Genomic DNA, 56,384 nt, shown 5'->3' with positions numbered 1-56,384 from the left:
TAAGTTAAGTGTCGAGATTGTCTACTAGGGGCTATTACTAAGTCAATGATATCTTCCTTGCCATTATTCTGCGTGTGGGTAGCTTGATTATTGTTTAAAGTGACAAGATTATTATACTCTATGAATCTATGTAGTATGATTCCGTTACGGTTAGTTGTTCGGCAGTTAAAGTCAATGTGTTTACTGTTGAGGTCGCCAATAGTAATCAAGTTCGGAAATGAATTGTAGATCTGTTGTAAAGTGTTTTAATCGGGTTTAGTTCGAGGGGAGACATACATAGCAATTAATGTAATAGGACTAGATGAAGTGTGTATTTGGCTCCTCAGTATTAGTGCTTAAGTATTAGTTATAGCCTAATATCAGAGCATGCGCGGATTGTCTTAAAATAATGTATCTTTTAAATATTCCTCACCTGAAAGCGTTTGACTCTTTTTATTTTTAAATGGCCCGGCATGGCCAAGCGTGTTAAGGCGTGGGACTCGTAATCTGAGGGTAGCAGGTTCGCATCCCGGTCGCGCTAAACATGCTCGCCCTTTCAGCCGTGGGGCGTTATAATGTGACAGTCAATCCCACTATTCGTTGGTAAAAGAGTAGCCCAAGAGTTGGCGGTGGGTGGTGATGACTATCTGCCTTCCCTCTAGTCTTACACTGCTAAATTAGGGACGGCTAGCACAGATAGCCCTCGAGTAGCTTTGTGCGACATTCCAAAAAACAAACAAACAAACAAATTTATTTTTAAATAAAAGTGAATATTTTCTACGCATCTATTGTGATTTACAATATATCAAGAACTACATATAATACATTTCACTATCATTTATAAATGACTTTATGTGAACAAAGGAATTTTATGCCGAAACTTGTGATGTGAAGCGGCACTAATTCTTATTTAACTTCAAAAGTAATATAGCATCTGGTTTAAAAATAAGGAAAGATACAGACCAAAATTAGTTGAAGTATGCTTCACGCACCAAACAACTAATTTGTATTTTTTATCATTGACACATGTTATGTATGTTCCGAGTGGAGAGAACGACCTTTCTCAGAAAGTGCTCAAATGTTTGGGCTATGTTTCTAAATAGCAGCATTACTTTTATTCGCATTTTTATTCATATTATTTATAATTTAAGAAAATCCTATAGATGTTCATGGAATTCAAGAGGGTTTACTAACGCGTAACAAACCTCACTGATTGAATGGTTTATATCGTAAATATTGGTTTGTTTGACGTTGAAGTATCACTCTTCTTATCACATTATTCTCTGCTTTTCACAATAGAGGGCAGTATTTCGACTGCAGTGTTTCCACTGCATGATGGGATATTTGTAATACTTGAGAAGGTGGACGGTTGTACATAGTAGTGTAAAATCAAAGCAGAAGTTCTTGTGTTTCTTTCTATGCTAGATAATTATTCAATATGTGCTAGTTCATATAACATCTTACTCGTTCTGAATTGAAGCACGTTTAAAAGATTTATAGACCTTAAAAACAGGTCAATAGACATAAAGGTAAACATTTTTACAATAGTCAATAAAGCTAATGCGAGATTACTATTATTAGTAATAATAACATTTACTTTTTAAATAAGTTTCAGATAACATCTTTTTTACGTTAGTGTTTACGTGATTTCGTGATGTTTTAGAAAATAGAACTTACTGACTGTTTCATAAGTTACATTTACATCCTCAGTGTGTTACTAAATTGTAATGCTACGAAATTAGAGGTATTATATAAATGGCTTATATTTTGGTTTTAGTGTTTCATTGGGTAGTTTCCCACCTAAGCAAAAAGCAATAAACTAGCGCTTACTAGTACTACTGGTAAGCGTCGACTTATAGTTTTGTTCCCTATGATGATACAACAAAAAAAGTTACGTTTCTTTTATTTTTAGTTTGTAACTAGGCAACCCAAAATTCAGACTTTGACTTTAGTTTTTAAGATTCTAAGTAAGATCTGTATTGCTTTTAATTTTTATTGTTCTCCCCATTAATATAGGAATTAGTGTAAGTTATGCTATAATGTGAATTTTTAAGTTAGCTGCTTCAGTTGATTTAATTCAATGTATAAAATTGTAATACAGCACAGTGTGTATAATCTTTAAATATGACTGTGTTTATTTCTATATGTGTGTGCTTTTGAAGTAAATTTCAAGAAATTTTTTATGATATATCTGAAATTCAATTAACATAATTTTATAAAGAAAATTAATCTGTGATTGCATATATGTACTTTATATTAGATTTTTAAAAATTTTTGTTGCTTTTTAATTTTCCCAGGTCTATTACACCAGTACAGAGCATTCCGTAAAATAAGATTTTTGTGTTTGGAAAATAGTTCATCATGGCATTTGCTGGCCTGAGAAAGCAAATCAACAAAGCCAACCAAGTATGTCTACACATGTATACTTAGTTTTTGATATCTGGAAACTTGTGTACTGTTTAAGTTTTGTACCTGCATAGATGCTTTACTTTATATTTTATCTTGTGTGTATTTGTTACGAAAAGATTTGTGACCCATTTAAAGGCTAGCATAAGATTCTTATTTGTAATAATACACTACTATTATTTTTTATGAATAATTTATACAAGATTGGAGCTCAACTGAAAAACACTTGTATAATCAATGTGTGATGTCTGTGTCAATGATATTAAGTGTATTTGACAAAGTATTTTTTCCTTTTTTAAAAAAATCTTGTTTTTTATCATGGAAAGCCATACTTAAATTAGCGTAGTGGAAAATTTAGCTATTATTGAATGATGTATTCAAATACCAGTGATGAACTGGATAACTCAGGTACTTATGACATTAAAAAGGTCTTTGGAATATTTTCATGGCTAAGAGAAACTTAATGTCTCAATGTTAATTATGATATAAAGTCTTATTTTTCTGAACTCTCAAATTAAGCTTGGGGACAAAAGTGACCATTAAAAAAATTCTTATAGGAACATTATTATAAAAGAAAAGCACGTGGCATTACCTTCAATTTTGTTTGAATTTGGTTTTCTGGTAATTTTACTATTTTAATGAAAGGTGATATCATAACTTGGCTTTGTTTGTTTTTGACGGAGGAAAAAGTTAATGGATAGTGAAGATATTCCTGATATGGCTTTAATATTTCAAAAGAACCATATCTGGAAAATTACAAGCACTTTAGTTTAACTTATAAATAAGGAATTAAAATGTTATCAAAATATATCTAGAGGATGGCCTTTTAATCAAACAATTTCTAAGTTCTCTTTTTGCAAGCAGTTCTTACTGAATTTTTAGTGTTTATTTTTATGTGAGGAAAATTCAGTTGTTTAATAAACATTTTTGGAAATGTTGATAAAATATATCTTTATTTAGTTAGATCAAACTGAATTCTGTACTACTGGTAGACTTTTTGTAAATAGGTACAAAATGAACTATATTTGTAGAAGCAGAGGGTGATGATAAAGGGGCATTATAAGAGTTGGAAGAATATCATTAGATAGGTGTTTATAGGTTGATTTTAGAAATGTTAATCATTAATTATTTTACTATTTAGAAAGTAATTTATCCATGTGTAATAATGAGGCCAATATTGTTGAACTTCTATAATTCACAAGAATCTTGACCTTCTTATTAATAAGGTAAAAACGTGGAAAAAATGTTTTATTTGATGTAGCACAGTACTTGTGCCACAACTCTGTTAAGCATTTGTTATATATGCTGTTTTTAAACATTATGAAGTTAAAAGGTAATTCAGTGTTAAATTTTATTTTTTTATGAACATAAACAATTAACTTGAACAACTGCCAGTAAACTGTTCTGCTAAAATATTGATGATTCAAATTATGAAAACAGTCATTAATAGAAACTAAAAATATTAAATGCAGATTTATAACAAGCCATATGTTAATTTTGTGTTTCATTAATTGGATTTTTCCCTTTGGTAGATAGTGTTTAAACATTGAAAAACAGACAAATGCATAAATTTAATTGTTTTTAAAAATTAGTGGTGTCATAATAAAGTAAATTTACACAAGTACCAACAAAAGTCCAACATATATATTTTTTAAAAAATCAGTTACTAGAAGTAAAAAATGTTTTAAAATGTCAATTTTAAACATTAAGAACATGATTTTTTAACGTAAATTTTTGGCATAAAAGAGTTGTACATGTCATAATATTATGTTCACAAAAAATAGTTAAATCCTAGATTTGTTACATAATCAGAATGACAATTTCTGTTACGAATCAACTTGGGTGATCTTTTCATGTAAATGAAGGAGCATCTTGACTACTGATATGTATTTCTAGCATCATTAAAAATGTAGTGATGTCACATCTTTCTTAATATCAATTGTATCCAATTTAAAATTTTTAAAAGCAGTTTACAAAAGTAAAAGTAGGGTCATGTAATGTAGAAATTACATTGAGAACTGTACGTTATTTTGTTTTCCAGTGCAAAACGTATCAGGATGTCTTTTTTAGTTTGACTATTATCCATAATTATCTCAAACATTTTAAGTTTATAAGAAAATTATTGGTAATTATGTAGATTAAGAGTTGTGGAACTGCCTAGTAGATAATAGTATTAATAAAAACGTTGTCTTGACAGAATTTGAAACTAAGCACAAATTGAATTTAAAAATAAGGTAAAATTATGATTTCAGAAAATATAGGGTTGGCAACGTTTAAATAATTTGTAACGTGTAGAGTAATATGTAATTAACATAAATGCTACATCTTCACATCTTATGACAGTGAATAAAATATTAAACTTGGTGAATTTGCCAAAAACAGAACTACAAAATTTTCAATTTTTTAATCGTAAAAATAAGTTATAGTAGAAGAACGTGCAGCTTTGTTAAACCATATTCTTTTACCGGGTAAAAGCTTTTAGCTTAAGCAACAACAATAAAAAACAGACAAAATATGGCTTGTTTTGGTAACCTATCTTTCGCGAACTCTAACCATCAATGATACAAATAACGGATCGCAGCCTTGGGGCGCTACTAAGTAGACGTGTACAAAAACCAATATATTTTTGTTGGCTGCGGATTGCTGACTCGATGGACTTCGTAAGAGTAACGTGTGTGAATCCGGAATGTGGGTCACAACCTGAGATTCCGTCAGTGCCAAGACTGGAAATGTTGGATGCTAGTCAAGATTCAGTGCCTCATATATTCTTAAGTTCTATTATGCGAGAATAATACCGCCGCATGACACTCCTATCAGCTAGTGAAATTCTGATACAACGGAAAATTTCTGTTAAACATTTATGTAGTAACCACGTGCTTATAAATTTTCTTTAACATTTATGACGTAGTAATCGTTTTCATGTGGAATACTTCAATAAAGTTTTATTACAAAACTCAACATCTTTCAAATATATTTGAGTATGTAGTTGTTGCCGGAAATGTTATCTTTGCATACATTATTTCCTTCCGATGCTTACGCTTTGGAGCTGTTTCTGATCTAGGATAATATTCACTTATTCTACAAGTAGACTCAAGTTGTTTTAACACATTTTGAATGACAACAACTAAACTCGCTGAATGTTGTTGAGGTATCTGACGTCACAGCTTATTCGTAGTAAAATCTTAAATTAAATACAGATGTAGTGTTATACACGATATTTCAAGTAAAGATACATTTTACTGCCACACGTCTAATCATTTTTTATTGACGAATTCGGTAGATTTAATAGAACTACTATATTGACAATTTCACAACTTCATCTAGTTCTTCGTTATTACGGAGTGATACTTTTAGAGTGGTAAGCAACTGCGTTACTGCTGGTGAAATTACGATTAGAAAAGTACGTGTACTGAAATGGCACGTAAGTCACGTTATAGTTTTTTTTTTTGTTGTTTTTTTCCCAATATCTTCATGTTTCGCAGTAAGTTTTATCTATTATTTATCAAAACGTGATAGCATTAGCTCATATTTCTGAAGTCTTTAAATGCATGTGTATCAAAATATTTGACAAATAGAAAGGAATTATCAACTTTTTATCGTGTTATAAATGTTCTCAGTAACGTTGTTTCTATGAAACCCGGGCGTGTTTTACAGCCCACTGATGTTACGGATGACATCTATAATTTTGTCGTTGATAGGTGACACTTGATCATTAGTTGTGCTGATAATAGCACAAAAATATACAGTGAGTGATGAAAAAAATCACAGTCAAGTTAGTTTATTTACTATGATTTATAACTTTTTTGTTTGTTTGTTTTTGAATTTCGCACAAAGCTACTCGAGGGCTATCTGTGCTAGCCGTCCCTAATTTAGCAGTGTAAGACTAGAGGGAAGGCAGCTAGTCATCACCACCCACCGCCAACTCTTGGGCTACTCTTTACCAACGAATAGTGGGATTGACCGTCACATTATACACCCCCACGGCTGGGAGGGCGAGCATGTTTTAGCGCGACGCGGGCGCGAACCCGCGACCCTCGGATTTATAACTAAACTTCCTGATAGAACTAGTGATTACCAAATACATGAAGTGTGGTATTACAATGGTACTACATTCGATATTTGAATAAGTTTCATAAAATAATCCCTGCAAGTCAACGTAAGTTTACATAGAGCGTTAAAATCTGTAGCTCGATTCCTTGAGGTTAACAGAGTACATTTAACCTCCTACATTGTTTTTTTGTTGTTGTTGTTGTTAGTGCAAATATCACTGCATTATGAAACTTGGTGAAACACTAATCTCGACTGTTTCCTGCGATGGTAAATTCTATTGAAGTTTTTACAGAACATGTTTAATCATACCAAATTTCAAAAAACAATTTTTTTTAATTTTTTCTGGATACTTGAGGGAAGTTACTGAAATCGATGGAGACTTGAATGTTATTCTCAAATAAATCAATATTTTTACTGTTTGATTTCACAAGTTTAGTGGAGAATATTTCATAAACTGTTTGTTTAAACAGAAAATTGCATGCGATTGTGCTTTCTCCCTCAGTAGGTCAGCACTAAAATTCTGGCATTAATTACATAGCTTCCTTTGAAAACAAATAACCTTATATTTTTTGTGAACATTTTAAACTGGTTTTTTTTGTAAATTAATAGAATTATCCAGTGTCCGAAGGGAACTTATTTTATAAATATATTCAAGATTCTATGCACATCATGTACACTTGTTGTTTGGTGGTGTAACTAAGTGTAATTGATGATTTTGTTATTCACATTTGATCATAACTTTTCATGGTAAATATTGAAATATCAATATGTTTGAATTAAAGATTAAACAAATTATCACTTCACAAATTTAATACATCTGACAGTATTTTAGCAGTAGGAGAAACTTGGAGTCATTGGAAATTGTTTCATTCATTTGTGATGTCTGTTATATTAATGCCTGAGTGATAAATACAGATTAACATTCTTAATAAACTTAATCTTTAACCCATCTCAGCTGCTACTTGGGAAAGTCCTCTATTCATATCAGACCAAAACTTACTTGGCTGGGCAGGTTTATGCTCTATAGCAGGGGCCCCTCGATGTGGATTTCTGTACATGGTGAGAGGACCTCCCAGAGAAGGTTCTGTACATTCAGTTTACCTCCTCTGAAATCTAAACATCCACTTGTGTGTTTGCCATGCATGGTGACACAAGAAAGGGAGGAGAGGATCATGGTGGTTGAGGGTTCCAACTCCAACACACTACTTTTGCCTTGAATTCCTGTAGACAGGTGGTCTTTGGGTTGTTCCCCCCCCCCCCAAGATCAATCGGTTAGTCCATTTGGGCCAAGGTCAACTGAGTGCCAGCATAGGACATCTTCAGCAGGTGTAGTGGACATTGTCTGATACTGGTGTTCAGGTTTAGTGCTCACAAAACCCTGGCATTGCTGCAGTGACCTGATGAGGCACTATAGTGCATTCCCTTGGAGGGCTATATGGTAGGTAGGGTTAGTGGGCATCGAAATATTCTTTTTTTTTTTTGTTATGGATACCCCCTCAAATAAAAAAAACAAGCATGACAGTATAGAGAAAAATCTGACTACTGGCAAACGACCATGCATTGATGACTATGTGTGGTCAAATTCACAACTTGAATCTGTCCTGTGATTTTTAATTATACATTTTAAACTGAAAAACCCTTAGGGCAGATGTCTCCATTTTTTATTCAGAATGGTTTAGAAGGACTTGCTGGCTCTCATAGTAATACAGTTATGGTCTGGGGACATTTTAGTGGAAACAGCTTCATCACAACGTTCCAAACTCCTCTTGGAGTCAAAGGCCATTGGGAATATACCCATTGAAGTTACTCCTCATTCTACTTTGAATTCTTCTAGAGGAGTTATAGTTGAGAAGGATTTAAAGACAATTCCAGAGTCAGAGATCCTTACAGGTTTCACCAGCCAAGATGTTACAGCTGTGTGCCAAATTTTTACTTCTAGAGACAGGATTATGGAGCCGACAAATGTTCTAATATTAAAATTTACAATATCACATCCTCCTACCACAATCATGGCAGGATATCTGAATTGTAAGGTATGGTCTTATATTCCTAACCCTGTTAGATGTTTTCATTGTCAACAATTTGGTCACTCAAAAATATCTTGCCGTGGTTCCTTAGCATGTGCCCTTTGTGCTGGTAAAGACCATGATGCTTTTGAATGCCAACTAGAACCACATTGTGTTAACTGTAATGGTCCACATCCTTCCCATTTTACTTCTTGCTCTAAATGGGTGGAAGAGAAAGAAGTATGTCTCAAGACTGTTCATAATATTATTATCCAAAGGCTTGGAAATTACTATTCCCAATTCCACCTTGGACTTATGCTGCTGTAATCCATTCCACTATTACTACAGTAGGAGTCCAGACAGACCTTTCTGTGCCTCCTACAGAATCCTTAACAGTGCATCTTAATCTAGTACCCTCCAAAATCAACAAATCAGTATCTACTTCTATCTCTGTCCCTACCACATCTTCCAATTATTGCCCAACTTCACCTTGTTCAAGCCCAGGTGTTTCCATGGGGTCTTCCTCTCTTGACACCTCAAAATTAAACAACCCATTCATTCATATCCTTAATCACTGGAACGCATGTCTACAAATTCTGACCTGCCTACTCGATCCAGAGCAGGATCACTAGAGAGTGACTGACCCATATCTAGTAAAGAAAAAAGTGCAGTCACAAGCAGAAGGTCTCCTTGCCATATTATCCTCCAAAATAAATAAAAATGGCCATGCTAATCCAATGGAACTGTCGAGGTTTTCAATCAAATGTGAATGACATCAAAGATTTGATTGTTTTTTATCATCCCAAATGCTTTTCTTTATAAGAAACATTTTTAAAACCTACTAATACAGTCACAATTTGACAATACTCCATATACCAAAATGACAGGTCATGTGTAGGACAAGGACATGGGGGAGTAGCACTGCTGGTTGATCAACATGTGCCCACCCCATCCTTGTCACTGAATACACCCTTGGAGGCTATAGCCATCAGTATCTCCTTGGGTCGTACCATCACTGTTTGCTCTCTGTACCTTACCCCTGGAAATAAATTATCGTCCCTCAGACCTTGATGCCCTCATTGAGCAACAGCCAACCCCCTTTTTAATTTTGGGGGATCTTAATGGGCATAATCTCCTCTGGGATGGCTCTAGTATTGATGTGAGGGGTCGTGCTATAGAGCATATGCTCCAGCATCACAACCTGTCTCTTCAACGCTGGTTCTTACACTTATTTTCAAGAACCCAGTCAGTCATTTACTGCTATAGATCATTCTATCTGCTCCCCTTCACTTTTCACTTGTTTTTCTTGGGAGGTTGAAATTAATTCACAGGGTAGTGATCATTTTCCTATCATTTTAAGAGAGATTGGCCATGGTCAGTGCCACCTGACCTGTGTGCCTCAGTGGAAGTTGGACCAGGCCAACTGGCCTTCTTTCACTGTTCTCTGGGAACTTGATCCTCCCATCTTATATAAATCATCGATAGACGATTGTGTAGCAGGAGTAACTAACTGTATTTTCCAAGCAGCTGCTCATTGCATCCTCTAAACCTCAATGTCTTTCTCATGGCATTCCTGCCCTTGGTGGAATTCTACTTGTTCTATAACACGAAAAGCTTAGAAACATGCTTGGGATAAATTTCGTAGATATCCCATGCTTACCGCATTGCATTTCAGCAAGCCTGTGCACAGGCTCGGTGAAGTAGACATCAAAGCCAGAAGGAATCTTGGGACCAAGCTATTGCACTCCCTATTCGTAAACCTGGGAAGGATCCAAAGATTTCTTCAAATTACCATCCCATTGCTTTGATGAGTTACTCAGTAAGACCTTAGAGACGACAATTAATGCTTGTCTTGTTTGATTCCTTGAATCAAACAGTCTTCTCTCACCCATTCAATGTGGGTTCCAAAGACAACACTCAAAGATAGACCACTTAATTTGCCTTAAAACATCAGTTAGAGAAGCATTTTTGAAAAAACACTTGTTTCTATTTTTTTTATTTAAAAACAGCTTATGATACAACATGGAGATATGTCATCTTGCGAGACCTTCACTCATATGGATTATGTGGCTGTTTGACACTTTTTATTAAGCGCTTTTTAATGAACTGCTAATTCCAAGTCCATGTGGGCTCAACACTTTCCAGTTTTTTCCCACCGGAACTTGGAGTCCCTCAGGGCTGTGTTCTGAGTGTCACACTTTTCATTATAAAGATTAATGCCATCAGTGAACAGCTACCCCCTACTGTTGCAAATTGTCTTTTTGTTGATGACTTGCACATCTCATATCAGTTATCAAACATAAGGTTTATTGAGAGGCAGCTACAAACTACAATCAATCATATACTTAAGTGTACCACAGCAAATGGTTTTTAACTTTCTCTCTCTAAAACTGTTTGCATACGTTTCTGCCACAAACAGGGTATTCATCCAGATCCAGTACTTCATATTGATGATACTCTACTTCCTGTCATCCCTGAGGCAAAGTTCTTAGGTCTTATATTTGACTGTAAATTAAACTTTATTTTCCATATCAAGCAATTTTGTGTCAACTGTATAAGATCACTGAACATCCTGTGTCCTCTCTTCCACCTCTTGGGGAGTGGATCAATACTCCATGTTTAAAATTTATCATGCCCTTATCAGATCCAAACTTGACTATGGGTCTATGGTTTATGGTTCTGCCAGAACCCCAGCACTGAAAATGCTGGATCCTATCCACCATTAGGGGCTTCAGCTTTGCACTGGGGCCTTTCATACTTCTCCAGTCTAAAGTTTGTATGTGGAGTCCCATGAACCCCCCTCTGTATATTTGCTGTTTGCAATTGTCTCTTATTATGCTTCCAAACTTTGCTCTTTACCACAGTATCCCAATTGGGGTTGTTTTCCATCGTGAGTGGGCCACACTTTTCTATAATAGAAAATCTGCCATTCTCCCTTTCAGCCTTTGTATTTGGGCATAATCAGAAAAATTGGATACATCTTTGAATAGCATAGCAATATTAACAGTTTGGCCTCTTCCACCATGGCTAATTACTATGCCCAACTGTGACTTATCTTTGAGTTATCTGAGGAAGACTGGTACTCCAGATTGGAAATATTGCTCTTTATTTGCTGAACATCTTTCAAACAATCCATCCATCCCCATATATATGAATGGTTCAAAATCAGGTGACTATGTAGGTTCTGCCATGGTTTGTTGTAGCACACAGAATCCCCTCTACAGTTTCTGTATTCACTGCTGAATTGTATGTCATTTCTCTTGCCCTGAACCATATTGAAACTATGCAATATACGAATTGTACAATCTATACTGATTCACTCAGCTGTTTGTTGGCCCTGACATCATTCCATGTTAGTTACCATCGTATTATTATCCAAAACAAACTGGCCCATCTCTCCCTATCATCTATCTCTGTCCAGTTTCTTTGGATACCAGGTCATGTTGGTATTAATGGGAATGAGCTAGCTGACAGAGTGGCAAAGACCATCTGCTCTGGCTCTATCACCACCATCCCTGTTCTATATGTGGACTATGGTCCAGTTATCCAAACCCAACTATACACCAGTTGGCAGTCTACCTGGAGTGAGCAACGAAATAATAAGCTTTTTCAAATCAAGTTTTCTTCAGCTCTTTGGCCATCTTGTTTCTGTAAAAATCAAAGGGAGGAAGTTGTTTTGGCTAGACTACACATTGGTCACAGTTTTTTAACTCATCACTTCATTTTATCTGGTACTGATACACCAATGTATCGTGTGTGGTGCTCAGGTCACAATCGTGCATATTTTATTATCATGCCGTTGTTACAACGAAGAACGATGACGCCATCATTTTAAACATATTTTTAAGGTAGGTTTGCCCTTGACATTAGCCAATGTCATAGGTGATACTGGCTGCCTCATTCATGTTTTTACATTTTTAAGAGCCATTGGCTTTTTTAAGTTAACTTAAGGTTTTTATTGGACTATACACTGTTTCAGCATGATTTCTTTTACACATTTTAATTTTATTTTGACCTGAACCCAGGACTGAAAAGGCCAACTTCAGGTGACTGACAGCAAGTTTGAACTTAATGCTTCAGTCTTCCTGGCAGGTCTTAATTTTTCATATTTTACATATTTTTATCTTCATTTACATATACCATTATATCTTGTTTTACACAGCCTAGAAGCTTTGTGCCAATAAACATGAAATACCTACCTACCTACCTTAGCAGGGCCTGGATTTACACATAACTAGCTTTGTATCCCATTCATAGTAGATGTTTTATATGAACATCCTGTGTTCAATTTCCTTGCCTTTCTGGGTAAGGTGGACTTGTGTGGCAGTGTTTAACTAATTTGAGCTGTGTTGGTTGCACATCACAACAGTGCATTTTTCAGTTGATGGAATGAGGACTTGTATATGTTAGCCACAGAGAGAATATGTGCAAGTCACAGTACAGGTTTAATACCATTGAATGCGCCCTTTGCTGACAAAGCTGCACATTTGCCAAGAGGTATAATAGTGTCATAACTGGTCAGTATGTGTGGAAAGCAGGTATGCCATTGCATTTACTGTTGTACAACATCTGTTCAGTAACTTTGAATTATCAAAGAATAGAGGGAGTTAAGTGTAGGGAAGATGTTTCCATCTGTCTCTTCCCTCCTTCTGGTATGTCATGTTATCCCTAACACATCCTTTTCCTCATCTGCATGGTTGTCTAGATCAGAATCAGCTAATCACCAGATTATTACTGGATTGAACCCAGCTGGTTTCTTCTTAATTGAAAGGCCTAGTGGTACATATGTGTAACTGTGTAGTAGACTGGTCACTTCCTTAATAGACATGCAGCTGAGAGGTACTCATTTCTGTTGGCTTACAAAGGTTTCAGTGACTGTCAGAATGATAAGATGCTGGTCCTGTGGAAATATCTTTGTGCACTTGTTTACTCTAAGTCATAATCTTGTCAGCAGTTAATAGTGAGTGAGGGCTAACATACTATTCCAGTGCTTTTGAAGTATCTGATGGAAGTTACTCAGGTCAGCAGACATGTTAAGCACATATATGAGACACCTGTTCCATCCTGTAGTATGTCCAATAGCATTTTGATCTTGTTCTTAAGTGCATCATATCACCAGTTAAATGATAACAGAATTTCCCACTTCTTGGAGTGTTTGGTGGCTAAAGAAGGTTGCTATCACTGCATGCAGCTGTTAAAAATCAGTAGTTATAACACTGACAGCCATAGCTGCAACATGTTCTGTTGTGTTTTGATGTTTGTTTTATACAAATTCATGGTGACAAAAATATAATCAGTGATTTGAGACTTTTGTAGTCTTTTGTGAATGTACTCTGAAATGTATATATTTTTGTTTTAAACATCTCTGCATATAAAGTTTGCAGTGCAAGATAAAATAATAGCATCTCTCAGCATTGAGCTTGCATATTTTTCTAAGTTTTTGTGATGATCTTTATTAGCTACAACTAGTATATTGCAGCTTTTTGTGTGCTAACTTGGGCTCATTGTTGGGAACTTTCTTCTAACCAAGATAAGTGAACTAGAAAAAAGTAAGTTTCTCCAAATTGTGAACAACTCCAGCAGCTTAAGGTTTTCCAAATCACTTGTGTGAAAAACAAGCTGTTTTTTTATTGTACAGCTTTTGTGTTGAAATGATTTCTACAAACGCTGTATTTATAACAGTGTTTGTATTGCTTTTGTCTTCTGAGTTTTTGGGTTTGTTTCTGTTATAAAACAGTATCAAAGCAATAGCTGTTATTAAGCCAAAGAGACAGAGACCATCCAGATCAAAGGAATAAGTAAGATATCTAGATATCAAGAAGATAAGAATTAGCTTGGTATTTGGAGTAAAGTTCAATTGAAAATACCCTATCTGACCATCTTGACACATTGCATTGTGATATTAATATCTAGATACATATGTTCATTACTATAATGAGATACTTACCCCTGGTAATCATTAACCAAGAAAAAAAAAAGGAATAGGTGGGTTATTCACACGTCTAAAGAAAAAAACAAAACATTTACTGATAGTTTTTCCATAGTTTTTTTTTTCTTTGATATGTCTGTTTTGCTGATGTAGTATGACTAAAGCCTTAGTTTTCTTTCAGTAAAACAAATCATATACTATGTGAAATCGGGGCTCTTTAAGAATAACGTCAGATTTATCATTTTGTCTCCCATACGTCGCTGTCTAAAAGACTTTTCGTTTAATTTCAGAACACACCATTTGGGCTGGGAGACGAGAGACATTTTTCTGAAACACTTAATGTTTAAGCCGAGTCTACATTGCTTGAAAAACTCGTTTCTGTTATTGTGTAACTTACCTAACGATGCATGAAGGTCTATTGGGCAGTGAATTATGGGAGGCAAAAGACAAATCACAAATGCTAATTCCACGCTCCTCTAACTTCGAATCAAATTGACAAAGTAGAATGAATGGGGAAATAAAAGTATCTCTAGTATAATATAACGAAGTTTCATAACTTGTGATTTTAAAAAGGAAGTCTTGTTCTGAGCGAGTTACCTAAACATTCAACATCGGGAAATTTCTGTTTCTACTGCGTTAAGTTCGTAACGTTTTTTATTTACATGCACATACGTTTTACATAAAGAAATTTCACAATAAAGCTCGGGAATTCGATGTTGAGCAGTATTAAAACTGTAAAAATGGACTGGACAGTAGCCAGGTTTGATATTAAAGAAACGGGTTGATAGAGTGTAAACCGTATAGATACGATACTTACATACTGTACCTCAATTTCTCACCAAAAGTCTATACATTGGACTTTCTGAAACCATAATCACGACTCCAACAGTTAGCGCGATAACATTATTTTGAAATGTCAAACGACTGTTATACAGTATACACCTTACTAACTTAAAAATTATTCAACTTGCAGTGGTTCGAAAAAATTTAATGTACAGTTTTAAAGTTAGCGGAATTGTTTTATTACATTTTTAGATTAAGTTTTAGTTGGGAAACAACTTTACCATCTGAATCTGGAATCCCTTTCTTGTAATGATTTGACGCCGCTAGGGTAGAAGAGCTTATATATCGCTAAAAATAACTATCGGTGGCGTAAATAGAACGAGGATTTCTTACGTGTGTGCGATCCTTCACCTCATGCTGAGGTTTGTCCTTAAGAAACCATTGCCGCAAAGAAAAAAAAATTCGTTGGTTTTATAAGATGTGTGCGTTAAAGTATCCAAAGGAAATATTTGAAAACATTTATTATTAAAACATCAGAAACGTGTGCAAGAAGCTTTATGTTGTTAAATTTATGTGCATTTTTTAACTTTTGATTTCGTAAGATTTTTTACACTGGCAAATTTAGCACATCTTAAGTTACATCACAATATTGAATGACCCCAGAAAGGAACAACATATGCTTTATCATTATTTAAACCTTCAATTTCTCTATTTGAGTTGTAGAAAAGTACCACAGTATTAACTTTATAATAACGATTAAAAAAAAATCTTTTTCACATTTTAGTACATTCATAAGTAGTTCATTTAGTTTATGATAGTGTTATTAGAGGTAAAAAATTATATTGTGTAGAACATATGTTTAAAGTTATTTTTAAACAAGGACATATGGTGGGTAGGTTTACTAAGGGTCTATTATATGTATAACTATTTTTATTACTGTTCTACTACCTTAAACTGTGCTTGTGTAGATAATCTTATTTCCCAATCTGAAACTTGACATGTCATCAATATGGAAACACATTTGCACTGCTACCTTCGTTATGCAATGTTGTGTGAAACACAAGCCTTTATTTACTTTCATTATCACAAGTAGTCATATAATTTAAAAGTTCAAATACCTTTTTGTAGAAGTTACAATATTCTGTTAACTTGTGCATAATATACATACAGTTGTATTGTTTTCTCCCTCTTGATGCTGTGTAATAATATTGAAAATGATTTTAATACAAATATATTCTGAAAGCTATGAACCTAAGACCTGTTTTCTACTTTCTATAAGTTAATTTTGAGATAAAAATGAGTATATAACCATACACTTTACACAGTTAAATTAAAGTTCAGTCACTGTACAACTTAAGTGTAAAGTGTACTTTTTAATTTTACACCTACAATGTTTAAAAATTTATTTATGTCCACAATTTCGACAGAGCAATTACAAGTATAAATATTTTTTTCATAAACCTAGTATTGTGTTAATACAAATAACTTGTGTTTAGTTTTTAATGAAGTTTCATTTATTACGCATCCAGGTGCACTAGTAAAACTGACATATCACTGTGCTAATTTACAGATAATTTGTGTTCATTAAAAGAATGCATATCATGCTGTATGTAGCAAATTCTTTACTGATAACTGTAGGTGTAATATTTATTCATTGATAAGCAAAACCTCTTGAACATGTCGAGGGACATCATTAGTTACTGAAGAAAACTATAGCTAACCACACATGATTTTTAGAGGTGTAATTGGTTATGGCTAGGCTCATGAGAAAATATGAATAGCTGTGGTTTTAAATAGAAAAGAAGTGTAGCAGAACACATTATTTTGTGTTTAGTTTAATACTGTTTTATTACATAACACATTTGAATTCAGTGATTACTGTGTGTGTGTCTTAAGGCATGAAGAAATAAGTTTACATATTTGTAGGAAGAGGTCAAACAGATTGTTTTATATAAAAATAAATATAATAAAAAGGACAAAGTTCTAATGTTTCCCTCACACCTTTATATTCACTTAATACATTTTTCTGATGCTTGGAATAATTCCCTTACCTCTTAATTATACTGAAATTCTGAAAAACTATTGACAATTTTTTCATGTAATGAATAATAATGTCTGTGAGATGTTACAGCAACAGTTTGCAATGCTTTATTAAAGGAGCATTGGAATAAATTAGTTGTTTGTTTGTTACATGTACAATTACAACAGGTTAGGTTTAACCTTAGAGGTTATGAAGTTCCTAATCTCATTGTGCATTTGTTAATAGCATCAATTTAAAACATGTTTCTAAAATAACAAAAATTATTTTGAGAGGTTGAAGCTCATCAAGAGTAGTAAGTAACAGATTAAAAAAAAATTGAGTGCAAATAGAAAGACAGAACCTAAAATATGCTGTGTTGGGTTATTTGAATTGTTATTTATATTAATTGGTCTTTTGAAGTCGAAAGACTGTTTCATTAGTGTTTGTCCTTTTCCACATGAGGTGATTTCAATGTATAATATAGCCAATTGGATGCTTTCGTGGTTCATAGTAATTTTTACCATAGTCCCAGTAATACCTTGCAACTTAATTGCAAAGTTCAGCTTGCTTCCGAGATTTAGATTATTCATAAAATGACATGCTAAAATAGTAGTACAAACTAATATTTATGATAAAAATATAATAAAATAGAAACAAATATACTAAACATTTGAATAATATGGTTAATGACAGGCTATCTCTGGTGTACTTTTTAAATTATTTCTTACAGTACATGAGTGAGAAGATTGGTGGTGCTGAGGGCACTAAGTTTACAGAGGAATATATGGAAATGGAAAGAGTAAATACTTGTGTTGTTTTTACCCAACCCTGTGTCAGATAACAAAATATAGTTGTAAGAGATTGACTTCTTTAGCTTCTGAAACCAACTGATCACTACTTAAATTTAGATATAGATGATTAGGCATCTTCATGTACAAGAGTGGATGATGAATTTACTTTTTTAAATGTAAGCTGTTCTACACATATTTATCATATATGCAAAGTTGCACCAAACCTGTAACAACCTGAGAATATAAAGTAATACTGTTCCATAGGCTCCTCCTTACAAATTATCATAAAACTTCTCTATTAAAACTGGTAAATGTTTGTTGATGAAAATAAACGGCACTTCATAACATTTATTATAAATCAGGAAAATACTAAACACTGTCTAGGTACATGCTAATGAAAGATCAAGTTTACAGTTTAATAAAAACTACATGAAGCAATCAAGCAGTGGTGGAGAACAAATTACACAGTCATATCTGATTGATCAAGTACTTGAATGCTTTAGGTCCATTTTCACTGTGCAAAAATGAACTGAATACATGCCACTTGTTAAAAGTAGAGAAAAACTATTGTACAAGTAAAAAAGTTAGTCATTGTTTTGTCCTCAACAATATTTCAGTGCAAAGTGAACCAAAAAAAAACTATTTTGGGTGAGCAAAATGCCATCTTAACATTTATTCTGTGAATCATGTCATTTATTAGGCTTAACAAATTGAATTAATTAAAACTTGTCATCATAGTGGTAACATTTTTGATTTTATGAGTAACTGGAATTATCAAATACACTTTTTTTGGTTAATTATTTGTGATATTAACTGATCTATTCAAAATCTTTGTTAATTGACAGTTTTATGATACTAACCAATTTAATCAGAAATATGATAAATGTATAACTTTACAGGGCAATAATCAATGGTAACTTAATTAATTATTCAGGGTAATTCCACATCTCTCATTTGCATGCATCTAGTCCTCCCCCTAAATTTTGTCTGACACTTTTCCAATTATGGCAAAACAGGTATGTGTATGTGACATACATATGACAAAAAAGTATTTCCAAATAAGCGTAAAATATGCTAAAAATGTGTAAAAACAGCTGAGAGTGAAAGATGAGAAAGAAATAATTTTGTAGTCTAAAAATTAGTGTCAAATAAGTAAATTACATTAATTCATTTTTATTTTGTTGTTCTTTATGCTTGTAACCCAACAGCTAAAATTGTAATTAACGAGGTGGCATGTTTTTAGGTATTATAACAATAGTTTGCTTTTTCTCCTTTTTTTCTATGTTCTTAATTTTCAGGCAACAAAATCCCATTCAGGTTTATTAAGTAATTGTTTGTAATGTGATATTGCCAAATAAAACAGATTTTGCCTAAAAGTGTATAGGACAGATTCACAGAATAACAGGATATCCACCCTAGAAGTATATTGCAAAGTAATTTTGAATTTTCAGAAAATGATTCAGTTTGTGAAAGAAGACTTGGACACAAAAGTGAGATCACAGTGAAAACAATATTTATTTAGTGCAACAGTAATGGTTGTATTTATTCAGCATTATGGACAGTTGACTTTTACTGGAGAGCTAAAATATGTTTAGTCTACGAGAGCTTATGAAACTCGTCAAGTGCTCCAAACCAGGCTTTCCAGTGCTCTGCCAATACATTAGATATGAACTGTACAAAAATATTGACCAGTGGTCTGCTTAGTGAAATAGCTGCTGATGATTAATATGTACTTATTATTTCATTCAGTTTTGGGAGTGAACCAGCAATATCTAGTGTTGTTATTTGTTGAAGTTGACCTGTTATTGGGCTCTTTCTCTGGGCAGCATACAGTACTTCCACCAGTATTAAACATCTTGACTCAAATGTTGTGACTAGAATGCCACTGAACATTAAGGCAAGTGAACATGACACCCTGGTGCCTTCCAGTCTTTGTTTTATTTTGTGCATCAGAGCATGGGAAGAGACCACTAGTTTTAGCACAGATGAAGAACTACAAATTGATAACAGTGATTCAGTGCACCTTTCTGCATTTCTAAGATGTTTAAAAATAATACTGTTTCTAATAATCAAAAACTATCAAAAATTAATTCTTGCTTCTTTCCCCAATATTTGTATAGAGATGCAATTTTGTTTGTTTTTATCCACTGCTGCTAAAGGTGTCTATAATGTTTTATTTTGCAGATAATTGTTATAATGCATTATTAGCATTTATCAGCTCTAAGTATGCATAATCAGTATTACAACTTATTCTATCTTCAAGTTTCTTCTCTTGCTCTTTTTTTACATTTGTGAGAAGTACAGATAATTGAGGATATGTCTTTCATCTGTAATCATAATTGGAGTGTTTTTATTGTTTGAGGTTATTTTACTGAATGTAAATTATCCAAAATGATTTTCATTCAAAAGTTTGTGTGATTGTTGCATATTTCCTTTATATGCAGGTCATTTTGTCATTTAAAGATATTTTTTTATGTACAGTATTTTAATCTTAAAATGCAAGAACTAAAGTACTGTTAACAATATTTGTTCTAGCTGTACATATGTTACATCTAATAAAACAATATACGAGTAGTTACAATCTGTTTAATAGGTGTAGATCACGTGCTACCTCAAGATGAGCTACTGTTAACTCTGTTTTGATTACCATTGATTGTATAGGCTTATTTGCCACCTGTTTGCAAGGGTATTTATAGTATGTTTAGAAAAAATAACAGATTTCATACTTTCTGAATAATATGACTTGTTAAAGTCAGTACAGTAAATAAATAAATGGATGTAATATACAGGGTTAAGTGTTTGCATTTTAACATGTTTTGGACTTTGTTTCATAGGTACTTCTAACAAATCACACTTTTAAAATATTGATTACTCTTAATTTGTTTTATGACAAATACGTCAATGGTTTATTAAACAATTTTCAAACAAAATCACATTTTGGGGTTAATTTGAACATAATTAAAGCTTGAGAAAAGTATTTTTATATATGTTATCATATTTGAATGTATCCAGAATAAGTTTCATTTCTGCTCTTCATATAATAATATCTCTGGTGACATTAATATTAGAAGTTGTATTGCAGTACCAAGTTTCTAGGAAGGAAGGAATGAAAATATCTAATTTTGTCTTATCTTTCATAATGTGTTATTTAGTGACCACTTTGTATTTTTGAGTTAATTTATTACTATTATTACTGTCATATTTTGTAAGTGGAGTTTAAAATTAGGTGTTTCTTAAATCTGTTTTTGATGTACACAATTCCTTAATTTTTATATTGATTAGCTAATAGAATTAAAATTTTAAATCAGTATAAAATGTGTGAACAAAAATCATCAAACCTAGAAATGATAGGTATGAATTCTATAACCTTTGTATTTTTAATGATAGATTATTTAACAATTTTTCCTCTGGTTAAAATTAGCTACACGTATAATTATGGTATGTAATGTGTGTGTTTGAAATTAAGAAGTTTTGTTTTTTTTGGTTTTAAATAGAAAGTTGATTTGCTGAATGAATTAGTTGAAGAACTGATAACCAAGACAAAGGAATTTCTTCAACCCAATCCAGGTATTTTTGTGCTTGATAGTATAAATCAGCCTTAACTTGTATGTGTACCTGGTGCAGGTGTTATTAACATTACACCATCTGACTTCATGGTTAACATTGTTGATACCAGCTGTTCAAACTTTGTATCTAGCCCTAAATAAAATCTATCTTTACATTTACACATGCAAAAACATTGCAAGATATTCTTAAATAAGTATAAGTAGCTTGGTTTGTTAGCAATGTGTAGCTGTGTAAGTTAGTGTCTGTTTTCCTACTGATATTTGTTGTAAAAGGACTTTATAATTGAAGAGATCATTAGGACTAAACTAATAACATATTACATGCCCAAAATGGCTAAGCCAACTAAAAAAATAATAGTTTCTTTGTTTTTATAAGTTTATTGTAACTCTAGGTTAAATGAGAATCAAATTTATTATTAAGTTGTCATAGGATTCCAGTAGAATATGGGAGGTCTGGGCACTTGAAAATAAACATTGAAGATAATACACTTTAAAAATTCTAAGAAACTCCAAAGACAACTTATCCACTAGAAAAATACTATTAGGTTTAAATTTTACTGTAGTTTGAGGTTTCTATAGGTTTTACATGTTCTGTTTGAAATTATAACTTTATAGGCTCTTAGCAAAAGTGTTTGCTTTTTAAGTCTATGTAAATTTAGACAGTGGGCTAGTTATAAAACAGGGGGAAGGGATTCATTATGATTCATAACATAAGTTGTTGGGTAAATCTTGATAGGATAATATACATTGTAGGCATAATGGATAGAAATGTTTTTGTTTTGTCACTGTTGATATTTTATACCATTGTGCACCTTTCTGAAATGTTACTGAAGCTGCATTTAAAACTTAAATTTATCTAAGTAATAGTTTGAAATTTTTTTCTAATGTATGGAAACTGCTGTTAAAAAAATTTAGTGGTGAAATGTTATGCAGCTATAGAACAAAACTGAGCTCATAAACACTGCCAACTGTATTTGTCAATAAAAGCTTATTAGTTCTGGTTTATTCAGTCTTTTTTTAAAATGTTTTTGACTTTTTAATACATGTTAGTTTGCAGTTATTTGAACATAGGTAACTGTAAAAGCATTGTTATTTATTTTAACAAACATTCCTATTTGTAATGTTTAACACACTGACAGTAATTATCTCACATTTTATTTTAATAGCCTCAAGGGCAAAGATGGTGGTTAGTTCAAAATTACGAGGCGGAACCAAGACTCATGCTTATCCCCAGCCTGAAGGGATCCTTGGAGATGAAATGGTCAAGTATGGAATGAATTTTGGAGAAGAGAACGTATTTGGTTAGTTAGAAACTTTGATGTTTTTTAGTTGATCATTAACAGTAAGGATAGATATTTATGGGGTGTTATATATTTGAACTGTAAATGGAAATTATTGGTTGTATTAGTCAATTAAAATAAGTTGTTTGTGCCTGTAGTAAGCTATTTTTTGTCTATGTGCTCTTAAAATTAAGGAACTAATCTGTGTGTTGCTTTTCAAAATTTGTAGTGCGTACTGGAGTGATTTACACATTTTGATTAACGTTAAGAAAAAACGATCTTTACATTTCAGATAAAAATATTTAAAATAATTGTAATATCAAACAGTTATGTAAACTCTGAAAAAGCAGCAAAGGTGAAACATTGGATAAATAAAAAATATATTTTTGTATATTTATTTGCATTGGTAAAAGTAATTTTTTCAGAACTTTTTTTGTTGTAATCTATATATTCTAAATTTATTTAATAGGCCTCTAAAAATACATAATTTAACATTTGTGAAATTTTTATAAAATAATAAACACTTTCTGAAATAATTAAGGAAAGGATAAATGTACAGGAGTCACAAATGAGTCTTCTCAGAGGTTCAAAGAGGCCTGGGCCTCTTCTGTGTTTTGAGACTCCTGGCTATAATAAAATTTAAAAAATGACAAAAACAAAAGGCAGTTATTGGGCCAAAAGAAGAGTGAAACAATTTGAATATTTAATTTGGATCTCTAATCTGAGAATGTCCCATTTTAGTCTGATTGGGAGATGCATAAAAAGTTATGAAACTTAGCAGACACCAAAAGTGCCTAAACTTGAGGCCTGAACCAGTTGACCCTCCTGTCTCTGCCATATAGTAATGGTACAATGCACAATCACAACAAATACAAAAGATACTGAAATATAATTTACAATAATTAACTTATGACCTCTTTTACTTTACACTGTTAGATCTTGTTTTACTGCTACCATGCGTTTACCAGTGTTTGGTTGTGAAGTATTGTTCTATTGCTTCTACTAGTACCCAACAATTCAGTCAAGTCACTTGGGCAACTATTAGCTTTCTCAGACTTTAAATGAACCCGTACAATATAATGTTTGACTTGTAAAACAAGCTATTATTTCATTGATTTATTTGTATTCAAGATACTGTTTCACCACACTTATTGTATGTTGGAGATTTGTGTTGCTGAAAGATGAATCCACACCCAGTTATCTGTGTACCTGAGGGAAGAGATAGTGGTTCAGAATCTACCTGCATGTATTAGCAGTCAGGGTGCTATAAGTTTTGTGTAAAAACATTCACTGTCATATTCAGTTGTTTTTTTCTATATAAAGAGCACACATCTTTAGCTTTCCTTATTCCACTGTTAGTGGTCTGATGCTCTTTTGGTTTAGTAATATCTTTTTAACATCACTTTTTTGAGCAAGTACTCATCCATTGAAACTACTACTTTGTAATGTCTGTTTTACTGTTATTGAGATAGCATTTACATGTGTATTTATAGCAAGATCATTAGCAGGATCTGTATGACAATCATATATTGTAAAAAGATATTAAATGACTTATGAAAAGTCTCACTTTTCTACCCCAGTCACTTGTTATTAACAGTGCAAATTTCACATACTCTGTTCAGAGTTTTGTATGTAGCTCCTACTGAAATGTGGAATCCTATCACAATGTTTCATATGGAGTATCCTGAACCAGCCAAAACATCTAGTTTTTCTGTCACTGGGGCAATACCTGGGCAATACTACTACATATGGTATGAATGCATGTACATTTATAGGCTTTGTACTGGTGTACAGTATAAGCTATAAACCACTTGAATATACTCTGATGCAATTCATTTTCTCATAACAAAGTGGCATTCTCATAGTGTTTGCTTTTTGTTACTTTTTACTTGCCCTTTCCATAATTTTTAATACTGTATGTGTGTACTTAAGTACATAAAAGAAACTTGTGTCAAATTGTTTGAAACTAGTTTGTTTTTTGTTTTGTGACCATAGGATACTGATATAATTTATATGTCAGAGTTGCTAACTTCACCTGGCAGTAAGTTAACATAAATTATAAAATCAATTTCTGTATAACTAATTCACTTAGAAGAAAATGTTTGAACACTGCTGTATGATGATGACTCTTATCCATGTTGTTGGTGCTTATAGGACTAGTAAAATCAAGTAAAAATAGTACCTATTTAAATACTTAATTGCTTTCTAATTATTTCTTCAGATTTACCATTACATGAGTACAGTATTATGGTAATTTAAAAGTACAATCCGTTTATGAACATTTCCAGCAATGTTGTGTTTTATGTAATATACTGTAATTTTTGTATTTTATTTTTTAACCTGTGAAGCACTTTCAGAAATATTTTAGTAGATTTATATATCATTATCATTCATTTCTATACACATTTTATCTTATATGCAATAACTTTTCTGCTGAGTATATAGCAGGTAAATAGAATCTTTTGCATAGTTTTGTCTGTGTGTATCTTAATAGTGTATATGTTTAAACTTTTGTATTATTACTTCTGACTCTGAGATTTAAAAAAAGACTATGTATTATAAGAGTAATAACTAAGTCACAAGATAATCTACCAAAGCTCCTTAATGTTTTCTTTAAGTGTTTAATTCATAAATGATAGTTTTATGTACTGTTATATGCAGCTCAGAGCCTAATAGAAACAGGAGAGACATTAAGGCAGATGGCAGAGGTGCGTTTTGCTCTTGAAGACAGTGTAAAACAAAATTTTCTGGAACCTCTACATCATCTTCAGACCAAGGACTTAAAGGATGTGTTGGTAAGGAAACTATACTAAATCTGTACATGGCTGTCTCCTTCATAAGTGACATTAATATTGTTACTAATATACACAAGTTACCCTTGTTGAACTAACAAAAAAATATATACACATCTTGTTGTTAACTTTTTTTTTCAGTAAAGTATGCTTAATTGTCATCATTGCTTGATGAAAATGTTTCTTTATCAACTGAAGGTGTAATTTATGTAATAACAGTTGTTTGTAAAGACTAAGAGGCAAAATTTCTCAGTAAATAAAACAAATTTAGGTAGACACTGAGAATTTACACCTGTTTAGAGAATAACTTGTAATGGCTTTGAAATATCAAAGCATATATTTTTCAGGAACAGATACCACCAGTGGAATCAGAGTATTGTCATAATGCATGTCAACTAAACCAAGTTAAGCTAGTGAAATGCAGGACAAAGTTTCATAATAATAATTTTTTTTTACCACAGTATTCTAGCAGTATCATCACAACTTAAACATAAAAAAAACTGTAAGAAACCAACATTCATAAGGAGCAAAAAAATATTCCTTGTTATTTTCCAATTTATTTGTGTGATTACTGACTAGACTAGGATATCAAGTGAATGAATAAATAAAAATGTTTCTCATTTTCTGGGAGACAATGTCTCAACTGAAGAAACCTATGGTCACAACAGATAATGTACAAGCAATGAAACTCTGTCAACATCTAATTTAGTATTTCATTATCCCTTACCAGACATTAAGCACTATATTCCTTGACTTTTTTCCTTCTAGTAGTGGAAATACTTAACTACAGTGTATGGAACTTAGTTGTTGTTTGCTCACGATGAGTATCAAAACTTACTTTATAGCAGTATAAGTCTGCAGACATTCTGCTATGCCACTGGGGGGCATGGAGGTTAGTATAAACTCACTAAATACTCTGTAGTTTATTTTTAAAAAGCCATGTAATTAAAAAAAACTTCCTTTTCTCTTAATTTCAGTACTCTTAGTTCTTGATCAGAAACTTTCATTTTACATATCCAGTCAATATCAACATGATTTATTTTCATTTACACGTATGGTTTGCATCCGTGATTTGCCTGGTGCATTAATCATCTCTTTCAACTTAAACTGACAAATTTTTTTGGTAACCTAAGGCCAGACCTTCACAAATGATTTTTAGTCAGATTAGAGAAGAGTATTTTTGCTACTGGTATTCTTGGTCAAAAGTAGTTTGTCTTATCATTGCAGAACAATCTAGTCTGTAATAATTAATGTAACAGAAATGTAACAATGAAACTTTGTAATAATTTTAAATACACACTTAAATATTCCTAACCCAACTTATAACATTTTCATGAGAAATTTAAAATTCAAGTTTCTACATTCTAAAAGATCTAGAATGTCTCAGCTGATGTGTTAATTAATTCTCATATTTTTATTTTTGGTAAAATGTATTTGCCAGTGGAAAACGTGGTACGAGATACTTTGATATAAATCATTGTTTTTGTATCGTAGATGGTAAAATGTGTCATTTTATGAGTAGGGTGTGAGAACTTTAATTTTATATTGTTAATAACTTGCATATGTCCAGTGTGTGTGTTTGAAATACAAAATTGTCTTTTTTATTAAGGAGTTTATTTTTTTTTCTGTGACTATTTTTACACCTGATATTGTCTTTTATTTTCAAGCATCACAGAAAGAAGCTTCAGGGAAGACGGCTAGATTATGACTGCAAAAAGAGAAGACAAGCAAAAGGTAAATTTGGCTGAAAGAATTGTTGGTTGTGTTGTACAGTAGGTGTTCTGTGTGTGTGTAGATTTTGATCAGAACGTGTATTTGGAAAGATGAGGTAGGATATTTTGTTTCAAATGTTGTTGCTTCATTCAATGAAATTATAATATTTTCTTTTTTGAAATGAGTTTGTTTTTGAGCACTTTGTGTGATTTTAATATTTGTTGATTAAGATATATAAATGTGATTTGAATTTTGTGTCAAACATACATGTATGTTAGTGCACTTTGTATAATTGTAATGTTTATTAGGTAAAAGTGATGCTATACAAGGAATGTTTCTTTATTCTTAAATAAGATAATGCATTTCTGAGAAATTACATGTTAAAATTATATAGGAGGAGTTATTTACAAAGTCACTTTTAATGATGTGTATGTGGGTATGTGCATAATGTAACTTTTAAACTAAAATTTTAAAAGTTGAATTAATCAATAATTCTTTAAAATTTATCATCTTATTAACACTAGAAAAGAAACAAAACATAATTTTGACAAAATGATTTTCTCATGAGCATTTTTATATACATTCCAGTGAAAATGTTCACACAAATTATGATTTGTGTCGTTTGAAAATGGAACTTTTATGAAACATTCTAGTCCAGTATGAAAAACAAATTAATTTATATTGGAATATGCAGAAATGGATAAGAAAGGCTTTCACTTCTAATTTTAATTTCAAGATTGATAGTTTGTTTCTGATGTAAAACAATATTTACAGAAAAAATATACAAATACTTAATTTTGTTGGTATGTTGAAAAACAACAAACTTCTCCTTATTCTACAATAATGGTGAATAACACGGTTATTGTTTGAAAACATTTTCATTTACTGTATGTGTTAATACTCAATTTATGTATTATGGTGGTGTTTAATTACTTTACTTTGTGGTAGAATGTCTGAAGTATTCCTAAAAAAGTATGTTATTGGGTAACTTTGTTGATTTTAATATTTAAAAAGAAAAATTTTTAAATTATCATTTTATATATCCAAGTTGATGGTAAAAGTGCATCCATGGCTAGGACTTGGCTGAGTTCAGTAATTGATCCATTATCTGTCTAATTAACCTCTATATAATTGTTTATCCCCAGTTTTAGAATGTGGCTGAGCTGAGTAACTGATTCATCTTATAACTAACTTTTCCACATCGTTGATGCATGCTGTCTTTAATTAAAATTTGGCTGAACTAAGTAACCAATCCTTTAACCAATTAAGCTTATCACATTGTTGTTGCATGCTATTCTTAATTAGAATTTAACTGAGCTAAGGAGCTGATATTTTATCCAGCTGACTGACCTTTCCACATAATTGATGTAATATGTTTCAGATGGGACTTTGCTTATTAATTGGTCCTTTATCCAAATAATTAACTTCTAGTGATGAGCCTTAATTAGGACTTAGTCAAGCCAAGCAATTGTTTCATACTATATTTTTCCTGCAAATCTAATCATTATTAGAATGCATGCTTTTGTCTTTAATAACTTTGTGTCTTTGTTCATAACTACTATCCACTAGTTATCTTTGAGACAAATGTAGCTGACACTTAATTTAATCATACTTTACTATGAGAACATTACTGTGTTGTACTTGACATTGAGTATTTATCATTATAACAGACTTTGACCCAACTGTTTCAATTTCAGGTTGAACTGTCCTTTTCAACCTTTCTGCATTTGCTAATGTATTTACTTCTTGCTATACTGTTTGGTGTGACTTTATATACTTACATGTGTTAACTTTAATTCAAATATTTGTTTCTCTTTAACATATTTGTATATACGTTATTGTGACATTGATCTTTTTTTTTTTTGCCATTAGTTAAATAATGTTCTTCTTCTGAACCTTAAGTGAATTTCTCAGCTTGATAGGTTTACATGATTAATTTTAAACTAAATATGAGCAAAATCTTCAAACTGCTGTTGGCACTATTCTTAATATTCATATCACCAATTAAAACTTTTGACATTTTAGTTAACTGGCTTGGATTAAACTGAACTAACAAAGCTTTATTTCAACTTACTAACAACTATGTGTATTAATTATAATGCTTGCACACGCTCACACACAAAGACCACGTGTTTGACCTGACTTTTTTAATTAACTTTTCTTTAGTGCTGTCCATGAGAAAAATATATAGCTGCATGATAAAATGTTTAGTAAATATTGTCCTTGTATTTTTTTTTTTTTTCTTTGTACGGTTATCTCTACCAACTGGAGGGTCTATGCCAAAAGCTAAACAAGGTTGGTTTTAAAGATTGCTTGAATTTTATTTAGTGTTTACATGTTTCTGAAGTTTCACATGATACGAAACATCCTAATTATAAGAAACTTTCTAGATTTCAACTGTAAAATCTTTGTTCATTATTGTTATTCAGTGACATATCACACAGACCACTACACTTTACTTTGATAACAATTAACTAAGCTTTTAGTCAACATTCTACTTGGAAGGTTTGAATTATGTGATTGCTTATACATAAATATAACTGAATTAAACTTGAAATATTCAAAGTATCTAAAAAGTCAGTTCTGTTTGATGTAACTTCAATTAAAGTTTCAGGTTGTGCTAAAATTATTAAAGTGACCAAAGAAACAAAACTTTTTGTGTTAGGTCAGTGATCAAAAACAAAGGTTTCAGGTCATGAAGAATTGTTTGCAAAAAATATTGAGGACTGGCTAGGCTGAGTCAGGATAAACTTACTTTTGGAAATATTTTTTAAATTACTAGATAGATCAAGAGATAAACATAATAAAAATTACAGGCAATCTAGAATACTTCACGCACACTTGCTCTTCTAAAATTTTGTTTGTTAGTCTTCTTCCAAATAACCTAGCTGCATTAACAGGAAGTAACATAGTATTTGCAATTTGTTTTTCCTAATAAGAACTGACATATTACAATGACAAACTGGTGGTGCTACATAGTTATTTTACTGTATTACTTCAAAGGTTTATTTGGGTCTGTGCAGCAGAAAAAGTTTTAATAAAGCTAAAAATTTGATACCCAAGCTATCTCTTAATTTGCTACTTATCATTGAGTTATAACATGTCTGGGAAGATTTCATCACATGTTAGTAACACTGGACAATAATAAATCAGCAGTATAAGACCAGGCTTCAAATATGATAGAATGTATATTACATGTGTGATGTTTCATTTAATGTTGCCTAACTTAGCACACTAAACCTATGAAAAATGTAAGGTGGTCCTTATTTTCAAAGTTTTGATTTACAATTCCCTTATCCCCTTGTTTTGTTCTGATATAAAAATAATTCAGGCTAGATTTTATTCATACTGAATGACATTTCAGGGTTGACCAAAAAAGTTGAAATTTGACCTTGCAGCTTGTAGTATATTCATATATTCTGAATATTTTATTGTTCCAAAATATTCTAAATAATTCTGGAATGTCATAGCACATTCTGTAAAATTTCCAAAGTGTTTCACATTGTTCAAAATGTTGAAGAATGTTCCATACACAAATAATCCTTGCTGACTTTTGTACATCTGGAATATTTTATATAATTTTCAAAGCCCTTTCTCTGCTCAAAATATTACAATTTTAGGTCAATTTCAACAGAATACATGGACCAGTCCAGTTGTGAGTGTTTTATCTTGTAGCAAAGCCACATCGGGCTATCTGCTGAGCCCACCGAGGGGAATTGAACCCCTGATTTTAGCGTTGTAAATCCGGAGACATACCGCTGCACTAGCGGGGGGCCTCCAGTTGTGAAAGAGCAAGTGACTGTGATGAAATAACAGAAGCCATAGAGGACGTTAAAAACAATGTTGTTGTTTACTATAAGAAAACTAGTCAGCCAACTTAGAGGTGAATACAGAGAGCTTCTTGAACTAGCCATAACCTTTCGTGGTGGCATCCCTTCTCATGCGGAGTGTGATTGAAAGCATCTGCAGTGCATTGTGTATGATGGATGGCCAAGGTATTATATGTCTTCAAGGTGCTGATGTTCATGGGACAGTTTAATTTTAATGGCTATGAGGAGAGTGAACTCTGGCTTTTGCATCTTTGTTGCTCAACTCTATCTCTGGGTATAGTTCACTGTTTTTGATGCTATTTCAGATCCTAGCAGTGACTATAATTGTTTAACTGTATCTTAAGTATAATAAGGTGAATTCTCCTGCTTCAGAATCTGTCAGTTTAAAGTATGCTTTGTATCTGTGGTATCTCAGTGAGGAATGTGACATTCATTGGTTCAGCTATACCTAGAGACAAAACAAGCACTGGTAAAGGCACACTGAGAAGGAAGCCACAGATGAGCATGCGAAGAATATCCAGCTGAATATCAGGTAGTCTCAAGACATTTCAGTTAAAAGATTTTGTTACAAAGAATAGAACAACTTCCTTCAGATGCTCTGAAATTTCATCTGAATTTCTGGACAATGACCCTGAGTCATGGGAGCTCAGAGAAGGCTACAGTGGCACTACAGTTAACACTTAAATGAGGTACATTATGACAGTGAAAGGGGTGTATTCCTTATTGAAGAGTGTAATGCCACTATTAGCATCTCATTCTTCAAGTTGTGCAGTATTGCAGCAAGAAGGAAACAATGCAAAAGTAGCTAACCACACCAAAAATTGTGTAATTTTGCCATTGTACTATTGTGCAAGTAACAAATTAATATATTTTAAATAAATGATTTCTATGTAAGAAATGTTATATCACATGCATGCACACAGTATTGACCAACTTCAGCCTCATCAGGCAGTGTCCGAACATGGTACGAAGTGGATGAAGTTACACTGGAACAAACTCAGTACACAAAAGGTTTACGGTTTTAACTTGGAATTTTATTTACAAATAAGGACCATTCCAATATATTTATATAAAATTTGTTAGAATTTGTGACACTGATATACTGGTTTATTGTGAATTATTCAGTAGAAAGGCTGTAAAATACAAAGTCAAATATATTATTCCATTTACCACTTGCTATTGAATTATACATGTTTGAAAATTTTCAACCCTCTTCACTAAACTAAACATCAGGGGAAATCCAAAGCAAAAGACAGCTTTGTACGATATTTAGGGTTATCTTTTACCCACCACAAAAATACATTAATAGCAATAGTGTTATAAATCTTTCAATACAGTTTTGTTGTTTTCCTTGACTATAAATGGGTATGATCAATTTGTCATCACACCACTGTTAAAATGTTGTTGTTGTTTTTTATACATTAAAAAGAAAAGTAAAAAATATAACTTATGGTGGATTTTTAGGAACAGCTGTCACAGAGGAAGAAATTAGGCTAGCAGAAGATAAGTTTGAAGAATCATTCAACCTAGCCTCCATGGGTATGCATCACCTTTTGGAAAATGATGTAAGTTTATTTTTATTATAATAAAGTTTGTCTGTCATTGTGACTTTTGCTTCATTAAATAGTTTTTCATTTTTGTTATGTCTTTACATTAGTTAATGCTGAATAATAACTTTATGAACAGACATTAACCATGTATTGCATCCTGTAATATAAGTTAACAAATCTGTCTTTGTTGCTTAATACATACACAAATACTTCATTTCTGTAACTGAATATTCTTGCCTTGTAGTAAGTCAAGATAGATGATGGAATTATTTCTATTGGTTTCTCAATTTAAGAGTGTTATTTCTAGGTAACATACCTAGAAAACCTTTTTCTTTTAAATAAGGATTTCGAGGAAAGTATTTTTTTTCTTTATTTTCATGAAGGGTTAAACATAATCAGTTATTTGATTAATAAACAGTATATTTGTTTGAAAAATGTAGTTTTAAGTGAAATAAATAAAACTGGCTCTAGGGGTTTTGTCATGTTTGTATAATTTTTGTTATTCCAAGTGGCCTTAAATAATTATCATGTATGTGCATTTTTGTATTCCAAAACATGACTGAGATATATCAAATTATAGAAAATGTTAGTGTGACACTGATTAAATTCATCCTTTTTTTAATTTTCCCACTTAAATATATGAACTACACTTATTAATAATGACTTAGATAGTATGATCCTTAAACTCTTAAGGTTTATCTATTCAGTTGTTAGATGATATTAGTTCATGTGTTCAAATGTCTAAACAATATTAACATGCAGTCTATAACCTCATGACTTTGAAGACTATGTATTTATCTCTGGTTGCAAATTTGTGAGTGTTTACTTAGATATAACCTTGTAAGCAATAAGCTGTTGAGAATTGTATATATTGTATGTGTTTAGGTGGAACAGATTTCCCAGTTGGCCTCCTTGGCAGAATCGCTATATGAGTATCATTGTCAGTGTGCTGAAATTATGAAAGAATTAAATGATCGACTTATTGAACAGTAAGTATATATCTTCTAAGCTGTAAAGACCAGTGTGTTTTAAATAAATACATGTATTGCTTAATAATATACTTTTTGCACATGTTCACAACATAAGGGTGAGAAAAGTTCTCATGCAAACTATTTAATATTTTATATTTGTGATGTTTCAATAATATTGAATTCAGAAGAGCTGAATGGTGTGTATGTATCCTTTTATAAAAGTATTCATTTTGATGTTACATCATCTTAATTTCAATGTTCTTGTTTTTTTGTGAATTATTTATATTGAATATGAATCACTTCAAGAAATTCTTGCTTGCCAAGCCTTATACTGATTAATTTTTTATTAATGTAACCTGAGAGTTGGGTTTAAGTGCTTTTGACAAACTCCCTTACTTTAATGTTATCAGCTCAAAGTTATGAACAGATAGTCTTAAATGGAGTATCTGAAATGTAGAAACTAAAGTATCATTAATGTGTAAATGTATTAACCCTTTTGCAATGGGTCAGAGGTGAAAGGCCATGCCATTGCATTTGGTGATTTGCCTTCAAAATTTTATTGAACTACTATCTTATAAATTTATGTGAATAAGTTTGGAATTAAATTGTAGATTATAATTTAAACTTTAATATTATGTATGAATCCTTAATTTAAAAGTAAATAACAAAAGAACCCACCTTAAGTTTAGTCAGTTATATGGTATGTTGAATGCAGTACTGGTTAAAATTAAATGTCTGTGATGTCAAAATACTAAGCCTATAGTTTTGTCCAAATTAGGAACTCAAATTACCAATACTGACAGGCTAGAATATAAGAACCTTGTATCTTTTTACTTTCGAGGCTGGCCCCATTCAGCTCTTTCTCTTTTTAGAAACTGTTGCTTATATGCTCTTGCTACAATATATGTGAATAACCATTTGACAATTCAAAATGTCTCTCTAGTGGTTTTCTCAGCTATTTTAATCTATGGAAAGGCTACCACATTCTTTCAAAGGAAGATTTCAAGCAGGTGGGAGTGTCTTTAATCTGCTTGAAATTTCCTACTTTTTAGACCCAAATACACTTTAGTTATTAAGCTTAATTATAGTGGAATTCCATGGTACCAGTATAGTTATGATTTTTTGGTTATTAAACTATATATAAAACATCTAAAAAGAAATTTGACATCCACCACTTGCAAAATTTTAAAAGGCTTAGCAACCAATGTACAGCAGGAACAAAGCTCAAAGGTTGTAGTGAGAAGAGGTAGTTGTTTGCTTTACTTTTTATTTATTGTTCTATATTTTAAGAAAAATAAGTTTCATAACTCATTTCAAAATAGTGATAATCTATATACATATATATAACTATAATGTATAATAATTTAAATGTTAATTGTGTAATACAAAATACTAGTCCACTACAACGCATCCAAGACCAGGTCAATTTTATGTAATTGGATATGGTAACATGAGTGCATGTGCACCTTATCAGTGCAAGTTATGTAATGTTAACTAGCAGTGACCAGAAGGTCAATATAATAAAAATTAAATATAAATAATATTTGAGATTTTTGAGATGAAGAATAATTTTTTTAATCATAACGTGAAATCACTTTACACTTACATTAGTAACCAAACACTTTATTTACGTAAACATATATTTAGTAAAAATATTTCATTAAGAAATCTGATTTGTTGTGTACCTAAAACTTGTAATCTTTACTAAATGTCTGTTAAATTTCATGAAGGTACACATAATATATCAAAAGTTTTACAGCAAATACCTAACATGCAAATGTGTATAAGAACTGGTGTACAATTATACCAAGTTCATTGCAAAAAGGTTAAAAGATAACACTATGGATCTTGTTACATGTTTATACATGAAAATTACTGTCATATTTATTTCATGACGTAAAAATATGTTGTGACTCTTTTGACATTAATGATAAACAATTTTTTTTGTTATTGAACGTAATGTCATTTTCATTAGTTTAATATTCTGGTTTTACACTTTTAATTATTTCATTTACTTTATCCTGCAGCAAGAATTTGGCAGTGGGACGTCCCCACAAACCATACCAACCGAAGAAACTCGAAGAACTGAACATTCCAGCAATCCAGGATGACTTATCCCCAGGAGACATAACTATGAATTATAATGGAGGCCCTCCTCCATATCCAATGGTTTCAGGTATTGAAAAAAGGGAAACAGATGATTTTCCCAATGATGACATAATTATAATCTGTTTTAGATTCTACAATGAGCCAGCTGATAAAATTGTGAACTTCCAGAATTCCATTTTTGCAATTAAATTGAGTATTTAAAAAAATATATATTGGTTTTACATTTAGTTACTTGGATTCTTAATGAAATGTAAGACATTTATTTAGCATTTGAGTTAGAATTATATGATACATCATAAGTTCCACAATTTTAATTATTTGTAACATTGAGAAATGGAACCTATTCGTTACGTAGAGTTAGAATAATCCTCCTTTTGAACATAATTTCTATTTCATTTTTTTTACAAGTAAAATGAATGAGAGAGAATCTACAATTTTCAATTATTTTCTTTGACTTTTGAACTACTAAAGGATGTCTCAAAAATACTTGATTAATTCTGGGTAATATTGAACTGGATTACACTCATTTTACAAGTTGTAAGAAAGTGTGCTTTTTTTCAATTTTGTTATTTATCTAGCAGGGATTTCATCTTCAGGTTGTTGCCTGATTACTTCAGCTGATTGCAGATGACCTACCTAGATGCCATGGTTAATTATATGCCTTTTTTTTTTCTCTAAAATTTAGAAATTCTGTCACCAGAATCATTTTAATTGTAACCTTTTTGAGCCTTTCTCTCTTTTAAAATAATTTTGAAGCCATTTCTGAAACTTCGGTGTGAATGAGAAACAAGGAAAATATAGTATACATCATATAATCATGTTTTATTTCATTGTACAGTAATATACAATGAGTGCTTATTCTGTCTCATCCATGTCTAATGAATGATCATAGTTCATGATTGAGTTGATAAATCGTAGTATGTGCACACATACACACAAGATTTTCAAATTTAATGACTAATATTAGAGTGATGGAGAGAACAAATTCATTCAATGTTATTTCTGTTCTTGTTTAAAAAGACCATAAAATCTAGGAAATTGTGTTTTTGGTAGTCTTAATTTTCAAACTTTTCTGGGGAGTATGCATCCAGACTCTAGGTAATTATGCCTTAAAAAACATCAGCTTTTCCTCATATGGTAGGACTCATTCCACTTTAATAGTATCACCCATCTACTCTTAAAAATAATGAAAGTTGATTTGTTATCATAATTATATAGTTTTCTTCTAAATGTTGCCAATGTTGAGTCCCACAGAAGATGTATATATAGCATGGCTTCTCTTATTCCAGGTCACTTACATTAATAGACTTGTGAACTTATATTTGATTTGTTTTTGGACATCATTGGTGTTTTCAACTGAAGAAATAAATAATGCAAAGTTATCTTGTACTGCAGCATCAGCATTTATCAGCAATTTATTTACACTAACTTACCACATAAATAATTAAAACTTAATGTCAGATATATAAAGAATATAGTGCCTATAGTTACAATGTTTCACCAGGTTAACCCAATATCATAAGATAGTTGTACCTGGTGTTCCAGCTTAATCCAACCTAATCAAAAACACCTTACATGTGAACAATAAGATGTGTCACAAAAAATATTGAGTGTGCAACTTAAAAGGAATGAAATCAAAGTTAGCTGCCAAACTTGATGATAGCTTTTACAGTAAATATTTATTTATTAGTTAGAGATGCCTTATTTATATAGTTCAGCTTGGATCATGATTGTATTGATTAGCTACCTGTCACCTAGTCTATCACTTTTAAATAAAAAGCTGGTACAAATGGCTCTCATCTAGCTTGGAGTGAGCAAATTCTAACAAACCTAATGTATCTTGTAAAACTGTTTTAATTTTCTGTAACTGTAATACATTTATTTTTCAAAGTAGGCGAATGGTTATCACAAAGCAGGATTTCAAAATGACGTATCAGTGTTGGTTTTTATCAAAACTATTTTTTTAATATCAAAATTGTAAGTATTTGATGCTGTATATTTTCTTTAACCAACTATATATTTCAGATAAGATTCATTTACATATTTATAAATATACCTTTATATCTGGCATATTTAGGTTTTTTTCTCATTGTTTCTAACATGTCAATACCAGTATTCTAGAGACATGAAAGTATGTGAATATTAATGCTGTCATAGTCAGCTGCATACAGCTTGATGCTTTGTTGTAGTGTTACACCACTTTATAATACTATCACTAACTCATTTAATCATGCAAAAATACTGTGTATGTAATATAGTTTTGTGAAAAGATTCTATCACATGGATTTAAAACGTAAGGTCAATTTAAGCCTATTTGATCTATAATATTTTCATAAGTGTTACATAGAACATACCATGAGTCAGTGGTTCTTAACCTTGTTGGAGGTACTGAACCCTGGAAGTTTTGTACTTGCACTCACTGAACCCTTTGTAATTGGAAAAATAAAATATTTTTAAATTCAAAACAAGTAGATATTTTATTAGTGCACAAAATGAACCATGCATCAGTTGCACACAATATCACTGTGTTCAAAGAACAAAACCAACAAAACATGAATTTCACACAAAAACAAAAACATAATTCAATGAATATTTAGTGCAAGTCAATGTGACTTTTGCTGTTGCCTTTCAGAGGGGCCTGGCATGGCCAAGCGCGTAAGGCATGCGACTCGTAATCTGAGGGTCGCGGGTTCGCGCCCGCGTCGTGCTAAACATGCTCGCCCTCCCAGCCGTGGGGGTGTATAATGTGACTGTCAATCCCACTATTCGTTGATAAAAGAGTAGTCCAAGAGTTGGCGGTGGGTGGTGATGACTAGCTGCCTTCCCTCTAGTCTTACACTGCTAAATTAGGGACGGCTAGCACAGATAGCCCTCGAGTAGCTTTGTGCGAAATTCCAAAACAAAGCCTTTCAGAGACAAGTTCAGAAATGCACGGCTTCACCTTGGCAAGTGCCACTCTCATATCATTTTCACAACAAAGTCTGTTCCTTTTCTTCATTTTTATGTCTACCATCCTCAAAAAGGATTGGTCGCAAAGATACATTGTAACAAATGGTATGAGTATCTCAAGGGCTTTCTTAGCAGTAAGATGGTATGCTACGATTTGATGACACTAAAATGTTGAGAGCATTGTTGTTCTGAAAATTTGCTGTTGAACCTGGCTCTGCTGAAGTTCAGTGATTTGGTCGAAGTATTCATCATTGACATCAGCTGTCGCAACACTAAACATGAATGGCTGTCTCACCCATGCTGGATATGACTCTCTGGTGGTGAAGTATCTGTGGAGAAACTTTGCGAGCTCATCTAAGTGCATGGCAATTGCTTGCTTCAGTTTCCTGGGTACAGAAATGTCTCCGATTTCAGACACATCTTTGATTTTACTTACACAGTCGTCCAGCAGGGAAAAGTTTGTGAAGTTATCATTCTCTGTTTGTCGTGTCCATAATGGTAGCTTTTTTTGAAAAGCCTTCAGGTTTTCTTCGCTTTGATGATGTTGACTCCACTGCCCTGCATCTGTTGATTGAGATGATTGAGAGCATTGAAGATATTGGCCATGTAAGCCAAAATGAAAATGAACTCAGATTTTTCGAACCAATCTGCATGACAATGGTGGTGCTCTCACAAAAACAGGGCTAATTCCACACGCATGGCAAGAACACGATTCAACATGTTTCCCCCGGGATAACCACCGAACGTTACAATGGTACAGAGTTACCTTGAATTCAGAGCCCATTTCATTACACAGCTCTTTGAAGATGCGGTGCTTCAGGGCACAATTTTGCAGAAACTTCACACCTTCCACTGCAATTTTTAATACTTTTGCCATTTTTGAAGGCAAAGTTTTTGTTTCCAATGCATGCATGTGCAGAATACAGTGCATTACAATGATTTGTGGTGCATCAGTTTTCACCAGTACACCAAAACCAGATTTTTGTTCCAGCATGACTGGAGCTCTGTCCGAACAAACTGCAGAAACCATATCCCACGAAAGATTATTGTCTCTGAAGAAGTCATCTACAAGTTTCTTCACGTTGGCTGCCTTAGTTGTTGTTGTAAGAGGCTTACAAAATAAAAAATGTTCTTTTATCTCGTTCTTCACATAGCACACAAATACAACAAGCTGACTTAGATTGGAAACGGTGGTCTCGTGAAGTTGAAGGCTGAATTTTGCTGGGCTTGAAATAAAATTTCAACTACTTGAGCCAAGATGTCGTTGCTCATTTCATCTGTTCTGCTGCTGATGGTGTTATTTGAAAGAGGAATTTGGGATAATGTATTTTCAACAGCTTTTCTCAGCATGATATTTGCCATCTTCAATGCAGCTTGTTTTACAAGTGCTTCATCAATGATGTATGGTTTGCTCTGCTTTGCAATCAAGTACGTAACTTTGTATGATGCTGTGAGGATCAATTTGTCAATGGGTACAAAGCCAATAACAGGCAAAGTAGCCTTTATATTGAACCTGGCTCTCTTTACCTTCAATTCTGCAAGTGTTGTGTTCTTGTATTTCCCATCTTCATGCAGCTTTAGGAGTGTTCTCTTAGTTTTGCTGGTGCTTGACTATAATTGCTCAACTTGGCATTACAAATCATGCATTGAGGATGCTGACTCCCATCATGTTCCGTTATAGACGTGAATCCATATTGTAGATATTTGCCTGACCACTTTCTGTTTTTGCTTGACATAATTAGTATGAAGGGATTGAAAGATTAGGAAAAAAAATCACAAATGATGCACGATTATTACAGTCACAAGTCAACTGCTAAACACACGAAGTTCCCTGCAGCACAAATGTTAAGGCCAGGTGATGTGATGTGATCAGCTGCAGCCAATGATGGCCAAGTGGAGCATGACATCACAAATCATACGAGTGGGGTGAACGGAATGGACACACATACAGTGTGTGTCTTGACCTCTACCGAACCCCTGAGACTGACTCACCAAACCCTTAATGTTTGATTGAACCCAGGTTAAGAACCACTGCCATAAGTAAACCTTGGATTCTGCAGTGTAGTTGTCTTAAGTTTGTAATTTATTTAATTTTTGTTATAACAAATCTCACATTTACTTTTGACTGTGTGTCATTCATTACTTTTATAGACTGCATTTTCATTTAATTGTTTTTAGATTAACTTTCTGTTCAAAGTGTTCAAGGTAATTTTTTTGTTATGTGTGTTTATACATTTCACAGCCTGGTTCAGAGTTTTGAATAAATTTAGAACCATGCAGGTACCTACAATACTAATATATTATTATTGCATTATGAAAAAAAAAAAAACGTGGTGAAAAACTGTTAATATATGATAGAACATGCTGAAATATTTAGATAGGTGTTTGTTATTTTCCCTATTTAATATAATTTTTGCTTTATTTTGATTGCTTCCATTGTTGGTTATTTCTTTCGTTTAATAAGATTATTGGTGGCAAAGTTTGTGGCTAAACTGTTAATATGTTTAATACCTTACCAGCATTTGCTGTAAAGCATACATATGCAGAATTAAATAGTATGGCTAATTAAATAACTAAGATTCATTGATTATGTATATTCATTTTTGTTATTTTGTTCATCTTATAAAAGTAAACTTGTATTTTATTTTCATTGTTTGTTTTAAATTTTGAACAAAGCTACACGAGGGCTATCTGCACTATTTATTTTCATAATTTTCATGCCCAGCATGGCCAAGTGGTTTGAGGTGTTTGACTTGTAGCCTGAGGGTTGCAGGTTCAAATTCCTGTTGTACCAAACATACTCACCATTTTAGCCATGGGGGGCATTATAATGTGACAGGCACTCCCATTATTTGTTGATAAAAAAAAAAAAAAAAAAGTAGCCTAAGAGTTGGCAGTGGGTGGTGATGACTAGCTGCCATCCCTCTAGTCTTGCACTAATAAATTAGGGAAAGCTAGCAGAGATAGTCCTCATGTAGCTTTGCATGAAATTTAAAAAACCAAATCATAAAAGTAAAATATCCTCAACTTTTAGAAACCATTTCAAGAAAATACATAGGAACAGAATAGTAATTTTATAATTAGACCAACCACTGTGTTTCGAAGAATTTGAAAAATTTGTAGAAAGGTTTCAGTGTATTGTGATTCTCTTGTGCTTATTTGTGAGTATTTTCTGTGTGTGCCTTCAGTACAAAAACTTGTATTTAACTGTATTCTGGCCATCTTCTTCAATCACTGTACTGTTTAATTCTACTTATTATTGTGGACTTTTTTATTCTTCCAGTTTTTGTGCTCTCATTTTATCCTATGAACTAATCTAAACTTTTATAATTAATATACTAATTTGTTCTATTTTCTATGTCTGTGCTCATGTTACCCTGTTGCTCTTGTCTTTCATTAGCTTCACCAGCCCGATCTCCTGCAACATCTCCCATTAACCCATGTCATCCTGATACATTGTTTCTAACTGGGCATGGGAGTCCTTCTACTGGTGGTGTCACGTCACCCTGTCGTTCACCTAGTCGTTCTCCTAATGGTACTAACGCTCCTGTTTCATTAATATATTTCATGCTTTCATTGTGCTAGTGTTTAATAGTGGTGAAACATGGTCAAACTGGCTTGTTATTGCTTGTCATCTATCTGTCAAAAAAAATCACTCAGTGGCTCAGCTGCAGTTCATAGTGATTGTAACACAAAATTTGGTTACAATACTTGTAGTTGGCATGACTTAAGTGTCACATTATGCAACTTGGTACTTAGCAATAAAACAAAACCAAAACCAGTAGAAAATGAGAATTTCTATATCATTATAATACAAATTTTAATTATACATTTTTAAATACTAAAAACTACACACCCACTATAAAACACTAGCTACATTGGGTTTTACTACTGCTATATTAATGCTATCTTTCTAGCTGGTTTCTTGTATTAATAAATCACATCATTAAGTAATATCCTTTCTGCTAATGCATTCACCTTCCATCTCTACTTAAAATCAATTAAAATGAATACCTCCAGCTTCTAAGTAAACAGTGAAAGTTTTTGATTCAGTGATAATCGAAAGAGGAAAAACTGTTGCACCTGGTCAAATATAAAGTGCCTGAACTAATTTTTTTCTTTATTCTTTTGTTTTGTTTTTTTGTCTGTATGATATTCTGAAGTGCATGGATTGCTTGCAGTAAGTTTTTTTTAGTTTTGTTAGCAAGCTGTAGTTTTACACATTGTATAAGATATTAGGAAGTAAATATTTAGGGTTAGTGGTACTATTAATGGTAAATTAGTGAAGTTATAAATGTTTCCAGGTCTACTGATGTTCTGTTTGTCTAATGACTAATGTAATGCAGGTCCAATAGAAACAGTAAAATAAAACTTACAGCTATTACTTGCATCAAAGAAATATGTAAGTTTTGTAATATAGTTTTGATAATAATAACATTATGAAAACATTTTCTAGTTTCTCTAACTGTAGCATACGTTTCATATCTGATTATTAAAAAATCAAAAAAATCTGAATATTATTGAAAACTCTTGGAAGTGTATAATTAGGTCTTTAGTCTGTTTATGAAGAAATTTATTTTTAGTGCTTTTATCGTATTTATGTTTTTATACTTGTAAATTGATAGGTGAACATTAAATCATTTAAAGTTTGATACCTTCTTTAAACATTTTGTTAATAAACTTGTATTTCATTATTACTTGGTGATAGTACTTCTGGTTTAGTTTAGTTTTTCTAACAATGGAATGGTCCTCCAGCTTCTCCACTTCCTTCTCCTGTTCGTTCTCCAGCTAGAACACCAGTACGTCAGCAGCCTTGCTGTCAAGCTCTCTATGATTTTGAACCAGAGAATGAGGGAGAATTGGGCTTCAAAGAAGGGGACGTGATCAATCTTGTTTGCCGAATCGATGAAAACTGGTACGAAGGCACCATGAGTGGTCGTTCTGGCCTATTTCCTGTGAGCTACGTCCAAGTGATGGTACCACTGCCGTGATTTGTGTAAGTTAACTTTTAATTAGATAAGCTTTTGATACCCAGTCTACAAAAATAAAAGTTGCTCTAAGGGGTAGGGGACTCTGAATGAGGTCAATATTTTAACACTAACCTTGATATTCTAATTTCTTCAATTCTAGTACATGCCTATTTTGAAAGAAAGACAAAAAAGAATAAAGCATTAGATTCTTACTGTTTAGGAATAATATATACAAGTGACAGATTTAAGTGTTGATTTCTAAAGAATAATTGTGAATTTAAAAATCTTACCATTATTACTGTCTTGGAAATATGGCTCAAACATAAACAAACACAACAGATGGGGCATGGGTGTATTTTTGAATTCAAGAAGATATTAAATGTTTTTGTTTTCTAACCATCTGGGTTTATAGTAAGCTCTTCTTCATCTATAATTAATAGAATTAATCAATTTTAACTAATTATAAACATTTTGATATGTATAAATTGTAGCTATGCTACTTTTTACTTGCAATAAAAAATACATTTTTTTAAACACTTTAAAATATAACAATTATCCACAGTGTGAAAGGTTTCCAATATTCCTGAACCTATAAAATTCCAGGATATAAAATAATGTGAGTGTTACAAGTTGATATCTCCATCCTACTAAAAGTCCTTGCACTTTCAACAGTAGGTGCATTGTAATGTAATGGTCAATCCCACTATTAGTCAATATTAAAGAAGCCCCAGAGTTGACATGAGTGGTGAAGCTGCCTTTCTGCTAGTCTTTCACTGCTAACTTGCAGATAGCCCTCGTGTAGCTTTGCATGCAATTCAAACAGACAAACAATTCCTTCAAGAGTTGAACTAGAAAATTTATGTTTGTAAAAATTCTTCTTTTCTAACAATATCTTTTATATATTTGTTGTGATAATGTGGAAGTTTGAAATTCTTACAGACATTGCATAAATGCAGTAAGTCCACTTAAACCTGGTTGTTTTCTAGTTATAGTACAAAAAATATTCGAGACTTTCTTCTTGGCATAATATCCTCACTTGTTGGATTAAAACATTTTCTTTGTTTAAAGAGCCGGTATTCTAAAGGTATACTTGTCTGACTATTGTTGAAATATTGGATATTGATAATATTATATATATGTAAAAATGGCTGGTTTGGTTGAGAAACTTTTTATGTAGAGGAGCCAACAATGTTTTGACCTTCTTCAGTCATCGTTAGGTTCACAACCCAAACCAGCCGTTTGTACATACATATTTTTCTCTACAAGTGGGTTTTCTCATCATCACTGATTATTGATAATACTGCTTTGATAGGCTTTATGATATATACATTCTCAGGACTTGATCCATCTTTTATGTTGTTTTGAGAAAGTATTTCAGAGCTAGGCTAATACAAGATTCTGCTTGTCTTTTACTCCTGCAAACCTATTTCTTCCTTTTTGTTTACTGCTAGGTCTAACTAAATTGTTAGAAGTGAAATTTATGAGCATTATTGTTGTTTTTTTTATTCACTATTATATTTGTGTTTTTAATTAACCTGTTTAGTGCCAAAGAAGTAACTTGGAGGTAACTTGTCCAAGCCGATCGGTAACACAGTGCCACGGACGCGTTAATTCGTTCTCAATAATACCTAACTTCAATGCTATATGTCAGAAACATACATGCATTTGACTTACTTACAAATTGTTTCACTTTCGATCCAAAATGGCGTCATGAAAAAATTACAAAATGAAGAAGCATTAGAATTGTATTGTAGTATTTGAAATACTTGGTAGTCAACAGGTTAAACCCATCAATAAGCTAACTTCCTGACCCATCAAAAGAATAATTTTTATTGGCATTACCTCCTTGTTTATTGTGTAACATGAATTATTGCCTCGTTGGATATTATTTAACTGACAGATTGTTAAATGCTTGCAATACTTGACATTTTCCTCACAATAGTGTTAAACATTTTATAGGGAGTCATCCAGTAATAATCCTTGTATGCTTGTGTATCTTCTAACTCTTAAAGATAAGTTTGACTGAACACACCATCCACACCTCAGGGTCTAATGAAGTATTTTGCTAATGTATTTTGTAAATCTGATCTTTTTTTAGGTAAACTTGAAAATGTCATCTAACATTGAAGATATGTATACAAGTATAATTTCATTGTTTAAAAATATTCTTGATTTGTGTATATTACAAACCTTGTATTTACATACTGTTTACAAGTGTAACAATAAGGCCTGCTTTAAAAATTATTTCTGATGTTTTGTCTGTGATGAAATATTAATGTTACTCAAAGTCAAGATGTGTATATATACTGTTCATGTTAATAATGTTTTATAATTAATGCATATTTTCCTCTAGGAATCTGACCATGGTGCCACAGATAGGTTTAGAATCTGCACAGAATGTCATGTAAAGGTCTCCTTAGTCGTCTTTTTTTCCCTCCCCTAGTTTGGCTAATTTTTTTTTTTGGTCAAAGGCTCAGGATCCTGGCAATAAGATGGTCTTAATTGTTAAATCTATATTTACTAAGATAATGAATTTTAGTGCTGATATACCCACCAAATTCCAAATAAATGTATTTCCTGAAGTTGGAAGACAAGGTAAACAATGCTTATTGAAGTTACAGGCAGACTTGGTTATAATAGAAGTTATTTTCAAATAGTGTTGAGTATTTATAGAATACCCATGAATTTGAATGAATGGTGCTATAAAATCTACAGTAATCAATAAATATGAAACTTTCATTAAGATTTTTCATAAATTTGTTCTGGAAATAGATCAGAATTTCATGTTCTCTATAGATAATTTTGTAATATTGTCTGATTTATACATTAGATATTGATATATTAGTTATTGAAACTGACATTTATTTTATTCCAGAATAATTACAACCTTTTTTGGATTGTTTAATAATAACAAAAAAAAACACTCATGAATGAAATGACAAATTGATTTTATATGATAAAATAATTGGTGAAATTTATTTCATACAGAAACTTGCTATCTTAATGTAGATGTGTATGACTGAAGATGAAAAGTTTAATTGCATTAGATGCAGTATCAGCTGCTCTCACATTTTAAGGTTTTTATGTAAAAATAAAATTATTTCTCTTTTGTGTGATGTTTTAAACCTCTATATTCAACCACTGAAAGGAGCTGTTTGTACTTCTGTATTTACTCAGTATGGATAAACTGAGATTAATTATTTGGTTAGTCATTGTTTTATGCTCTGGTGTTACAAACTCAGATTATCTTTCAGAATATTGCCAGGTTCCTTTTTGTTCTGACTGGCTGAACATAATTTCTTGAATGTCCATATTGTTTTGGGAATGTTAAAAAAAAACACAAACTGTGTATGTGGATTGCACGAATTTTTTTTTGTGTAGTAAAAGGATTCTGTAACTACGAAAATTGGAATTTATGATAATTTTCATTTGGGAATGTTATGAATTGTTGTATAATTTAATAAATTCATGTGTCTTAATTCCTCTGTACCTCTTTGTGATGGGTTCCACTAACTGGATTAAACAGTACATTCTGTCTAGCATACAAGATAGTGTGAACTACCATCATGGATGAAAGCTTCAAAACTGAAACTTACATTGTGATTGTACATTAAATGTATATATATTATTTTAGAGATAATGTCATAAAGTTATGTAAGGTGTACTCTAGTGTAGAATATTATACATGCAAGATTCATGGTTCACAGTGCACCGACTTTCAATTTTACAGCTACACTATTTTGTTAGCTAGTTTTCACATCAGTTAATCAAATCAATATGTTTCAAACTTTTTTCAAAGGTTGTTTCATTATCCATCTATTTTCTAAACTATTTGAATTTCATTATTATTATTATTTCTAACTTTTCATTGCAAAGAAATATACATTAATATAGGTATTTGAAGGGTAAGTGACATGTATTTTTTAGTGAGATGTGAGGTTCGTTAGCTTTCTTTGATGTACAGATGAAGAATGGTAGTTCCTAGAAATCACAATAACATAAAAACAAAACATTGAATGGATCATGTGCTTTAAATTGCACCAAAATGCCCAATTTAAATAAAAACCAGACATGATATTGTTAAAAAAAAATGGTCTTTTTATAGTAATAAATTAGTAGCTTGTTATTTTCTAACTTGAACACAAGATAATCTGCTTTGTAAAGTTACCAGTTCCTGTAATTTACATTTATTATATTAAAATGTTCAGCCTTCTTATTAATAGAAGGGTTAGTTCTGTGTAGTAACCAACATCGCTAATACTTAATACATTTTGGATCCAGCCCATATGTTTAGTTCATTATTACATATTTTATATTATTTAAACCTGAAGATAGTTTATAGTCATGTAAGTGATTTAAGTTATTTTTAATGTGCTTACACAAATTATTTAATTTTTTTAAGCACATTGACAGATGTTATGATAATATAAATGTGTTAGTGGAACTCATCCAAAATATCTTTGTGTATTTGCCCTTCATCCAAATATTTACAAGAGACAGAGTTTGAAGAAGCAGAAGGGTTATTAAATAAATAACCTGTTTTTTTGTTGAGTTTTGCTGTGATTATGCAGTTGTAAGTTAATTGTTGATGTTGTCCAGTTTTGATTTAATAGGCAAAATAACTTTTTTCATGGTGTAGTGATATCATTTAAAGTCTTCTCCCCTAAGTATTCAGTAAGAGATTCTATTCAATTCCTCATAGTTCTGGAAGTTTGGTTGAAATTGAGATATACTGTCATGAAATAGCATTATGCCTAACTAATTTACAATTTTTTTTACAGTCATTATTGTTTAACCTTGTTGAAGTATGTAAATATATTTAACCAGTTTGGTTCACAAAGACGTGACAAAACAATGGGAAACATCTTCAAAGATGGCACCATCTCTAAGTTGATTGGTTGTAGTAGAAGTGATGTCTGTGCTAGTCATTTTGTGGCTGTTGTACTTGAAGTTGTTTTTTATTTAGCTGTATTTGTTGTCCTCAGCCTTCTAGTAGGCTTTTAGGATAAAAACAAAAAGGATGTAATGTTAAACATTTTTGCCTACTATCCAACATTAACATATTTGTTTGTATCAGATGTTGATTAGTAACTTTAATATACAGCTACATCTTTGCCTGTTATCCACTATTAATGTTTGTATCAGATATTGGTTGCTGACATATATAAAGCTACATCTTTGCCTGTTATAGACTATTAATATTTGTATCAGATATTGGTTGTTAACATTAATATAGAGCTCTGTCAGAGTTGTAGTACAGTTGTAACCTTTCACCATGTTTATTGTGTATTTTAAGCTTTAATCTATACTGCAGCAAAAGTGATAATATTTTCTGGTTTGTTTACCCAAGAAATGTTATTTTACCTACTGCTTAGTAAACTTAGATTGAAGTGTTATTGCCCAACTGTATTCTTATTAGATAATTAAACTACTTATTATGCAGAAATGTTTTGTATATATGTAGCAGATGATTTATGGTCCTCCTGAAGCAAGGAATGTGTCAATATGTGAACTTGTACTTGAGTTTGTCTGTGATTTACTTAAGTGTTGATAGTTATATAGTTTATCTTCTGTGCTTTTATGTTTCATTCATTTGCACTGTTAGTTAAGACTTTATTTTTTTATTGTGACTATCTGGTTATTAGAATTACATATTATCCTTACCATTTTATCCTAATTTTTCACAATGGTCTTCTTTTCGTGTTGTATTGTGGCTTATTCCCTGTCTTTAGTCTACTGTATCTGTGTCTATACTAAATTATAAGATAAGTAATTGTTCTTTTAAACTTTTAGTGGTATTGTTTTCATTGTATCTCAAGATTGCTAATTTGTCTTCTGGGTTATTTTTTCTGATGTTTTTCATGTATTATTAAAACTTACTACAGGTAACTTTATTTTATTAGAATCACAGTGTTGTGTGCTGTAAATAGAACTTCCTTTTGTCTATGTTGTATTTAGAAATTAATAGTTTGTATTCTGAATAACTTGCTATTAATCTTACTTAGTAGCCATTTCATTTCTGCATTGTCTTCTGAATAAGTGTTGTTACGCATATTTAGCCACAAGATTGATATACAGTTTCTTAGTATTAGTTTAATTTGTCTTTGAATCATGAGATTGGTAGTTGATCACCTAAACAATGTTTTACTGTCCTTTTGCCACGAGATTGGTACATAGTTTAGTTAACTATTACCCATATTGTATTAATAGATTGGTTTGTAATGGTTTATTTTGATTTTAAAGTTTTTCTCTTTCTGTCTGTTTGGTCTTATGCACTTGCTGTGTTTTATGTGGATGCTAGTAAGGTATTTGTTTTCTGTAAACTTCTGATATATCTTTATTTAGAAATATATGTAGGTTTGTTAGTGCATATGCTTGTTTTTTCCTTCAAATGTAACCATGTTGCTTCCTAGTAGTGATGTTTTTAATGCTAGCAATAAATATAGTCACAGTTTTAAAATACTTTACATCACAATAATTTGTACTAATTTAAGGTGTTTGTATCACCAAAAGTTGTGTTTATTGAGTCTTGAATATACTTTTTCCAGTAAATAAAGTTATTGGAATGTAAAACATAAGATTAATCTTTATTTTAATTGGATCATCAGTAAAAAAACTGAATTTGTTGCTCACTCCATTCAATACATGTAATTATCATTTACCTTCTTACCTAATTCAGTACAGGTGGAGTTCATCTTCACATCAGGTTCAGAAGTTTCATTTATGGTCCATTCTAAGATTTTGTATTGATACAGTTTGCATATTTAAAAATATGTAATGTTTTTCTTGATTCTGTCGTCAATACTGTTTAATGTAGACTAAACCCAGTGATAATAAAAATATTTTGTGATGAATTTACAGTTAACTGTCAAGTTTAACCTATAAAGCCAAGTATATTGTTAGCATTTTGAAATGTTAACTTATTATCAATTTCTTCAATCTTTCTGTGTTACCTTGATATTGTCAAGTTATCAATGAGCAACGACTTTACCTATTATTGTAAATTTGAATTTTTGTGATTGTTGAGTTTTGTTCCATGATAGAAATAAATAGGCATCACCTTGTCTGTGTGTATCTATACATTTTTATTGTAATTTATTCAAAACCCGTACTTATTATTATGTTATTCTCAATGTTTTTATTCCACTAATGATTCGAGTGCAAACTGAAATTAATTTCATAAAAATACCATGTTGTAATTTTGCAACAATATCGTGATTAGTATCTTTCAGCATTTTCTGAGTTTATTAATTCTCAAGTTTTATTTTTTTTAAATCCTTTTTATTTGTTTGTTTTTTTAAACTGAAATGCATACAGTCTTTTTCTGGTAGTTATTATTAATGGATAAAGTAAAAGGCAGAATTGAAAATTAAAACCAAGAAGATGAAGTTCAAATGACTAATAATGGAATGTGCAAAATAGTTGAAATCTAGTATTTCAGTCAACATTAGTCTTTAACCAAGAAATACTGTTATTTTAAGGTAATGATAAATATTCAATACTGAACAGGATCTGTTGCTTTGTGAACCGCTTCTCCATTAGTTCTGTAAGCTCTTAGACTACACACTGTTGTATGGAGATTTTATACTACGAGTGTGTATATGTATATATACTGCAGTCAACGTTTTTAGACTACATGGTTGCATGCAAATATGAAAGTTTTGTCAAAAAATCAAATTAATCATTATTATTAGATATAAAACGAAAACTATTTGTTTTATCCAGTTTTAGATATTCAAGGATATTCTTCATTTTCCATAATACATTTTTTATATAAATTCTAAATAGTGAACTAAAAATGGGACTTTCTATCGAATTCAATCGTTCTATTAGAGGATTATCGCGTAAAGACTTACTTCCTTTTTCTGAACTCGAGGACCCCGAAGACTTGCGTTTAGACATCTTAATGAAGGTTCTAGGCCTCTTACTAGTATTAGTTTTAGAGATATGATCTATCCTGAAAAATGGCCGTCACAAGGAAAGTCTTGGATGTCACTATATCTGAATTTACATTCTTTGGCATGATATAAGTGTGTTCCACTTTTCATACTTTTACCACAAAGTGCACATCTTCCCTTATCAAATTAGACTAATTATTGGTTGGTTTGACGTAAATATACCTTGAGTTTGTGACAACCTGCAAGTACGTGTTCGGTATCTTCTGTTTGTTATAATGATTTCTTCCTTTGTTTACATCTATTTCTTTATTTCAAACTTAAAAACTTGGAATTATCAAACACAGCATACTCTTATTTCTTGATCGAATCTACTGTTGTTTTTTGCTTCATGTAGGTTCACCAAAGTGATAATTGTCAAAAAAAATCGTTTTACCTGAAAATACTACAATTAGTCACCATAGAGTTATAAAGAGAGACAGATTACTCTCGTACATTGATCAATCACAGTGTGTGACGTAATGTAGGTTTCAAAATGGCCGCCCAAACTGGAACGATGCCAACGAAGGTGGGTGAGATTTTCCTGACAAAACTATAGTTAACTAATCTTGTCTGCGATTATAGCAATTATGAAGCAAATTGCCATGCATGAAGTAAATTTTCGCAATTTATTGTCGAATAAATCCTGGTGGATATCATAACGTACCTGATTCCGTATAAATTTAATCTATATATTTACTTATGAGTACGAGACATAGTGCCTAAATTCATCAATGAGGATTTATATATTTCAACAAATAAATATCGCCTACTTGAAAAAGTGACTTGTGACTGAAAAGCATTGTAGGCAGTCTTGAATATAAAAATGTTCAAATTCTACATTGAAAGCTTCCATCTGCAGACTTTTAAAAGCCCAGTGGCGAATTTAGGCCCTTTGGCTCGTAAGCTTCAAAATGTGCGACTAGGCATTATTTCCGTTCATTGCGCGCTAATTCCCATTAATTTTGTAGAAGCCGATAATAAATGCACATAAAGTTTCGAAAGTGACAAACTAATGTGCTTCCAGTGCTGTTTTGGTCCTCACTGGAAACCTACTGTGTCTAGTATGTGGTAAAACGATGCAAGGGAGTAATTTTGACTTGTGGTCAGTCGGGATATTTAGCATATGATAGTTCTAGCTTTTTAAATCGTTAATCACCTTTTTGAGTTATATATTCAATTTATTACATTTCGTAAGATTACAGTGAAGGATACATAATCAGATATACAAGTATATTACTGAAAAATAAGTCATAATATGCACTGTTATACAGAAGGCATGTCAACTAGCATTAGTTACATCATATGTATACAATGCCAAAGATGTATTAAATTTTATGTTAATTTAAGAATAGGCATATTGGAGGAAAGAATATGTAATAATTGCTGGTGAATGTATGGACCTTAAGAACAACAGAAACACCTATATAACAACATAACTAAATTTAAAACATATACACATTATAATTATATATTACTGACATTATTTTTGTAATTTTTAATGTTAATAAGGTAACAGTATAGTTAATTAAGCATCTATTTTGTTTCAAATATTACTACTACATTGTACACCCTATATGTGTGAATATTGTATATGTTAAATATAAAATCATTTTTCAGTTGCTAGAGAGCCCCCACAAGATGGTTGAAAGTGGTCACAATCAACAAATCCTGTGTATTTCTTCGTAGCTGAGTTCAAAACAACTTCCTTCTTGATTGCCATGGCGTCAGAAAGAAGCATGCAGTCTCTAATATTCTCGGTCATTTCTTTCAAGTGATTCAAAGTCTCTTTGAAAAGCCAGGCTCACAGTTTATACTGGGACTCCGCTGTCTAATTGTTGTCACATGCGGCAGTGTGAGGTAGCCTCTTAGAAATACAGATGCTTGTGGACTATAAAAATGAACTGTGGTTGCAAATTGTTTGAGATGATCTCAGTAATGTATTCCTTTGGTATCAGTCTCACGTGCCTTCAATTTATTCTCAATAAGATTCACAGTTTTGTCACAGAAGTTTAGTGACATCAAATCAACTTGCGCTTTGGTGAAAAGATTCTTTTCTTCTATGATTTGTAACAGTTTTGCGATGGATTCAGTTTTCATTTTCATTTTTTGCTTGCATACTCTCAAATCGTTTTGTATTTTTTTTAGTTTGTCCTTAGCTGCTTCAAGCTGATTTTCCACTGGGACAGTTCAACAATATGAATGCTCGAAACCTGATGTCTTTTTCTTCTTGACAGATACTGGGTATGTTTCCTTGATTTCAGGAACACGTTTGTTTGGATGTTGTCTATTTTGTGATAGTACAACTTGCTCTATGTCGAAGATGACCTGGAAGGATGGTAGGCACTGCCAGAGGTTTCAATTTATACTTCAAGATGTAATCTTCTTTTATGTCTCGTGGGTGCACTCCTGGAAACAAAGTAAAGCTATTTTTAAAGTTTTGTGATTGCAGCATGTTTTCACAAAGGAGACCACTGGTAGTTCGTTGTTATCTCATTTTTTAAACAGACTCGTAGTTAAAGATATATGTCCTGTAAACAGTAACAAACATAAGCAGTCATTATTATGTATTTTACATATGTTATAAAAGCATTGATTGTATTTTGATTATAAGCATTTAGGCATCACTAGTTCTACCTTTAAATATATCATAAACATATATAAATATTGTTTTTATTTATTTAGAGATAAAATGTAATATCTTGATCCATACTTCACGAGAATAAAAAAAGGTTAAGTGGATATTGTAAAATATTCCCTCTTTCATGCAGACGTTCACGAAAAAGAAATAAGTGAAACTGATAAGCATTTAGATGTTATAGCAATATGGTAAATAATGACGAAACTCTAAAAGAAACTAGAAGACGTTTCAGTTTAGACGTTCACATCATTTCAACCTATGCTTTGCAAATTAAAAATTTCGAAACGTACTAACAAGCGTGTAATAATGATTTTCTTTTGTTGTTGTTTTTTTGTGTGTTTTTGCTAATAGGTAGGAAAATCGGATTGTTATACAGTGGAACCCCTCTAAGCGGTCATTCAATCACAGTCCCTTTTTTTGTTTATATAATCCCTAATTATGTACAGTGGAACTCCTCTAATCAGGCCATTTTGTCTCAATCCTGAAGGTGGCTGCTTTAGAGGGTTTCACTGTAGTTATGTTTATTTAAGCCGATTATTTCAAATCTAGAACATTTTATTTTTGCCGCTAGGGATATATAGCTAAAGTTACATGTTCGATATTTTACAGAATAGATTTGCTTTGATCAAAACTTGTACATATTCGCGTGGCACGAAATATCAAAACTGCCGAGAATCCAACATTATTCACTACCGTCTGTAAATTATGAGTATCAAAATGAAAGTAATTTTAATTATGGATAGTGAATAAGGCTCTTATGGATATGCCATTAAAAGTATCAAAATGTATATGAAGCGTAAACATTAACTTTGAAGAATAAAGTATTGAGTACTAATAATGTTTCAACTGCTAACTAATTGTTACGGGCTCATCATGTTCCCTTGTTACCAATGCTTGGCATAACCTAGTGTAAAACGTGCCGGCCTGTGAATCCTAAGGAGTTATGGTTTGCGTCCCTTTCCGATAAAACGCGCTCCACACTCTGGGACCGTGGTGGTGTTAAAAGTGACCATCAAATTCTTCTATTCAATTACAGTACTCCAAAATTTCTTGAGATGAATAAGGGTACTCTTCACTTATTGTCTTCTCTCCTGTTCAACATAAAGGGCAGATATAACAGGAAGTTTTGTGTCGTTTTGCGCGAAACTTCTTATTTGTAGTTAAACACAGAGCTACACAATGGGCTATCTGTGCTCTGCCCACTACGAGTATTGAAACCCGATTTCTAGTATTGTAAGTCCGCAGACATACCGCTGTGCCACTGGAGGACCTCTGAAACAATTCTTGTCAGCATAGTCTAGATAATAACAGAATTGAAGACTAGTCCTAATTTTGGGAATGGTAATCGTTTTTCTGGGGTGGGTGAGGGTTTTAAAAATTGCCCAAATAGTGGCCTCCTTCAGCTTCTGCACTGCGTACTGAAAAGTAACAACTGTAAAAATGTGAATAATTATTAACTGTACGGTGCTAACTTAAGTAAGTTGAGCAAGGTATCATTTTAGTTAAGATAAGAACAAAGAACACTTTGCAATTGCATTTCATTATTTTGGGGGATAATTTAGCATTAAGCCGTATCAGATGATAACCATAAAGCTGACGATCAGCGTAAGATTGTTGGGGGGAAATATCTCTCCCTAAGTACAGTCTTGCGTACTCTTTGGTATTGTATTGACTTAAAGTGCTAACATATCGGATTATGGTGCGGGCCAAGAATCAGGTTTTGGAAGACTTTATGTAGCCCCCACGTCGCGTATCAGAAACCACTGCTTCACTTGTGTGAATTTAAATAAAAATTACAGTAATGAAAAAAACACTCGGAACTAAACTACTACTGTGAGTTTTCAAATGGCAAGATACTTTTAATATTAATAGTAGACTTACGGATTTATCAAGAAAAACATGATTTGATAATTTGTTTGTAAATGCATCTTCTTGTATGTCGTTGATTAATCACACTAAAGCTCTGATGTAAGCCGAAACGTTACTTAAAATATTGTAATGTGAATCGGAGCAACTGTTCAATATACTGTTTTGTATTTTCATAACTCTTAATTGCTATCAATTACTTAATATACATTTTCAGCTGATATTTGTTCGATTTAGTTTGAATTAATA

At 32.1% G+C, this 56,384-nt stretch overlaps 1 protein-coding gene across 6 annotated transcripts; it reads left to right on the top strand.

The window, feature by feature from the left end:
- The first annotated feature begins 1,316 nt into the window (after positions 1-1,316).
- LOC143239648 (endophilin-A-like) lies at positions 1,317-50,770 on the top strand. 6 transcript variants are annotated; one of them, XM_076480966.1, is made up of 14 exons: positions 1,317-1,508; positions 2,277-2,385; positions 17,904-17,972; positions 21,459-21,531; positions 22,697-22,831; positions 25,472-25,605; positions 27,270-27,336; positions 29,587-29,610; positions 32,610-32,710; positions 33,581-33,684; positions 35,694-35,842; positions 42,125-42,259; positions 43,480-43,720; positions 46,048-50,770. In XM_076480966.1, exons 2-13 carry the CDS (start codon positions 2,341-2,343, stop codon positions 43,713-43,715), a joined length of 1,272 nt encoding a protein of 423 aa, XP_076337081.1. In that variant the 5' UTR covers positions 1,317-1,508; positions 2,277-2,340; the 3' UTR covers positions 43,716-43,720; positions 46,048-50,770. The 6 variants fall into 6 exon arrangements, with proteins under 6 accessions (XP_076337081.1, XP_076337082.1, XP_076337085.1 ...); XM_076480967.1 differs by lacking the exon at positions 29,587-29,610; XM_076480970.1 differs by lacking the exon at positions 42,125-42,259 and having other exon boundaries at positions 43,513-43,720.
- Positions 50,771-56,384: the final 5,614 nt, after the last annotated feature.

The sequence above is a fragment of the Tachypleus tridentatus genome, chromosome 13, assembly GCF_004210375.1.
Source record: "Tachypleus tridentatus isolate NWPU-2018 chromosome 13, ASM421037v1, whole genome shotgun sequence".
Taxonomy (NCBI): Eukaryota; Metazoa; Arthropoda; class Merostomata; order Xiphosura; family Limulidae; genus Tachypleus; species Tachypleus tridentatus.
This window is presented reverse-complemented; position numbering and strand designations above follow the sequence as displayed.

Coding starts and splice junctions, on each gene's coding strand:
- LOC143239648 (XM_076480966.1), top strand. CDS start 2,341: ATGGCATTTGCTGGCCTGAGAAAGCAAATCAACAAAGCCAACCAA. Junction 29,611..32,609: donor TATGCCAAAAGCTAAACAAG/GTTGGTTTTAAA, acceptor GTGGATTTTTAG/GAACAGCTGTCACAGAGGAA. Junction 35,843..42,124: donor TCCATATCCAATGGTTTCAG/GTATTGAAAAAA, acceptor GTCTTTCATTAG/CTTCACCAGCCCGATCTCCT.